The 60,948-nt window shown below is 48.2% G+C and overlaps 2 protein-coding genes and 2 long non-coding RNA genes across 7 annotated transcripts in view; 3 read left to right on the forward strand and 1 right to left on the reverse strand.

The window, feature by feature from the left end:
* The window catches only part of LOC132541235 (uncharacterized), a 13,642-nt gene extending 9,424 nt beyond the window's left edge, over positions 1-4,218 (forward strand). The window contains exons 2-3 of the long non-coding RNA XR_009552403.1: positions 1,237-1,427; positions 3,469-4,218. This is a non-coding gene — a long non-coding RNA (uncharacterized LOC132541235). The remainder of the gene's footprint in view (positions 1-1,236; positions 1,428-3,468) is intronic.
* A 31,110-nt stretch (positions 4,219-35,328) lies between these two features.
* Positions 35,329-46,540, reverse strand: LOC132541396 (uncharacterized). The gene is made up of 5 exons (XR_009552596.1): positions 46,406-46,540; positions 40,696-40,934; positions 37,956-37,997; positions 35,848-35,953; positions 35,329-35,578 (listed from the first exon to the last, which is right to left on the reverse strand). It is a non-coding gene; the product is annotated as an uncharacterized LOC132541396 (long non-coding RNA).
* Positions 42,326-53,607, forward strand: EPS8L3 (EPS8 like 3). Of its 4 annotated transcripts, none has more exons than XM_060201926.1 (19): positions 42,326-42,411; positions 44,321-44,391; positions 44,537-44,601; positions 46,403-46,561; positions 46,823-46,972; positions 47,084-47,139; positions 47,477-47,652; positions 47,747-47,862; positions 48,027-48,147; positions 48,232-48,293; positions 48,548-48,622; positions 48,921-49,069; positions 50,465-50,546; positions 50,777-50,811; positions 51,555-51,738; positions 51,944-52,072; positions 52,391-52,464; positions 53,066-53,198; positions 53,404-53,607. In XM_060201926.1, the coding sequence occupies exons 2-19, from the start codon at positions 44,361-44,363 to the stop codon at positions 53,413-53,415; spliced, it is 1,809 nt and encodes a 602-aa protein (XP_060057909.1). In that variant the 5' UTR covers positions 42,326-42,411; positions 44,321-44,360; the 3' UTR covers positions 53,416-53,607. The 4 variants fall into 4 exon arrangements, with proteins under 4 accessions (XP_060057909.1, XP_060057910.1, XP_060057911.1 ...); XM_060201927.1 differs by having other exon boundaries at positions 51,639-51,738; XM_060201928.1 differs by having other exon boundaries at positions 46,919-46,972.
* A 3,826-nt stretch (positions 53,608-57,433) lies between these two features.
* Positions 57,434-60,522, forward strand: GSTM3 (glutathione S-transferase mu 3). Its single transcript, XM_007529349.3, has 8 exons — positions 57,434-57,545; positions 57,923-57,998; positions 58,290-58,354; positions 58,994-59,075; positions 59,172-59,272; positions 59,567-59,662; positions 59,754-59,864; positions 60,333-60,522. Exons 1-8 carry the CDS (start codon positions 57,498-57,500, stop codon positions 60,429-60,431), a joined length of 678 nt encoding a protein of 225 aa, XP_007529411.1. The 5' UTR covers positions 57,434-57,497; the 3' UTR covers positions 60,432-60,522.
* The last annotated feature ends 426 nt before the right edge of the window (positions 60,523-60,948 follow it).

Below are 60,948 nucleotides of genomic sequence, written 5' to 3' on the forward strand. Positions count from 1 at the left end.
ACTGTTTTTATCCCTTAAGTCAAACAAACAGACAGACAAACAAACAAACAAACCAGAACTACAGTAGTGAGCAAGAAAGGCAAGATCCCTACCTCTGGGAATTGACATTTTTGAGGGGAAAGAGTGGAGGGAGGAGTTGCCATAATTGATAATATACCCTCAATTAAGTAATTGGTTAATTAAGTGCAGTTGTGATCAGCTCATAGGGAGATGCTACCCACATAGTCAACAACTGCCACCTCTCCAGATTCAAAGGAGGTCTCGAAACTTTACATCAGGCTCAACCTGACACTGTTGACTGGCAACGGAAGAAGCTGCAGAAACAACTGCCAGGGACTCTGACCTGGTGTGGTGGCCATGGGTCAGGCCTAGGGGGAGGGATGCTGGCTTCTAGAACAGAAGAACAGAAGTGGGGAGTAGAAGTTAAGTAGAATGGGGGCGGGGCTCAGGTGGTAGCACAGCGGGTTAAGTGCACATGGCGCAAAGAGCAAGGACCAGTATAAGGATCCCGGTTGGAGCCTCTGGCTCCCCACATGTGGGGGGGGGTCTCTTAACAAGTGGTGAAGCAAATCTACAGGTGTCTATCTTTCTCTACCCCTCTCTGTATTCCCCTCCACTCTCGATATCTCTTTGCCCTATCCAACAACAATGACATCATCAACAACAACAATAATAACCACAACAAGGATAAAACAACAAGGACAACAAAAGGGGAGAAAAAAGAAGTAGAATGGATGGGAGGTTGGGGGGGTGGGTAGGGCATTTTCAAAGGCTCTGAATCAGGAAGGGTGTGGTGAGCTTAAGAAACTGGAAGAAATGAAGCAGAGAAAGAGAAAGAGAGAGAGAGAGAGAAGTGTGCCTCATGGGTTGGCCTGGGGATTTCAAACATGATGTCTATCTAGGAAGTGAGAATCTGTGGGAGTAGTTCAGGAGAGACTCCAGAAGCTAAGATTCACCTCTGAAAGCTGAGTGTGAACACAGAGAGAAAAAGTCACAAATGAGAAATAATTGATGGTGGTTGACAGGATTTGGAGAATTTGTTGAGATTAGAGTCGAGGAGGAAATACAGGTGAGATGGATGATGTCTGCTCGGTGAATCAATGATGAGGTCGTGTTCAGAGGATACTCATACAGGGCCAAGTTCAAAGGCAGCTTAAGAGAAAGGGGCTTGGATGTGCAAGTGGTGACTTGGAACAAGTTGCCTTTCATGTCTTTATCTCTTCGTCTTTCACACAGAGACAATGGCATGGCTCCATTTGTTCCATGGTGCTCCTTTAAGCATAAGGACAACAGCTGTACTCGTGCACCCCGAGACATTCAGTGAGCAGTCTATGATGTGCAGTAAACAAGGCCTGACCCCAAAGTACATGGTGTACGAATGGAAGTACTAAGGAAGGCAAAGTAGGAAGAAGTAGTAGAGAGAAGAGGTAAGTGTTGAGGTAGAGCCTTTGGGGGTGGGTCCAGGTTCTGTGGTATCCAAAAGAGTCCTCCTCTAGAAAAAGCATATAAAAAATGTCTGATTGCTGCAATTGCCATGAAAATACATGGCCATGTGAATCATTTTCCGTGGCCTTGCACTTGTGAGTGAATGTCCAGATTTCAGGCATAACAGCTTCCCATTAATCCACCTCCACTTGTGAGTGAGCACTGTGGCAGGGAAGGAGTGTAACTGTGGGTGTCACAAACGGAGCCTGTTTTCTGTAATTTAGAGCAAACCATTCAACTCCCTCATCCGCAAAGTGAGAAAACAAGACCCCACCCTTGCATGCCGCTAAGGAGTCCAAAAGGGCATGGGAGTGAGTTATCTGGCTCATAGGAACACACGGTAGCTATTGTCTTAATTTCCACTGCTTCTCTATACAAATGGAGAGTTGGGGATCTCAGTCTTGGGGAGGGACCCGGAAAGTGCCAGAGTAGAAAAGGGATGGCAGGCAGCCTCACATTGCATGTGAGCCTGGTCTCTGACCTGGGGGACATTTCTGTGATGTGACCCTCATGTGCTACACCCCAGAGCACAAATGATGGAGCTCACATCGCTAGCAGAGACCCAGTTGCCCTGGCAGATGTGGGCATGTGAATGGGCTGATCAGAGCAAGTGGAGGCTGGGCACACAGCCAGCACTGTCCTTCCTCCCCACATGGCTAGACCAGCCATCCTGAGTACCTTCTCTCTCCATGTACAATGGCAGCTCTTAAGGAAAAACTGATGGCATAGCTATGGGAGAAGAGGCAGTGATCCCAGACAGAAGGCTGCTGTAGCAGGGAGACGACAAGCTGTTATGGCACATACCAGCAGCATTCTGGGGAAGTCTGTGCCTAATGAACCTGTCCTTGCAGTTGTTTTGGAAGACAAACTAAAAGGAGACATGGTGGATCTCAACACCAGAGCTTGTTTATTTAGATGCCTACTTAGCAGAGGTGAAAATTGATCTGTAAGTGCTGATTCTAAGATTTAGAGGTGCAGAGTCCACCGGCACCAGGGCACAAGGGAGAGGGGGTTTCCTTTCAGTCTGAAACAGAGGAAAGTTAGTGTCTTCAACTCATTATTCCCCAGATCACCGAGTTCAGTCCCAAGGGCAACATAATTGTGGTTTCCAAGCTAGCAGCTGGACCTCTATGTGTTACAGGGAAGCTAAGTGCACTGCCTACGCAGTATGTAATTAGATGTGGGTGTGAGCTAGATTCTGCTGAATTTTGCTGTCTTCTGACAGAAGACTTGGCATTCATTCTAGCAACTGCCAGGACTGGATCTGGAGGAGACATAGCCACCCAAGTATGGCCATATGGAGTGGACTGTATGTGGCAGGCATTTCTCCCTGGGAACTGAATCCAGAAATGGGAATAGAGACTGATAGTGGAAATTGGTCCTTGAAAGCACTAAGGAGGCCACCAAGCTCTAAGAATGTGCTGACTGGGCTCCAAGACTGAGTGGGGCTGGTCTTACTGAATCCATGTGGAAATATCTAACTCAGTTGCCCAGATGAAAGGCATGAATGGCACTGAGAAGGAATTCTTCCTGTGCCTGCAGTATATCCCAAGTACCAGAGATTTATTGGTGTTATCAACAACAAGCTGAGAGCTGATGAGCTTGCTCAACTCAAGGAAAGTACAAACACCCAACAGGACATCCATAAGGACCTGTGACTCCTGGCATCTAGGCTATAGACTTCTTTTTTTTTTTTTTCAAATGGACTTAATTTTTTCTTACTAGTAATTTAACAGTGTCTTACAATATTTTATGATTTCACAAATTGAATTTCAAACCCCACCCTTTGACAACCAACATAGTTATCACAGAATTGGGGTTGCCATGCTTTCATAGGTTCACTTGTTTTAGTTCTCTATATTCCACACATGAGCAAAACCATCTGACAGCTAGTCTTCACTTTCTTACCTGTTTCACTTAGCACAATCCAGTTCTACCCATTTTCCCCTCAAATGATACAATCTCATCTCTTTTTTTTTTCAGAGTATTATTCCATTGACTCTATATCCAATGGCTTCTATATCCAGTTATCTGTCCTTGGGTATTTGAGAGAGTGCTTAAAACATACAAAAATGGAAATGAATACCTTGTCACCTGGTAATACCACCCCCGGGCTTCTATGTAAAAGGAGCACTAATTAAAAAGGACATATGCACCCTTGTGTTCATAGCTGCATTATTTTCAATTGCCAGAACAGACTATAGAAATCATTAAACTGGGAGTCGGGCTGTAGTGCAGCGGGCTAAGCGCAGGTGGCGCAAAGCACAAGGACCGGCATAAGGATCCCGGTTCGAACCCCGGCTCCCCACCTGCAGGGGAGTCGCTTCACAGGCAGTGAAGCAGGTCTACAGGTGTCTATCTTTCTCTCCTCCTCTCTGTCTTCCCCTCCCTCTCTCCATTTCTCTCTGTCCTATCCAACAACAACAACAACAACAATAATAATAACTACAACAATAAAACAACAAGGGCAACAAAAGGGAATAAATAAATAAAATAAATATTAAAAAAAGATTAAAAAAAAAGAAATCATTAAACTGCTATGGGATTAAATGTAAGCTTTCAGCTAATCCAAGTACAGGTAGTACAATTTCCTTTTTCTCTTTCTAGCCTTGTGAAGTTGGGATCACAGAATAAAAACCCATGTTTAGACTTAATGTTTGCAATACAAGTCTTCTTGCCAAGGAGTAGCTCAGGCTGTGGTAGACAAGAGTAAAGGGTGACTGCAAGCCCACATCCCCACCCCCGCTCCAGGAGTGTAGCTGTCACAGCAAATGCTCAGGGGTGTACAGCACAACATGAATTTGGTCTGCAGTGGGTACTGGTGACGTCCAATGACCTCAAACAATTAAACCCATAATCAGAGGGCACTCTAGCTAGGCTGCTGTGGGTTCGTTTGCCCGCGAGTCGCGATCATCTTGCTGGCCTTGTGCGTTGGCCGTTAGCCCTCAGAGTTCTGTTGCTAAGAGATTAGGAACCAGTGAGGTTTCCAAAAAAATAACCACCATGGCAGGATGTTGTTCTAGGATAGAGCCATAATAACAGTCCAAACAGAATAGATATGCTGTTATTGATAAATCCCACCCAATAGAGAACTGAGGATGGGGTAGCTGGGAGGTGGCCCAGCCATACACATCCTATATAAATGACTGGTTTGCCAAGGTTGGAATATAGCAAAATAGACTCTGGTAAAATGAGAAGGCACATAATAGAAGTCTTCATGATTCTGAAAACTTTTCAATCAAGCAGGACATATTTTGGGGGAGCCTACACTGTGCCTCTTTTATGCATGTTTATACGCATCTCAACCACATTGAGCTGCAGGCAGTGACTAAGTCTAACATAAATGTAACCACTCCTGTTTGGCGTGGGACTTGCATGTGACAATTGATTAAGTGATTTAGCATTGCCCTTCACAGCCACCTCCGCTGTTTGCTCCTCCGTTGCTGGGGCAACAGGAAGCAGTTAACTAACAGAAGCCCAGGGGGAAAGCAGAGCAGAGGCTCCATCACAGAGAAGCTGGAAAATTGGCTCACTTGTGTTGTGAAGATGCAAACTTCTAACTGGCAGATGGATATTGCAAAGGAGCTGTTAGCTGGCAGGAAGGAAATCCAGATCTATAGGACCTCTCCCTGGATCGGGGCAGAGCGGCACAATTTCCACTTCCCAGCCAGTCCACCACCTCTCTCTGCTTTCTCTGCAGCCTCAGACTGCTGTGTTTTATGGCCTGTCTCTTATAACTTCAGAGGCAGATAGTGGGGGGCAAGTGGTGGTATTCTCTGTCATTTTATATGTCAAAGAGGCCAGATATGCAAAGAGAAATGCCAAAGTCACACAGCTAGAAAGTCAGGAGTTAGGAGTTAGACACATGTCTTCTTTCCCCAAATCCCAGGTTCCTCAAGGCTCACCAGACCCCAGTGCCTGAGGAAGCACTGAACAGGAAACCGCAGAGTGTTGTAATGGTTCCCGAAGGAGTCAGTATTTCCATGGCTTGACCCTGGTGACCCTTGGTCACTGTGTGGAACTCACAAGAGAGGGCAGAGCACAGGCACACCATTCCTCCTCCTTCAATGTAGCTGCAGCAGGGGACCAAAATGAAGCAAATAGTTAAGATTCCATGCTTGGAGAGGCAGGGTGGTGGTGCACCCCGTAGAGTGCCTACATGATCATGCAGCAGAGGACCCAGGCTCAAGCACCTGGACTCCACCTGCAGAGGATGCTTCATAAGTGGTGAATCAGTGCTAAAGGTCTCTCTCTCCCCCCCCCCACCTCTTTCAATTTCTCTTTGTCTCTATTAAAAAGAAAGAGAGAGAGAGAGAGAGCCAGTGAGAGTGGTGGATTAGTCATGTGAGGGCAACAAGGCCCAGTGATAACCCTGGTATCAATAAAAAGAAAGAAAAAAGACCCCAGGCTTAGAATCTCCAAGTATTCTCTATCACTACCAGGGTGGTCTGGGGCCATTTACTGAATCCTCTGCAATGCAGATTCCTGCAAATGAGGTCAACATTTGTTCCAGCCTACCTTACAGGGTTGCTGTGAGATTGTACAGGTAAGTGTGGTGGGTGGGTATGTAGGAATCACTTGATAAACACCACCAGCAGCTGCAGCTGTTCCAACAGCACTTCCTCCTCTACTGCCTGGAGAGCTAGTGAGAGGGAGTCTCACCAGGAGAGCCATTGGAAACCCCCAGTGGTGACTAGCCTGTGCCATGAAGACCCCTACTAACAAGGGGACAAATTTCCCAGGGATCCTGGTGATCTTTCATTTTTCAGAAGCTGGACTCAGAGGATAGAGAAGCAGCTTTTGGGTCTCCATGCCTGTTAAAACACATGTGATTCCAATTGGCTCTCCTGGGCTGGAATTTCCCATTGCCCAGCCAAGGCCAGTTCCCTCCACTGCCCAGTGATGGCCTCTTAGGCTCCTGCCCTTGGCCAGAACAGATTGGAGGGAGCACCATTTATCAGTCCCACTCCTTGGAACAGGACAGAGCTGGCCAGCCAGGGTCCCCTCTCAAATCTGTTGGAAAGATGAGCCCAGGACAGGGCATCCAAAGGAGGGTAGTGGGGGTGGGTGGGAGACAGGCTGGCACACAGGGGGTCATGGGGACCCCAGCCCTGCCACTTGGCACCCACCCCTCAAGCAGTGGTTTCAATTCTGCTGTGGGGTCAGAGGTAAGTTTATGCTGAGTCATCCTTTTTTGCCCAGAGGGAGCCTGGTCAGGAGCCACATTCCTGGTGGGGTCTGCATAGAGTATGGAAACTTCCTTTCTCACCAGCTTCCCCCATCACCAGCCCCACCCCACCACCCACCACCCCCTGGTGTCTCCACAGCCTCTGCTCCAAGTTCATGTGTGTCCCCCTCCAACCCTCTGGGGTCTACCTAAAGCCCCAGCTCCCAGATTGGGAGGGAGGGATGAGTCCGTGTGCCAGTGCCCCAGGGAAGTAGGAAGGGGGGCTGAGGGGGATTAAGGAACTATTTAAAATTCCTGTCTGCCCTGTTGGCTGGTGTTCTGCCAGTGGGGGTCCAGCAGTCCATTGAGGAGCCTACTGGCCCCACAAGCCTGGGCGGGGCAATCTCTAGCCTAGGAGCCAGCATTGTCTAGGAGCTTCAGCCCTGGCTCTATGCTGTCCCCCCAAACTCAGCAGATCCAGCACCCCCATATAACTACCGGCAGAGCTCCTGTCACAGGAACGCAGTTGGAGAACTTACTATGTGACCATGCACCATGCACTGTAGCAGATACTGAACCTGCAGAGTGTGTGTGTGTGTGTATGTTAGGTGGGAAGTGCAAGGCAGACATGAACCAGTTCTGATGACCTCTCCTACCCTCTCCAGCCCCATCATTCCTGCCTCCACTTGTGTTCTCATCTCAAACTGCTGGGGTTCAGATTTTGGTTCCCCACCTCTAGCTATATGATTTTAAGCATGTTGCTCTACCTCTCTGGGCCTCTGTGGTTTCACCTGAAAAGCAGGGATGAGCTGATCTCTGCTTCATAGGAATGATAGAGAAAGAACAATGAATACATGTGGGGTGTTCAGAGCAATTCCTGGTACAGAGAGTCCCATGTCCGTGCGTGTGTGTATTTATTTGTGTGTATGAGGGAGAGAGAGAGAGAGAGAGAGAGAGAGAGAGAGAGAGAAAGGGAGGGACTCTGCCTGTGGTCAGGCTCTCCTTTATTGGAATGTCTTTCTCCTTTCTGTGGCCACCTATAAATCCAGACTTGAAAGGTTCCAGAAAAGAGCATCAACTGGGGACAGGTGGCCTTTCGCCACCTATGCCTGCAGAGCTTTTTCCTGGGGCAACTGAGAGAAGGGGGTTCAGGGGAGGAAGCCCCAACCCAAGTGGCAGTCCAGACAGTGTAAAACTGGGCTCTGGCTCTCTGATGAAAATGAATGCAATCACTGGCCTTTTGGTGCTGGTCCCCCCAAGCCACTGCTTGGCCCTCTGGACACTCCCAGGACACAGCACCAGATAATGGAGCCTTCCTGGTCCTTGGGGAGCTTGTTTATCTTATGGAACCTTTCAGGTCTTGGGCTGGGGGCACTGGCCTGGTGATAGGGCTGCTGCCTGGCAGAGCACTCAGAAGGCCCTGCAGGAAGAGCTCAGCCCAGGAAATGCTAAGCAATGCTGGCAGACCACAGGGCCCCAGGCTTCCTGCCACTGCACACAGGCTGCCCTGTCAACATCAACGGGCTAGTGAAACACCAACAGGTGGGTAGAGAGGACCGGGCTCACTACATTTGGTCTCCCAGCTCTGCTGCAGCCCAGGAGAAGGTGGCTCTCCAAAGACTGCCTTCCACGCTGGGAGGGGACCCAGCTGCAGCAGGCACATGCACTTGATGGAGGCCCTGACCTCAGGATACTTCCCACAGGCCCCCTCACCCTGGCTCTGCAGCTGTAGGGTGGCACCTATGGTTCAAGGACTCTGGAGCAAGAGTTATGAGGGTTATAAGACCAGTGCATCACTCTGGAAGCTGTGTGACTTTGGGCAAGTTGGGTAACTACTCTGTGCCTCAGTTTCCTGATGTGTAAAGTAGTGATAAAATAAAAACAACAGGGCCAGGTGGTAGTGCACCTGACTGAGTGCACATGTTACAATGTGCAAGGACCTGGCTTCAAGCCCCTAGTCCCCACCTGCAGAGGAAAGCTTCCTGAGCAGTGAAGCAGGTCTGCAGGTCTCTCTCTCACTCTCTCTGTCTCACTTCCCCTCTCAATTTCTCCGTCTCTGTTCAATAATAAATAAATATTTAAAAAACAATAAAATTAAATTAAAACAACAGGGTGCTGGGAGATAGCTCACCCAGTAGAGTGCACACCTTACCATGTTCTCAGACCCAAGTCTGAGCCTCCATCTGAGTTCCTGCATGAAGGAAGCTTCACAAGCAGTAGAGTGATGCAGTAGTATCTCTCTTGCTCTCTCTCTCCTTGGCCCCTTGTCTCTGTTTCTCTATCTGAAAAAAAAAGTCTGCCTGCAACAGTGGAATCACCTCAATTATGGTGTAGTAGGGGGTGGAGGGGTTGAACTTGGGTCCCATACACATTGTGAGTACCTCCCATACCTAGTGTACAGGAACTTATCTCTTCCTCTTGAGGCCCCTTTTATTCTGAGAGACCCCAGAGCACAAGTCTCACATTCTCCAAAAGACAGAGCTGAAAAGCTCAGCTTCCCTGCCCCCTGGACCTGGGGAACCAGCAGTCCTCTGGCCAGTCCTCCTATGGGGGTGCCTGTCTATGACACCCATGTGCTCAGAAAGAGGAAGCTGGTCCAATAGCACCCAGAACCCTCAGTTCCTGTGCTTCTTTGGGGGTGATGGCTCTGAAAATATGCATGAGTACCCTGAGTCAGGGAGTGGCACCCTACTCTGTCCTGTCCCAGGGATGCCACCTCACAAATGATTCTCATCCCATCCTCTCCCTTCCCCACAACCCACTCTGACCTGGACTCCTCCTCTCTCCAGACCCCCAAACACAACTGGCCTTCTTATTCCTCTGTGTCTTCAAGTTCCCAGAAGATACCCCACTGGCCACCGCCAATCCCCACCCTCAGTCACCCAAGAACTTCCCAGATAGCTCCATACACAGAGGGAAAGAGAGGATCCTGCCCTGTGATTGACCTTCCCAGAAGTGACACAGTGGGAGAAGATGGCATGGGGCCAGGGCAGCCTGGAGCTCTGAGCCCTTTCTGCTCTAGGACCTCAACATTCTGATGGGGGTGGGGGAGGCAAAAGGGCAGCCCAGGCAGCTGCAGCCTGAGCTTACCACCATGGCTCCAGGAATGCCTGTGGATTGACTGACCAACTGACTGAGAGCAGAAACATCTATCTATAGGATGGAGACAAAGCAGAGGGAGGGACAGCAGACCATTGAGGGAAGGTGGGCAGCAAAGGGAAGAAGATGCATTTAAAGTGCATCCAAAAGCAAGGAAGAGCTGGTATCACTATCCAGGAGGTTCTTGCAGAGGACCCTGGAGGTAGTGGGCTCCTCCAGCATGAGGGGGACTAGGGAGCAGGATGGCGGACCTGGTGGAGGGCAGTCCTAAGACAGGAGAGGGTGTAGGCAGCTGGAGGTGCATGGTTCAGGAGTCTTCATCAAGACTGTCACTCCTCTCTGCAGTCACCATAGACGGACAGCAGGTGTACTGCCTTTGAGGGAGTCCAGCACTCAGGTTGCTCAGAAGGTTCCAGTCACCAGTGCTGTTCCAACTGTCCATTTGCCTAGCCCAGTGCCCTGGTGGGAACAAAGGCCTTCAGGAAGGAGCCTCTGGGGTCAAAGCACCATGAGCTGACCAAAGCTCCCTTGGGAACAAGAAAACAGGAGTATTCCAGGGGCAGGAAGAATAGCCAGGACCCTACAGAAATCAGCAGTTCTCATGACATTTGGAGCCACATAATCTGAGTGCACCCCAGTTCTGTCACCTCCCAGCTATGTGGCAAGACACCCTCTCTGAGCTTCAGTCATGTGCCTTGCCAAGAGTCTGTATGCCACAAAGCCTCCAGTAAACAGTGGTGGGAGTCTGGAGAACATGCAGCCAGTCCAGTAGATGACACCTGGTTTTGTGTGCCCTGTTGATGACACAGGTGTGACCACCAGGCCAGGGTTACAGAGGCCTCTCCAACGCTTAGGCCTTCCCCTGAACCTGCTTGGCATCTTTCCCTCCCTGGCTTCATCTCCAGCCCCATTGGAGGAGGTTGAGCCTCATTCTCTAGCGCAAGAGGTTTCTCACTGCCACAGCAGGGAAATTGCTGGCTTGGGGATGAGGGCAGCCACAGTGACCGTCCCTCTGCAGGACGGATGCGGCTTTGCTGACAGAGAGTCTGCGGCCTGGACACACCAGTGATGCCCGGCTGAGGTCAGCAGTGGGGAGTTGCTCCCAGCCAGGCCCCTCAGGCAGGGCATCTGCTTCCAATCAGCTGCCCCTTGGCCCATGGTGGAGGGGTGAGCCCTTTTCCTCTCTCACTCAACTCCTCCCCTTGAGGAATGCAGCTTAGGACAGAGAAGTAGGACACAGGGTAGTCTCCAGAGACAAAGGTCCAGGGGAGAAAAGCAGGAAACTGGGACCACTCAGAGGAGTGAGCTAACTTCCTCTTCCTCATGGAGGCTGAGCCCGGTCCAAACAAGCCTGGCCTCCCCATTCAGGGTGTCTGTTTCGAGCTTCTAGCTCACTCCCCATGCTGCACTATTTACCTGTGGCCTCTTGCCCTGCTCTGTACTAAACTGACCCTTCATCCTTCAGCTTAAATCCCTTTTCTTTGGGAAATATCCCCTACCCTGTGCTGGTCCCCACTAGGCAATCTGCTAGGGCATGAGTCTGTGCTCATTTCTCTGCTCTGCTCATTCACTTTTGCCTCTCAGTCTACACTGTAAGGTTCTTGCCAGCAGAAGCTGATCTTCCTTGGTCTCCATAAGACTATGCAGTGCATGGCACAGATTACCTGCTCAATAAATACTGTAGAATGAGTGAGTGAATGAATGAATGAATGTCTTCTCATTTCTTCTAATAGTTTCTTTCTAGAATCTTTAATAATAATAATAATAAATTCCACTCAATCCTTGCTGTATATAGTCAGCACTCATGACCATTTTATAGGCTTAGAGTCAAGATTCCAGGTGAGCATCTCATCTTTTGTCTAGGAGAACAGGTAAACTCTAGGAGAGGAGACCAGAGGGGCTGGGCCAGGGCCAGAAACAAGGCCCGCCCCTTTGGAAGTACTTCCAGTGCCAGAGAATGTCCTTGCAGATGCCCACTGGAAAGCCCCTCACCAGCTCCCACAGCCACCCCTGACATAGCCACACCTCATAAAAGAGGAAGAAGGGAGAGAGGAATGGCCACTTCTGCTACCTTCTCAGTCACACTCAAGCACAAAGGGGGCATCCATCTGCTCCATAAAGAAGTGAATTTTGCAGTTAGACACCCTGGAGCCAAAATGAAGTAGGGGTACAGGTAGATCTTCCAGTATGAAGTCCTGAATTCGGTTCCTGGAACTGCATATACCACAGTGCTGCTCTGCTTATCTCTCTCTCTCTCTCTCTCTCTCTCTCTCTGTCTCCCCTCCCTTTACCTTCATCTCACTTGTAAATAAAGAAATAAATATTTAAAAAAATTAAGTGAGGAAGGTGGCAGTAGCACAGAAAGTTAAGCATACATAGTACAAAGCACAAGAACCAATGTAAGGATCCTGGTTCAAGCCCCTGGCTCCCCACCTGCAGGGGAGTCACTTCATAAGCCGTGAAGCAGGTCTGCAGGTATCTATCTTTCTCTCCCCTTCTTTGTCTTCCCCTACTTTCTTAATTTCTCTCTGTCCTATCCAACAACAACAACAATATCAATAATAGTAACAACAATGATGAACAACCAGGGCAACAAAAAGCAAAAAAATAACCTCCAGGAGCAGTGGATTCATAGTGCAGGCACCAAGACCCAGCAATAACCCTGGAGGCACAAAAAAAGGGGTGGGTTGGGCAGTAGTGCAGCAGGTTAAGTGCACGTGGTGCAAAGCACAAAGACCAGAGTAAGGATCACGGTTCGAGCCCCTGGCTCCCCACCTGCAGGGGAGTCACTTCACAAGCGGTGAAGCAGGTCTGCAAGTGTCTTATCTTTCTCTCCATCTCTGTCTCTACTCCTCTCTCTATTTCTCTCTGTACTATCCAACAATGATGACATCAATACAATAATAATAATAACTACAACAATAAAACAACAAGGGCAGCAAAAGGGAAAATAAATAAATTTAAAAAGTTAAAAAAGATTTAAAAAGAAAGGAAGAAAGAAAGAAAGAAAGAAAATGACATAAAATTTTTTTAAAAAATTAAGTGATACTGCAGACAGACACACCACTCTGCTTAGGGTCTCAGATCTCTGAGACCAAGTAAAAGTGTTGGACTTGACAAAGTAGCAGCAGCTGCATTTCTCTCCACTCCTCTCCTCTCCCTGGTTAACTAGGAATATCAAAGGAGATCACCTGGGACTGCAGCAAGACAGGACTAGAACTACTTTGGGAACCCACAAAAACACTAGTGAGTGCAAACATGTGTGGCTTGTGGACAGAAAGGAGCCCCAAGGAGAGGTTCCTGGGGCTAAAGCCTGTATCTACTCCCAAGTGACTGGTAAGAGTCCAGCAGTTCACCAGTTGTGGCAACACCCCCCAGTCTGTTTCACTAACAAAAAGACTGCTGAGGGGAGGAGAGGACTCCCCTAAGGCTCACCAATATAACTGTGAGTCTTCATTGCTATTGACCCTTGGAGGCTGGAGCAGCATCCGGGAGGGCCTGTGTTGACATCAGGGGGCAGAGAATGGACCAGGAAATTCAGGAGAAGATCTAAACCCTGGTGAACTAGAGGTGGGGCTGTATAGTGGGAGCTTTTCCCCATTGTTCTGACGAATTGGGAGACATGGTGAATAACTGCCGAAAAATCCACAGAGTTTAAACAGGATTTGTTTGGAAACTCACAGGCCCCAATAGTGCTGCCAGCTTGACTCTGGCTGCTGGCAGAGAAGCTGAATTGAGACCAGAGCCTTTGGATCCTCAGGCCATGGGAGTGTCTTTGCATAACCACTGTGCTATCTCTCCCCCACCCTGATTTATCTCTTGGTCACAAGTGAGTGATTAAGCTAAAAAGCCTATTTATAGTTAAAAAATCCCTCAGGCTCCCATAGCCTACTGGAAAGATAAAGAACAAAACAGGCTTTAACAGCCACTGTGCTTCAACTAAAGGGTTGAGATAACATTGAAACAACTGTTAATTTCTGCAACTGTACCTTACTTAGACACAAGTCAGTCTAGGCAAGGGTGATCGGTAGATTGGAAAGTATTGAGAGCGGGACCTCATAACACACTATAATAATGGTTAAACCAATAAGAGACATTGGAGAAATTAATCAGGACAAAAGCTCAGGTAAAAGCCCCCCAAAGAAAGAAGCACAGAATAATGAGATCAACATCCAAAGGCTAGTTGAGGAATTAGTCACAGGAGTGAGGAAAGAGTTTGAAAGAATTGTCATCAGAAATGCAGAAAAAAAAATGAGACTCTGAAAGAAAGCACTGACTTTCTTGAGGTAATTAGAGAGCTGAAAGCTGAAATAGCTGAGCTAAAAGCACAACTAGCTAAACAAGCTAATACAGTATCAGAAGAGGGTAAAAAACAGCTGAGTTACAGAAAACAACAACAGAGGCAAGAGAGAATAGAATAAATGAGGTAGAAAATAGAATTAGCAAGATCAAGGATGAATTAGAGAAATCTAAGAAAGAAATAAGAGATCCCAACCACATTTTTAGGAGAATAAAACAAATGCTACAAATGTTTATCTGGAACCAGAAAAGAACTAGAATTGGAAAAAAAAATCTTGAGAAGAAAGAACAGAATTGGAGGCATCACATTCCCAGATCTCAAATTGTATTATAGTTTTGTAATCAAAACTTCTTGGTACTGGAACATGAATAGATACATTGGCCAGTGGAATAGATTTAAGAGCCCAGAATTAAGTCCTCACACCTATGGACGTCTAATCTTTGACAAAGGTGCCCAGACTACTAAATGGGGAAAGCAGAGTGTCTTCAACAAATGGTGTTGGAAAAAATGAGTTGAAACATGAAGAAGAATGAAACTGAACCACTATATTTCACCAAACACAAAAGTAAATTCCAAATGGAGTAAGGACTTGGTTGTTAGACCAGAAACTATCAGATACTTAGAGGAAAATATTGGCAGAACTCTTTTCTGTCCACATTTTAAAGACATCTTCAATGAAGTGAATCTAATTACAAAGAAGACTAAGGCAAGCATAAACCAATGGAACTACATCAAATTAAAAAGCTTCTGCACAGCAAAGGAAACGACTACCCAAACGAAGAGACCCCCTCACAGAATGGGAGAAGATCTTTACATGCCATACACCAGACAAGAGACTAATAACCAAAATATATAAAGAGCTTGACAAACTCAACAACAAGAAAACAAATGACCCCATCCAAAAATGGGGAGAGGAGATGGACAGAATATTCACCATAGAAAATATCCAAAAGGCAGAGAAACATATAAAAAAATGCTTCAAATCATTGATTGTCAGAGAAATGCAAATAAAGACAACAATGAGATACCACTTCATTCCTGTGAGATTGTCATACATCATAAAAGATAACAGCAACAAATACTGGAGAGGGTGTGAGGACACAGGAACCCTCCTGCACTATGGGAGTGTAAATTAGTCCAACCCCTGTGGAGAGCAATCTGGAGAACTCTCCGAAGGCTAGAAATGGACCTACCCTATGACCCTGCAGTTCCATTCTTGGGTATATATCCTAAGGAAACCAACACAACCATCCAAAAAGATTTATGTATACCTATGTTCATAGCAGCACAACTAGTAATAGCCAAAACCTGGAAGCAACCCAGGTGTCCAACAACAGATGAGTGGCTGAGCAAGTTGTGGTATATATACACAATGAAATACTACTCAGCTATTAAAAATTGGTGATTTCAGGAGTTGGGCAGTAGCACTGTGGGTTAAGCACAGGTGGCACAAAGTACAAGGACTGGCTTAAGGATCCCAGTTCGAGCCCCGGGCCCTCACCTGAAGAGAGGGTCGCTTTACAAGCCGTGAAGCAGGTCTGCAGGTGTCTTTCTCTCCCCCTCTCTGTCTTCCCCTCCTCTCTCCATTTCTCTTTGTCCTATCCAACAACAACGACATCAATAACGACAACAATAAAACAACAAGGGCAACAAAAGGGAGTAAATAAATAAATATTTTAAAGAAATGGTGATTTCACCGTTTTCAGTCTATCTTGCATGAAGTTTGAAGAAATCATGTTAAGTGAAACGCCAGAAACAGAAGGATGAATATGGGATGATCTCACTCACAGGCAGAAGTTGAAAAGATCAGAAGAGAAAACACTAAGCAAAACTTGGAATGGAGTTGGTATATAGCACTAAAGTAAAATGACTCTGGGGTGTGTGCGGGGGGGTAGGGTCCAGGTCCTGGAACAGGATGGCAAAGGACACAGTGGGGGTCGTTTTGTTATGTGGAAAACTGGAAGATGTTATGCATGTACAAACTATTGTATTTGCTGTTGACTGTAAAACATTAATCCCCCAATAAAAAAAGAAAGAATTATATATATTTAAAAAGTGCTGGGCTTGATAGGCTGTCTTTGAGAGGCCAAGAATACAAGAACATCTTGAACATTGTGCTCTGGGAGCAGGGGAGTCTCCTCATGGAATGGACCTTCAGCTCTTGGCATCCCTATACAGCATCATTATAAAAGTGACTGGCATGAAGCCCACGCTCAATGCACACTGGTCAGAGTAGTGAATAAAGAAGAGCAGAATGTTACTATTGGCTTCTTCTCCTTCTCCTCCTCTTCCTCCTCCTTCTTCTTCTCCCTTTTCTCCTCCTTCTTCTTCCTCTTCTTCTTTTCTTTTTTGCTACTCTTTTTCAGATAGAAGTAAGAAGGGGAAAAAACACACCACAGCACTGAAGCTTCCTCCACTGCAGTGAGGGCATGGCTAAAACCTGCCTTACAAGCATGGCAAAACAGGTGCACTATCCAGGTGAGCTGTTTTGCTATTTTTCTGCCTCACTAGCACTCTACTAGCTTCTTTTTCTATATATTTTTTTAAATTTATTTTTAAAGTTTGGATAGAACCCTAAAATCCTTATTCCTATCTTCTCTATTCCTACTTTATGGTTCCTGTTCATCAGTTTGCCCTGCTTTATACCTTACTGCATTTCAGTCACTAAGTTGCAGATGCTACTATGATTCCCTCCTGACTTCCCTGGGCAGGTGACTTCACCAATGTGTCCTGCATCCCTCCCTCTCCAGAATCCTACTCCACTAGGGAAAGATAGAAACAGGTTGAGGATATGAATCAACCTGTCAACACCCATGTCCAACAGAGAAGCAATTACTGAAGCCAGACATTCCACCTTCTGCACATCATAAAGAATTTTGGTCCATAATCCCAGCAGGGGAGAAATGCTAGGGGAAGTTTACCAGAAGGCTCTGAACTCCAATTCCTTCAGCACTAAAAGAAAGAAGAAGGAGAAGGAGCGAGGAGGAGAAGAAGGAGGAGGAGGAGAAGGAGAAGAGGGGGAAGAAGAGGAAGGACAAGAAAGAAAGTAGTAGGTATGACTTAGAAAGGAAGAGAAGTCAGAATCATAGAAAAAATGGGGAAATAGATAGATAGATAGATAGATAGATAGATAGATAGATAGATAGATATAGAAATAATAGTCAACCCATATCTGTGAGGGATAACTACCACAATTTCCAATGGAGAGAATGGGGACACAGAACTCTAGTGGTGGGAAGAGTATGGAATTATATATCCCTGACACCTTATAATTTTATAAATCAATATTGACTTAATAATAAAAGAATAAAAAGGGAACAGTAAAAAATTAATTTAAAATGTTTGGGTAGAGACAGAGAAATTGAGAAGCAAGGGAAAGGTAAAGAGGGAAGGAGACAGAGAGACACTAGCAGTCTTGCTTCACCACTCATAAAGATTCTCCCCCCCTACAGATTGGGACTATGGGCTTGAACCCTGGTCCTTGCACACTTTGATGTGTGTGCTCAGCCAGGTATACCACACAACCTGGTCTCCCTCCTCACATTTTTTTTCCTCACCAGAGTTATCAATGGGACTTGGTGCTCCCGGTGACCACTTGTTAATTTTTCCCTTCTTTTTACTATTATGCTAGAGACAGAGAGAAACAGGGCATGGGGCAAGAGAGTGGGTGAGAGGGAGAGAGACACCTGTAGCATGCTCCACCATCCATGAAGCTTCTCCCTTGCAGGTGGGGACAAGGAACTCAAATCCTGGTCCTCACATATTGTCACTTATAGGCTTTACTGGTTACACCACAGCCTACCCCTCTCTATCAGCTTCTAAGTGGTCTCTCTGCCTCTGAATTCTGCCCCCCTTACAATTGTTTTCCATAGGCCACCACAGTCAGTTCTGACACCAGCTCTCCCACTTGGAGCCTGTGGACACTGCCCCAGCCTCCCATCCCCCGCCAAGCCCCCGCTGCTGGCAGGGGTCTCACACTAGCAGTCTGTGAGCCAAACCTGGATCCAGATTTCTCCTGTTTGGCCTGTGCCCTGTGGTTTTGTTTAGGTATGTGTTCAATTTGCATGAACCACTAACATCTAAAAATAAGTGCTCCCACACAAATCCAGCTTTCCAGCTTCTCTGCAGAGGGAGCAAGCTGGGTGGTGCCCTGCCTGTTCACTGGTGGCTAGAACTGTAGGGAGAATGATTGCTTCCTTCCGCATCCTCCTCCCACTCCATCTATGTGCCTTCCCTTCCCACCAGGCCCTGCAGACATGAGTGCAGGACCCTGTCCATACGTGAAGGGTCTCTTCCACCCAGGACCTCTGACATGCTCCTGGGGATGAGTCTGTCTGTTTACCTATCCACTCTCCTTATCCCCAGACTTCAGGTCACACCCAACTGCTTCCAGTCCTCTGCCTGTGCTCTCACACAGCTTCCCCAAGTACGGCCTCAGTACTTGCTACCTTTCACTACTGTGGAAGCCTCACTGACACCCATCTGGGTTACTGTGCAGGATCAAAGCCACCTTGGCAATGGTGCCTGCTGCCTCCCCACCCTCTGCCATGGATAGTCAAGTCCTCATTTCTACCCAATTTTGCCTGGTGCTCTCTGCTCCACCCTGCTAAAGGATGCTACAGGCTCAGAGGCCATTTGAATGACATCTCGTTCTCCCTTTTCACTGGTGCTCACAGGCCAGTCTCTACCCTAGAGTCCAGGCTCCAGGGGCTAATGCTATATGGTTCTTGAAAGAGTGAATGAAATAGAAGCCCTAGACTCCATGAGTGGCAGGGCCATAAAAAATTCCCAGTGACTACATGGTGGCTGACTTATTTGAACACATAAGTTATTTAGGCATAAGCCTAAAAAATTGAGTTCAAACTCTTGCAGGAATAAAGCTTCACAAGTAGTGGAGCAGTGTTACTGGTGTCTTTTTCTTTTGATCTCTATCCCCCCATCTCTATCTGTTTCTCAATCTCTATCAAAAAGAAAGAAAAGAAACTGACAATGAGAACAGTGGAGCCATGCCAGGAAAAAAGCCCCAGCAATAACCCTGGTGGCAAAATAAAATAGAAATTTAAAAGTAATAAATAAATTCCCAAACAATGCCAAGGGAACTGAGGAATCTTCCTTCTGAGGGTCCCGTTCTGTAGCATGTGCCTATAGCACACACATACACTAACTGGCCTGACAGTTCCAGGTAAGACCCTGCTTCAACTTAGATAAGTTCTAGAAGATTTTAAAAACGGGGGGGAAATGCTATTTGGGGAGGCTCTCTTTCTCCTCTACCTCCCACTTCTCTTCCTCTCCCTACTCCTCCTCCACACATCATTGCTACCAGCCTTGGGACATACTTGTTTGAGCAACCATTATGTACTTCCTTCTCCTCCACCTGGAAGCTTACACCTCCTTCAGGTTCCAGAGATCTTCTGCTCCACCTCCCACCAAGATAGCTGGGACCTGAGTTCCCGGCCTAGGCTGACTCCTTGACCCAAGACAAAGGCAGACAGCCCAAGCTGGAGCTCTTGGTAGAAACTGGTCATCAAGCTTGGGAGGTGCAGAGACCTCAACATCTGCCCAGTGTACAGAGGAGGGAACTCAGTCAATATCAGTCACATAGTGGCCTGGTAAGTAGGGCCTGGACGGGACAGGGCACACCGCCCTAAGCACTGCATGTAGAGGGCCTGTCTGGTTCTGCGGTTGAAGCCAACAAATCCCAAGGGTCGTCATAGGGCCACTACCATAAGGCCAGAATACAGAAGCTAATATACCCATGGAGTTGCACCATTCACATGTTAGTTTTTACAGAAGATTAGCAGACTTAATAAGACAAGCTTCTGCAGACCAAAGTATCATGCATGCTCCCTGTTTTATTTATATTTATTTAAGTACTTATTTAGAGACAGAGAAGCAGAAAGAGAGAGGGGGAGAGAGAGGAAGAGACCACAGTTACCACAGTAATTTCCTTCAGTGTGGTGGGGGCTGGGCTTGAACCTGGGTAGCACATATGGCAAAGTACCACACTATCCAAGTGAGCTACTTTGCCAACCTCCAAGTAACAGGCTTGAAAGGAGGGGTGGTGGTTCTTACTGCTGTCCAGGTACTCCCTGTGGACCTAGGATGGCTCAGGTTAACAGTCAGGAGAATGGAGCCAGCACTGTTCCGTCACCCTCCCCTGCCCACCCTCCCTCTGAAAGGGGAAGCTCAGGTTCCACACCCTGAGTCACTTGCTCCAAGACATGTCTGCAGGGCTAGAACCCAGAAGGCCCTGCCTCTGTACCCACTCTCAGCATGGGTTCCCTTACCAGGAAGCCCAAGGGGTCCAGCCCTGCATTCACCAAATGAGGCATGAAAGACTTGGGGCAGGGAAGTATCTGTCCCCCTCCTCCTAAACCCTCAGTCTCCTCCTCAGGCCCTGAGGTTGGGGTCCTCCAGGGGCACCTTAGTTCCACAGCAGTGCCAGTTTGCCCTGGCACTGCCACAGCACTGGGAGTGGGGCCTCCAGGGGGTCATCCCAGGGTTCTCATTGGCTTCCTCCAACTGGCTTCCTGCTGCTCCAGCTCTTTAACCAACACCATTAATCACCTCCACTGCTGTCCCCCAGGAATGCAGCGATCTCATAAAAGTCAGACATAGGTTAAGCAAATAAACCAACCTGGCAGCATCCAGTGCAGGGCTTAGCCTGGTTTCCAACCTCACTTTGTCTGCCATTCTTCCCAAGTCTAAGCCTCACCTCCCATACACACCCCTATAGATAAGACCCTGAGCACCCAGAAACCTGCACTCTCCCCACTGAGGGGCTGAGCCCCTCCCTCCTAGACACCATATTTGGTGTCTAGCCGCCACCACCCATCCTCCAAGTTGAGGCTTTCCAAATCACCTTTCCCTCTTTTGGGGGATACGTGTGGGCTATACATGCCCACAAATGAAAAGGGAAGCCAGAAGGGTTGGGGGCAGCTGAGAAATTCTGGGGAGAGCCTCCCCCTCCCCATAACCCCATCTGCCTTCTCCACCCCCCAAACTCTTTCTCAACACCCCCACCCCCACCCAGCTACCCCTTGAACATGGCCTGCTGACAGGTTTTGTCCTGCCACAAAGACTTCTGCCACAGGGAAGACACTCCCCCCACTACCACCACCCTCTACCATGTGCCTCTAAACAGAGCAGAAAGTATGTAAACACCAACTCACAACTGGACAGGCTGCACACAGGTACACACCTCACTTCAACAGCCAGATGTGGAGTGCAGAGGCCCAGCCCACTAAGGCTCCTCAAAACACTCAAATATTTCAGAGAACCCGCCAATATCCCAGACATAGTCAGGGGCTAGGATTAAGAAAAATCCTAAAGATTTGCTTTTGACTAGAATTACATCAACCCATCTATCTTGTGCAGATAAACATTCTGAGGATGTGTGTAAATAACCAGGCTGAGAAGGGGACAGAAGTAATCACAGAGCACTTCATGTCAGTGCTGCTAACAGGCTTTCCTAACATGGGGCATGTATATAGAAGAAACATGGGGCATGTATATAGAAGAAACATGGGGCATGTATATATATGAGAGAAGAAAATGCATCTTTTAATTATTTATTTTCCCTTTTATTGTCCTTGCTGTTTTTCATTGTTGTTGTAGTTATTATTGTGGATGTTGTAGTTGTTATATGGGACAGAGAGAAATGGAAAGAGGAGGGGAAGACAGGGGGAGAGGAAGATAGACACCTGCAGACCTGTGAAGTGACTCCCCTGCAGGTGGGGAGCCGGGGGCTCAAACCGGGATCCTTACGCCAGTCCTCGCACTTTGCACCATGTGCACTTAACACAGAAAATGCATCTTAAATGTGTATTTCTTTGATGTTCAGAGTTCCTACAAATCAATGAGAAAAATATGAGTAGTCCTACCTTCTCCACCAAATGGTCAATGGCCAATATAATGGCATAAGAAAGGGGAGATAACATAATGGTTAGCCAAAAGACTTTCATGCCTGAGCCATCAGAAGTCCCAGGTTCAATTCTCAGCACCACCAAAGCCAGAGCTGAACAGAGTTCTGGTGAAAAATTAAAAAAAAAAAAAAAAAGGAGGAAAAGGGGGAAGAGAGGGAGAAGGAGGGGGAGGCAGAAGAGGAGGATGGGAAGAAGAAGAGAAAAAGGAATGGGGAGAGAGAAAGAGGGAATGAGAGAAAGAGAAGAAAGAAAAGGGGGAAAGGACAAAATAGCTTACTTGGACTGTGCACCTGCTTTGCCACATGCGTGATCCAGATTCAAGCTCAGTTCCCGTGGTACTGGGGGAAACTTTGGTGCTTTGGTGTCTCCCCCTCCCATCTTTCTGTCTCTGTCTCTTTTTATTTGAATAAAATCACTCCAGAACAGTGGAAGCCTGGTGATGACAAGAAAGAGAAAGAGATGAGAAGATATTCAGATAGCCATAAGAAACACAGGAAGATACCCACAGATTTACTCCTAAAGGCATTAATGAAAATTCATCTTTCCTCATCACATAAGCAAAAATCTAAACATTTGATAATGGCAGAGTAGCTGCAGACTCAAGGGGCATTCTCACATACAACTAATCAAGCTAAAACTTGGTACAGTGTTTCCAGAGGGCAGCAGCCAAGGAACTCAAGAAAGGAATGGGTTCTGCCTGCTGGGAACAGCCCACTCTTCTCTCTGATTCTTCCCCTGCTCTTGTCCACAGGACCCTCAGCCGGTGAACTTGTTGAGGGATGGGGAAGTGCTTGCCCTGTGCATCAGGGGTCTTGGGCTGGGACGCTGCCTTGGCAAGACACTGCCCTTCCATCTTTGTGCTCCTATAGCTACACCGAGGCCACTGGATCCATGTTTGCCAAATGCCCACATGGATCACTCCCTCCATGGGGACACTTCATGATGCAGGGACTCCCTCCCCTGAGAGGAGGGCAGGGGTCCCAAAGGCTGGAGAGTTGGGCAGGTGTGGGAGCAGCTGTGCCTACCCCAGGGTAGGCCCAACAGGGCCCCAAACCCCACATCTCCAGTGGCCTTTTGAGAACAAGACTTGGCCAGGCCTCCCATTCCCTACTGTGCACAGCTGTCCCGCTTCCTCCCTGCCCTACTCTCCTCCCCCGCTCGAGTGCTGCCTCCTTCTGGCCACTGCAGGCATAGCCTTCAAACTAGCCAGATGGTAAGGAAGCACCCAGGGACCTTTCCGCAGCAGCAAATCGTTCTCTTTGTCCCGTGGGTCTCATGGTTTGACCTGACTGGCTCAAGTCCAGCTTCAATAGCCTAAAAGAATCCTCTAGAATGAGGCAGTGATGTCTCTTTCCAAACTGGCTACCCAGCATGCCTTTCCCCAACCTGGTGCCCAGGTAAAACACTGGGTTTTGCCCCAGAAAGAACACACTTGTGTATCCTATAGGATCATCCTCCTTCCCTCTCTTTCTCTCTTCCTCCAACAACACCCTGGCTTTTTTTCTCTCTCAGTCAAGACTTGGTTTATTCTCCCCTCCCAGCTGAGTCCAGCTGGTTGGTCCTCAACTGTAAACAATTTAGTGACCAGCTTGCTTATCCACTGCTCTGAATTCAAGAACTGTGTCCATGGAGAATGGCAGCACAGTAGCTCAGCTTTAGCACTTCATCTCTCATCACCTTTCAGCCTCAGTCTCATTTCCCCAGATGGCAGACAAACCCCAGAGCAGTTTATTTCTTTTAATTTTTATTTATAAAAAGGAAATATTAACAAGACCATAGGATAAGAGGGATACAACTCCACACAATTCCCACTACCAGAACTTCATATCCCATCCCCTCCCCTGATACCTTTCCTATTCTTTTTTTTAATTTTTTATTTAAGAAACGATTAATGAACAAAAACATAAGGTAGGAGGGGTACAACCCACACAATTCCTACCACCCAATCTCCATAACCCACCCCCTCCCATGATAGCTTTCCCATTCTCTAGCCCTCTGGGAGCAGAAGGTAGAAGGTCTGGCTTCTGTAATTGCTTCCCTGCTGAACATGGGCGTTGACTGGTCGGTCCATACTCCCAGTCTGCCTCTCTCTTTCCCTAGTAGGGTGTGTCTCTGGGGAAGCTGAGCTCCAGGACACATTGGTGGGGTCTTCAATCCAGGGAAGCCTGGCCAGCATCCTGGTGGCATCTGGAACCTGGTGATTGAAAAGAGAGTTAACATACGAAGCCAAACAATTTGTTGAGCAATCATGGATCCCAAGCTTGGAATAGTGGAGAGGAAGTGTTAGGGAGGTACTCACTGCAAACTCTAGTATACTTCTGCTTTCAGGTATATATTTTGCAGTAGTTTATGGATACGTGTGTACATAAGCTCTCTCTCACAGAAACTGGTGTATATCTAGGTTATGGGACTTTGTTAGAAAGTGAACTACCTGAGATGAAATTAGAGTGTACTATAAAAGGAAAGGTCTCACCCGAGTAATGAAGCTGAAGGGTTGTCATTCCACACCTGAAGTCTCTGGACACAGTCTGAGGTGAAGCATGTTGAGGTGGCAATTGTTGCGTTGGTTAGGTTGTGATCGGCGGATGCAATATTATTTGGTTTGGATTGGGAGATGCATACGGGAAAGTGGGCCCTATCCAAGGGTTCCAGGACTGGGGGAAGTAGGGGCTCTATAGTGGAGATGTGAGGTTCCTGCTGTCTTAGGGTTCAAAAAGACAATGGATAGTTAATGTTATCATCACATTATTTGTTAATTGGGTTAACTTTGAAAAGTCCTTTCCTATTCCCTCTGGGAGTATGGACTCAGGATAATTGTGGGGTGCAGAAGGTGGAAGGTCTGGCTTCTATAATTGCTTCCCCAATGAACATGGGCATTGGCAGGTCAATCCACACTCCCAGCCTCTCTCTTTCCCTAGTGGGGCAGGGCTCTGGGGGGGGGGTGGGCCTCCAGGACATATTGGTGGGTTTGTCTGCCCAGGGAAGTCAAGCTGGCATCATGGAACCTGGTAGCTAAAAAAGAGTTAAGATACAAAGCAAAACAAATTGTTGACTACTCATGAACCTAAAGGTTCATATTTCAGATAAAGATTTGGAGTTTCTGTTATGGAAAAAGCTCTTAGGTCTATTTTAGGTATATTCCAAGGGGCCCATGATTTTACTAGTTTTTGCTTGAGCCTGATAGCTGCTATGCAGGTGGACCCAAGGTATAGTCTGGGGAGATGGTATCACAGTTGGAAAAGGACTAAAAATCTGGATCAGGGAAAAGAGTAGCACCTAAATATGGGAAAAGTATATAAATATTGTTAACTATAAAACCCATTGATTTGATCTGGTCAGCACAGGAGCTGTATATAAAAAATATATAGCTGTATATATAAAAAGTATATAAATATTGTTAACTGTAATACACATTGATTTGATCATAGTCAGCACAGGAGCCTATGTAACCTCTGCATCCCTGTAGGTCTGAGCTCACATTCTGTGGTCACAGCTAGGAACATTCCAGGCTGCAATAATTTCAGGACCCATCTTCCTCAGTTGGTAGGTAGAGTAAATTGCCCAACTGCCCTTCGAAGAATGGACCATTCCCTACCATTGTTGATCCACATTGAAGGCAAGGTCCTATAGGGGCCCACAAATGAGTCCATTATGATATTCCTGATGGAGATGACCAGTGACAGTGAAGTTAGAGGTCTAGGTCCATCATGTCTGTGTGGAAATCCCAGGATTCCCTGACTAGGGCCCCAGGTGATAGGGTGGCCTGGTAGTGACTAAAGAGTCACCATTAAGTATTCCAGTCTCCTGGGAGTATGGATCTATCTTCCAATGCCCATGTTCAGCAGGAAGCAATTACAGAAGCCAGACCTTCTGCACCCCGTAATGACCTTGGGTCCATACTCCCAGAGCGATAAAGAATAGGAAAGCTATCAGGGGAGGGGATGTAATACAGAGTTCTAGTGGTGGGAATTGTGTGGAGTTGTATTCCTCTTATCCTATGGTTTTTGTCAGTGTTTATTTTTATAAATAAAAATTTAAAAAATAAAGTATGCCAGTCTCTTGCCCTTATCCATCTTTTGTAGTCCTTACTTTGCCCAGACTAGTTTCTTATCTCTATGTCTGTGCTCTATGGTGCACTCCATGATACAATTGATTTCCTCTGTTCTTGTTTCAGAGGAAAATTGAGCATTTAAAACCATATTTAAAATGTTATAAATGGTGCAAAGGTAGCATTAAACTATCTGAAGATGGTTGGCAAGCCCACTCCCAGGATAGCAGATTGTGCCTGAAATGCTGCAAAGGGGCAGCTTCTTGGCTCTTGACCAGGTTTCATGGGATTGGACAGGTGACTGATGAGGACCACCTGTACCTGGGCTCTAGGCCTTCTCACCGGTCCATGAGCAGCACCTGTCTGAAGTACTCCCCCCAGGAGCCCCTTGCACCTTGTGCCTGCTGTGACCTCATCAACCACCAGATCAAAGAGTGACACTTTGCACTGAGCACAAGAGCAGGGGCTCAGCATGGGACTCTCAGCACAGCATCAGTACTGGGGGGCAGCTACCAAGTCTAGTAACTTGGGTTTCTACTTCTCCCAGAACAGAGAGGCTGAGAGGGAGAATGGTGCTCCTAGTCACCTCCCAGAACTAGTGTCCCAGGGTCACCCACCTGCCAGAGAGAGAGAGCCTCTGATATATCACCCAGACTGATGGTGGGGGGAGATTAGTGTTTCAGGGACACTAAGCCCCTTCTCAGAGCAGGCTCTGAGCTAGCGCCTCCTCCCACACATCTGCTCACCTAGCTTCTGCCTTCTTTCTACAACCTTCATCCATCCATTCACTCACTCCATGATCACCTGACAGGTGCCAGGCACAGGCGTGGAAAGGAACATTACATGGAAAAGACCCAAACCCTCTTCTTCAGCATCTTATCACCAGGTAGAAGAGGAGTCAAGATTGCTTAAGATCCTAAGAAGAGGCTGCTATTTGGGCTACAACACTGAAGTCAGCTGGGGGTCATGAGGAGCAGGTGGGCCCAGGGACCCTTCCCTGGGGGAAGCATATTTGAGGTGAGCTGGGAAGGATGAGAAGGTGTTATTCAGGCAAGAAAGGCTGAATAGGGTTGTCGAAATAGCTCACTTGGATAGTGTGGTGATTTATCATTTGCATAACCCAGGTTCCAGCCCAGCTCCTATTGCACTACTGTGGTCTCTTTCACTCTCTCAGCCTCTTTATCTAAATTTAAAAGAAGGAATGGGGGAGCAGGGGTCTGGTGGTGGCACACCACCAGTTAAGTACACATAGAACTATGCAGAAGGACTCTTACAAGGACTGGTGTTTGAGCCCCCAGCTGCCCACCCATAGTAAGGATACTTCACAAGCAGTGAAGCAGTTTTGCAGGTGTCTATTTCTCTCTCTCCACCCCCTTCCATCTCCCCTTCTCCTCTCAATTTCTCTCTGTCCTACTAAATTAAAAAAAAAAAAAAAAGACCTCTTGGAGTAGTGGATTCATGGTGCCAGCACTGAATCCCAGCAATAATCCTGGTGGAAAATAAATAAATAAATAAATAAATAAATAGGAGGAGGAGGAGGAGGAGAAAGGCAGGCTGGGTGACAGGAGGTGCAGTGTAGCTTGGAAGCATCTTGCCTGAAGAGCTTCCTAGGTCTTTTTTTTTTTTTAGGTTGTGTTCAGAAACAAAAAAAAGGTTGGCAGACTAAAGAGCCTTAGCTGGGTCGCAAGAGTTATGGACAAAGTTGAAGAGTTTGATTCTGTTTATTTATTTGTTTTGTCTTTTGAAAAGTTGAGGCCTTTTAGGTCATTTTTTCTTTTCATTTTCACTTACTTTTCTATCATTTCTATTTTACTTGATTGGACAAAGAGAAATTGAGAGGGGGGAGAGAGAGAAGGAGACAGACACCTGCACACCAGCTTCTCTGCTTGTGAAGCATCCTCCCTGCAAGTAGGGCACGGGTGGGGGGGCTTGAATTCAGGCTCTTGCGCATGGTAATGTGTGCACTCAACTTGGGTGTACCACAGCTAGGGCCCAGGTTACTTTTTCATTCAGATAGAATGACAGAGAAGAAACATCACAGTACCAGAGCTCCCCCTGGTGTCTCAACACTGCACTGGAGTTGCACTGGAGTTGTACACATAGCAAGGCAGGTGCCCTATCTAGTGAGATATCTCTCTTGTTTGTTTTTTAAAGATTTTTTAAAATATTTATTTCCTTGTTGTTGTCCTTGTTGTTTTTATTGCCGTTGTTATTGGTGTTGTTGTTGTTGGATAGGAGAGAAATAGAGAGAGGAAAGGAAGACAGAGAGGGGAAGAGAAAGACAGACACCTATAGACCTGCTTCACTGCCTTTGAAGCGACCCCCCCTGAGGTGGGGAGCCGGCGGCTCGAAACGGGATCCTCAGGCCGGTCCTTGCGCTTTGTGCCACGTGCGCTTAACCTGCTGCACTACTGCCGGACTCCTGTGAGATATCTCTCTTACCCTTGTTTTTTTCTTACATCAAGGGGGAGCCACTAAAGGGTGTGTGGACAGGGAAGGGAAGTGTGCAGATCTGAAACTTAGATGAATTTATTGGAAGGAGGTGGTAAAGGATAAAAGAAAGAAAGAATAAAAAAAGAAGAGAAAAGAAGAAAAGAAAAGAAAATCCCCGGGAAAGAAAAATCCCATGATTTTAGGAAGCAGCAGCAGAACTAGGGTCAAAAGCTGGAAGAGGTATTTAAATTAATGAGGGGAAAAACCTCAAGAGAACATAGGTAAATGCAGGACTCAGTGACTGGATGTGGAGAGAGAGTGGGAGGGGCGGCCACAGAGGCAATTGTGGACAGAGGAGGGGCAGCCAGCAGAGACTAAGGAGACTGCTGGATCCATGTGGATCATGGTGATCTTGAAATGTTTGAAGGGCATTGGCCAGAGTTCACCGAGAGGGGAACATGTAGTGGAATCAAAAGGTGCAGAGAGAGCAGGCCTGAGCCATCATCAGAGGCATCTGCTCCCTGGTGTGGCTGAAGCCTCAGGGATGGGTATTTGTTCAGGACAAGCTGATGACGGGGAGGAGGGGGCCAAGATGAGAAATGTCCTGTATATCTCTGAGCATCTGTAGCTAATCACAGAGGGGACAGGAAGACACAAACAACCTGGATTCAGAATGGTTAGTGGAGAACTGTGCATCTCAGAGAATGGGCTGTATCTTTGCTCTTCTAAATATGTGACCACTTCTTTCTTCTTTTCCAGAAATGTAGTACAAGAGAATGAACGTGGGGCTCTGTGCATGTGTGAAGCTACCAAGTACACTCCTGGGCCCAACTTTTTCAGTTTTCAAAAAAAAGTTGCTCTTACATTTTTAAAAACAATTTATTTTTATTTTATTAGAGACAATGACAAATCAAGGAATAAAAGGAGAAAGAGACACCTGGAGTACTGCTTCATCACTTTTGACGTTTCCCACTGCAGGTGGGATGGGGGGTTGAGCAGGACCCAGTAGGCTCTGAAGCTCCTGCCTCTGGGTGAACAGGATGGCAGGCTCAGCTCTCCTGGCCTCCATTGTTCTTAGGAATGGTATTCTTGGGAAGAACACTGAGTCTATCCATACTGACTCTCCAACCCCCTTAGGCTCAACTGTTGCTTATTGGTGGAGAAGTACAGTAAGGGCCTCAGCCTGTGCCCTTAATGAGCCCTCTCCACCACACTAGTTTTAACCCAAGGGGCATCCCCAGAGCAATAAGGTTGGGTAAAAAATAGGGTTGCACTATACAGCTATCAAGAACAATGAACCCCCTAGGGGGTCGGGCGGTGGCGCAGTGGGTTAAGTGCATGTGGCGCAAAGCGCAGGGACCGGCGTAAGGATCCCGGTTCGAGCCCCCGGCTCCCCACCTGCAGGGGAGTCGCTTCACAGGCGGTGAAGCAGGTCTGCAGGTGTCTATCTTTCTCTCCCCTTCTCTGTCTTCCCCTCCTCTCTCCATTTCTCTCTGTCCTATCCAACAACGAATTGCGTCAACAAGGGCAATAATAGCCACAACGAAGCTACAACAAGGGCAACAAAAGGGGGAAAAAAATGGCCTCCAGGAGCGGTGGATTCCTGGTGCAGGCACCGAGCCCAGCAATAACCCTGGAGGAGGAAAAAAAAAAAAGAACAATGAACCCACCTTCTCTGACCCATCTTGGACAGAGCTAGAAGGAATTATGTTAAGTGAGCTAAGTCAGAAAGATAAAAATTAGTATGGAATGATCCCACTCATCAACAGAAGTTGAGAAAGAAGATCTGAAAGGGAAACTAAAAGCAGGATCTGACTAAATTGAAAATAGGGCACCAAAGTAAAAACCCTGTGGTTAGGAGTAGACATGTGGCTTCCTGGGCCGGTGGGGATGGGGGAGAGTGGGACGGGACACAGTCTTTTGGTGGTGGGAATGGTGTTTATGTACACTCCTAGTAAAGTGTAGTCATATAAATCACTAGTTAATTAATATGAAAGGGGAAAATTAATCTTATGTCTCGAAGTTTTTAAAACACAGACTGAGTCTTCTTAATATATAGGCTGTGTATTTGATATGCAGACTCTCTCAAAAGCCCAGACCAAGTATATCAGAGGCAACCGGTGGCACAGCTATATACAAGATACTGGGTACTATACAGCAAACCCTAACAAAAGGACTTTTCAAAGTTAACCCAATTACCAAATAATGTAATGATAACATTAACTATCCATTGTCTTTTTGAACCCTGAGACAGCAAGAACCTCACATCTCCACTATAGAGCCTATATTTCTCCCAGTCCTGGAACCTTAGGATAAGGCCCACTTTCCAGCATGCCTCTCCCAATCCATATCAAATAATATTGCATCTGCCGATCGCAACCTAATCAACACAACGATTGCCACCTCAACATACTTCAGCTCAGACTGTCCAGAGACTTCAGGTGTGGAATGACAACCGTTCAGCTTCATTACTCGGGTGAGACCTTTCATTTCATAGCATTCTTTAATTCCATCCCAGGTGGATCACTTCCTAACAAAGTCCCAAAACCTAGATATACACCAGGTTCTGTGAGAGAGAGCATATGTTCACACGTATACATAAACAAGTGCAAAATATATACCTGAAAGCAGAAGTACACTAGAGTTTGCAGTGAGTACCCTCCCAACACTTCCTCTCCACTATTCCAACCTTTGGGTCCATGATTGCTCAACAATTTGTTTGACTTTGTATGTTAACTCTCTTTTCAGCCCCCAGGTTCCAGATGCCATCAGGATGCCAGCCAGGCTTCCCTGGACTGAAGACCCCACCAATGTGTCCTGGAGCTCTGCTTCCCCAGAGACCCACCCTACTAGGGAAAGAGAGAGGCAGACTGGGAGTATGGACCGACCAGTCAACGTCCATGTTCAGCAGGGAAGCAGTTACAGAAGCCAGACCTTCCACCTTCTGCAACCCACAATGACCCTGGGTCCATGCTCCCAGAGGGATAGAGAATGGGAAAACTATCAGGGGAGGGGATGGGATATGGAGATTGGGTGGTGGGAATTGTGTGGAGTTGTACCCCTTCTACCCTATGGTTTTGTTAATTTATCCTTTATTTTAAAAAATAAATTTAAAAAATAGGGTTGCAGAGGCTGGGCAGTGTTGCATCCAGTTGAGTGCACATATTACCACTGTCAAGGACCCAGATTAAAACCCCCAGTCCTCACCTGCAGGGGAGAAGTTTCTCAAGTGGTGAAAGAGTGCTACAGAAGGATCTCTCTCTCCCCCCTCTACACCCCTCAATTCCTCTCTGTCCTATCAAGTAAAAAGAAAGAGGGGTTGGCTGATATGAATGGTGAATTCATGGTGCAGGCACCAAGCTCCAGTAATAACCTTGCTGATAGTTGAAAAAAAAATGAGAGAGAGAGAGAGAGAGAGAGAGAGGGAGGAGATGGTTAAAAAAGGATGTTCATTAGAATTGAACTGCTCAGCTCCCCACTGTGAGTGAAATACCCCAATCTGGAGGGGGGCTACATGGGTAAGCTCCATTCTCTGTAATGAGGTGGCCACCCTGGCCTCAGTTTTCTCATCTATAGAGAGCATTTGGGACCAGGCCACTTCTGAGTCCCTCCCGCCAGAAGCCACTATGATTCCATCTTGTCTAGTCCTCTTCTGTCAGTGCATCCCTAGATATCCAGCAGAGGGAGCCCACACCTCTTCCTAGAAAGCCAAGGAGACTGTCCAAGGGCGGAGAGCGCTTAAAAAAATCACTGCTGAGCTGGGCATGTGACAAGCTAGTCAAGTGTCTGGCTAGCCAGTGTAAACCTCCCATAAGAAATATGCAAAGTTGTCTCCATTTCACAGATGAGGAAACTGAGGTTCCCGAATTTAATATGAAGACAGGAGATCAGAAATAGCTGATACTTTTAAGCAGTTCCAGGGAAGTGAGACTGCCTCTAAATAGCTGAGAGCTTGCCTTTTAGAAGAACTGGGTGAATGTTTTCACAGATGCAGGCCTCAGGAAGAATGTTCTGAGAGTCTGAGCTGATCAGCTGAGATAGGAATGGCCCAGGCTGACCATGAACTGGCTGTCCCGGGGAATGGTTCAGGGATCAAGGAACAGCAGACATGTCTGGGATGCCCTGAGGCCCAGGGGGCACATGCTGAAAGGATGTAAGGACAAGGCACAGTAGGTACCTCCCTGAGTCACAGAGGCCTGGTGTCTCTGTTTTCACAGGAACAACCTAGGTGTCCACCTACAGCCTGACCAGCCTCAGGGCTGCAGCAACCTAGCTCTTTCTCTGCACAGCAGTCACAGCCTGAGGGGCAGCCCACCACTGGCTGTTCCACAGCTGGGTCTCATGCTGACGGCTTGCACTGGCCTCCAGACTCCTCTAGGGACTCAGGCACTGACCTCTGCTTGTGATGCAATGACCCTGGCAGCCCACTGGGGCAGGATAGCAGAACACAGGTTGAGTTGGTCCAACCCATTGTGGGAATTGTGAACGTTGTCCTGTTACCACATTCTCAGGCAAAGAAAAGGGACACACCAAGGCAATTGGGCAAAAAGCAGTGTTTATTTAACTCTGTCAAAAAAACCAAACCAAACAAAAAAAACCTTGAGCCCCAAGTGCAGGGTGACTTGTTCTCTCATACAGTTACCAACTTTCCCATAGTAACACATAGCAATGACCCTAATCGTTTATTTTTCTTTTCTAAATAAAGAGAGTACAATTTGTTATCAGCAGACTCTTGGGTGAAAGTAGCAGATTCTAAGGTCACTGACCAAGGCCATTTTGATTACAGCAGTAGAAAGCCCCATTTATGCCGGGGGTGGGGATTATTGCCAGCTCCATTTTTCTTCAACTAAAAAGTTAGCTTTGCTTCTCTATTGAGAAGTTAACCCTTAGCTTCTCTACCCCTTGGAGTTCCAGTGGCTCAATCAGTTAGCACATGGTACTTATATAGCTTCTCTGCCCTAGTCCATCCAAGCCTCTCTCTACAAGAATGTTCTGGGTCTGAGTCAGGGATGAGGTATAGTCTCATGGCAGAGTAAAACTGGACCAGCTTCTCTGAGGTGCACACACCTGGTGAACATACCTGGGCACTGCATGAGGAGGATGGAGGCAGCCATACCCAGTTGGCCAGGCAGCACCTAGCTCTGGTCACTTCTGGGTGACGTTTATAGCAGGGCACTGCCAGCTGGACTGTAGTGGAGCACTGGCCTGCAGCAGAACCACTTGGAGGGAGTGGGCAGTAACTCACTAGGTAGAACACACATGTTACCATGCTGAAGGACTCAAGGGCCCAAGCCCCTAGTTCCTACCTGCAGTGGGGGGAAGCTTCAGGAGTAGTGAAGCAGGTCTGCAGGCATCTATCTTTCTGACCCCCTTCCTTTCTCAATTTCTTTCTATTAGAGAAGGGAGAGAGAGAGAAAACCACCGAGGAGATGAGAACACTGGAGATTCTCGTACTACTTCCTGGCCTCTCCCTGGGTGGAGCCTACAACTTTGCATTTTCAACTGAGCTTCCCAGAGACATTTATAGAGCCTGCATTTGAGAAACTGCTCCAAAGAAACCAAGATGACAGCATACCAAGATACTAGGTTACTCCAGAGTGGCCAGGGAGCAAGGGGGAGTCTTCTGTAAGAGATACCTCAGAGAGGTAGTATTTATTCTAAGTGGTTCTGTATGGAAAGCTGGGGCAACAAGAAGGACTTACCAGGGGGATACCTTCAGGAAGCAGTTTTATGGGGCTTTTCCCCTGCTCTGGACTGGTGGTCCATATTGGGTAACCCTCACAGCTCTTTAGACCAGCAATGCACCTGAAGCTCAGAAGACTCAGGTTCCAAGACCACACTGCTAAGAGCCAGTGCCAGGACTCAGATCAGGGTTTTTGCACTGAGGCCCTTGCTCTGCCCCACACTCCTACGTTGTCTATGCACTAAAATGCTCTCAGCCCCTGAGAGGGTCTCAGTAGCATCTGGATCTGGATGGAAGAGGGAAGTTCACTTTGCATGGGAGCTAAACAACCGGGATTAAGGGGTAAGGACCATGAAACTAAAGAGAAACTCTTAGACAATGCCTTAGCTGGCTGTATGCTCCCTTCTGCACGCGCGCGCGCACACACACACACACACACACACACACACACACATACACACACATGGAAAGAGGGAGAGTGTGTGTGTCAGTCACACACTCAAAGCTCAGGATGGGCCAGCACCTTTCAAAGCCAACTAGGATGAAGCCTGGCCATAGCCCTTGAGCCCTAGTGGCCTCATTGGAGAGACTAGACTCCTCAGGAGCACAGGCATGGCACAGTGAGCAGAACTGACCTCACCCCCTCCTCTCCCAGGCCCAGGTCACTGATCTCCCCCTCTAGCAACCCCCTTTAACAGGAAAGATGCCAAGGCAGCAAGGGTAGTAATTTCCTAAGACACTCTTGTATTTTACTACTTTAAAAATTCCCATTTACTATATGCAGGTAGAAGTGAAGAGACATTGATTACTAAAGCAACATGCATTTGGGGAGGGGGCAAGTTGGGAAATACAGAAAAGCACAAAGAAAGCAAAGCCACAGAGTAGCTCTCCTACACCTCCTAGAGATGATCAATCTGGTTTCTCCATCTTTTGTTCAAGCCTGGATGTTTAGGATCCAATGGCATTCCAACTCCAGCTCCTTCTCCTCAAAACATAGAAACTCTCAGACTCTTTGCTCCTTGGCTTTTTCACACAGCAGTTGGAGAGGAGAACAGAAACTACTTCTTTTTTTATTTATTTATTTATTTAAGAAAGGAGACATTAACAAAGCCATAGGATAAGAGGGGTACAGTTCCACATAATTCCCACTACCCGATCTCCATATCCCATTCCCTCCCCCTGATAGCTTTCCCATTCTCTATCCCTCTGGGAGTATGGACCCAAGGTCATTGTGGGATGCAGAAGGTGGAAGGTCTGGCTTCTGTAATTGCTTCCCTGATGAACATGGGCATTGACTGGTCGGTCCATACTCCCAGTCTGCCTCTCTCTTTCCCTAGTATGGTGGGTCTCTGGGGAAGTGGAGTTCCAGTACACATTGGTGGGGTCGTCTGTCCAGGGAAGTCTGGTAGACATCATGCTGGCATCCAGAACCTGGTGGCTGAAAAGAGAATTAACATACAAAGCAAAACAAATTGTTGAACAATCATGGGCCTAAAGGCTGGAATAGTGCAGATGAAGTGTTGGGGGGTATTCCCTGCAGGCTCTTGTGTACTTCAGCTTTCAGGTATATATTTTTCCCTGGTTTATGTGGACATATGCTCTATCTCAGGGGACCTGGATATATATATATATAATGTTTGGGGACTTTATTGGGGAGTGGAACACCTGGAATGGAATTAGAGAATACTATGAAAGGAAAGGTCTCACCCGAGTGATGAAGCTGAAGGGTTGTCATTCCACACCTGAAGTCTCTGGACACAGTCTGAAGTGAAGCATGCTGGGGTGGCACTCGTTGCGTTGATTGAGTTGTGATCTGCAGATGCAATATTATTTGATTTGGATTGAGAGGAGCATGCAGGAAAGTGGGCCCCACCCTAAGGTTCCAGGACTGAGGGAAATATAGACTCTATAGTGGAAATGTGAGGTTCCTGCTGTCTTAGGGTTCAAGAAGACAGAGGATAGTTATTGTTATCATCACATTATTTGGTGATTGGGTTAACTTTGAAAAGTCCCTTTGTTAGGGTTTGGTGTATAATACCCAGCATCTTGTATATAGCTGTGCTACCAGTTGCTTCTGTTCTCCCTGGTCTAGGCTTTTGAGAGGGTCAACATATCAAAGACAGCCTATGTATTAAAAAGACTCAGTCTGTGTTTTTTTTTAAATTTTTTATTTAAGAAAGGATTAACGAACAAAACCATAAGGTAGGAGGGGTACAACTCCACACAATTCCTACCACCCAATCTCCATATCCCACCCCCTCCCATGATAGCTTTCCCATTCTCTAGCCCTCTGGGAGCATGGACCCAGGGTCATTGAGGGTTGCAGAAGGTAGAAGGTCTGGCTTCTGTAATTGCTTCCCCGCTGAACATGGGCATTGACTAGTCGGTCCATACTCTCAGTCTGCCTCTCTCTTTCCCTAGTAGGGTGTGTCTCTGGGGAAGCTGAGCTCCAGGACACATTGGTGGGGTCTTCAATCCAGGGAAGCCTGGCCAGCATCCTGGTGGCATCTGGAACCTGGTGATTGAAAAGAGAGTTAACATACAAAGCCAAACAAATTGTTGAGCAATCATGGATCCCAAGCTTGGAATAGTGGAGAGGAAGTGTTAGGGAGGTACTCACTGCAAACTCTAGTGTACTTCTGCTTTCAGGTATATATTTTGCAGTAGTTTATGGATACGTGTGAACATAAGCTCTCTCTCACAGAAACTGGTGTATATCTAGGTTATGGGACTTATATAGGCTGTGTATTTGATATGCGGACTCTCTCAAAAGCCTAGATCAAGTAGATTAGAAGCATCCAATAGCACAGCTATATACAAGATACTGGATACTGTACAGCAAACCATAACAAAAGGACTTTTCAAAGTTAACTCAATTACCAAATAATGTGATGATAACATTAACTATCGATTGTCTTTTTGAACCCTAAGACAGCAGAAACCTCACATCTCCACTATAGAGCCCCTACTTCCCCCAGTCCTGGAACCCTTGGATAGGGCCCACTTTCCCGTATGCATCTCCCAATCCATACCAAATAATATTGCATCCACCGATCACAACCTAACCAATGCAATGATTGCCACCTCAACATGCTTCACCTCAGACTGTGTCCAGAGACTTCACGTGTGGAATGACAACCCTTCAGCTTCATTACTCAGGTGAGACCTTTCCTTTTTTTTACACTCTAATTTCATCTCAGTCTGTGTTTTAAGAAGTTCTAGATATATGATCAATTTTTCCCCTCTCATATTAATTAGTGATTTATATGTCTATACTTTAATAAGAGTGTACATAAACACTGTTGCCACCACCAAAAGACTGTCCCATCCCAACCACCCACCCTCACCCCCCCACCCCCACCCCACCCTCCCGCCACGCCGGGAAGCCCAATGGCCACGCTCCCCTTCACCACAGGGTTTTTACTTTGGTGCCCTGCTCTCAATTTAATCAGATCCTGCTTTTAGTTTCCCTTTCTGTTCTTCTTTCTCAACTTGAACAGAAGCTACTTCTAAGGCCTTAGTGAGCCTAAGTAGGCCTTTGGTACTCAGTCAATGTCTCCTGTTTAAAATTTTCACGATTGTACACATACATACTTTTTCCTCAAAAACTGAATACTACTATGTGGTAACAAATCCTTTGACCCCAAACTACACCGTGAACATTTTCCACATTAAGATGGACATGATGGCAGTGTTCAAAAAAAAGACTCTCCTGCCTGAGGCTCCAGGGTTCCAGGTTCAACCCCCAGCACCACTATAAGTTATAGCTAAGCTCTAGTAAAGGGGAAAAGGGCATGGGTTGGGAAGAAACTTACCATAAAGTTCAGGTGATTTCATCTTCTTTGCTGTGTATTTGTCTGTCTTACAACACATGAGTCTTTTAAAAATATTTTTATTTTATTTTACTTTGTTTTGTATAGACTGTGAAAAATTAAGAAGGGAGTGAGGAGAGAGAGAGAGAGAGAGAGAGAGAGAGAGGGAGACCAGCAGCACTGTTTCATCACACATGAAGCTTCCCCTCTGCAGGTGGAGACAGAAGACTTGAACCTGGGTCCCTGCACATAGTAACATGTGCATTCAACTGGGTGCAGCACCATCCAGTCCTCAGAACCTGGATTTTTTTTCATGGCTGTCATTTTGTAGCCTGCTTCCTCACTCCTCCCATACAATAACCTTTCACCCAAGTCCATGAATAGTTGGCCACAAGGTTTTGAATGGCTGATCTGTGGTCTGTAGCCCTGGGCAACCCAGAGTCTGCAGGCAGGGACATAAGTGTAGGACAGAAAGGCAGCCCTGGAGAGCCCCTCTCCATATGGCCTAGGTCCATGGCAGATGTCCAAGACCAACCATCCCTGGTCTACCAGCTTCTGGCGGAGAGGCCCAGGCCACCATGCCCCCTAGTCAAGAGACCTCTGTGGCTACCCTGCCATAACCCTCCCTTGAGACTAAGATATTTCCACTGCTGCCTGTTTCTACAAGAATCCCCCTAATTCTCTATGGGCCCTCTGATCTTCCCAGGAAACTCTGCTTCCTGAGAAGCCACACCTGAATCACAAACCAAGGTCCAGGCTTCGAGGGAAGGACTTCCCAGATGTACCCCATAGATGTTTCTCATGAGCTGTCTGGGTAAGGGCTAGGGGTGTCAAGGAGCCAGCCCAGGACCCTGGGATCACCTCCTCCCTGGGTGAAGGGCAGGATGCCAGGAAGAAGTCACCTAGTGTTCCCAGGGAAGAAGCATATGTGCACAGGTGGGCTCTAGGAGACATCTAGACAGGCTCAATTTGAAAAAGGACAAAGAACTCTGAACTCTGAAGGTTGGGATAGATAGTATAATGGTTACGCAAAGAAACTCTCATGCCTGAGGTCCCAGCATCCCAGGTTTAATCCCCCTCACCACCATAAGCCAAAACTGACCTGTACTCTGGAGAAAGAAAAAAGAAAGAAAAAGTCTGAGTACTAGATTTGGGTTTGGGATTTCAGAGGATGAGGGACAACAGGCCCAATAATGGATGCTTGAGTCCCTTCTAGATCCTGTATCCATGGCTTCAACCAGCTGGCATCTGGACAGGGTGAGTCTGTGAATATGGACCCACACACAAAACAGCCAGGTATATAGGACCCACACAGCTCATGCTGTGCTGTCCAAGTGTCCTCTCTCTTGACCTCCTCACCTCCTCACAGCACTGGACCAGTGTCCACTCTACTGGCTCTCATTAGAGTTCACAGGATGTTTCTCAATCTCCTCAGCTACTTCCTTTCCACCTTCCCAAATCTCTTAATACAGAGGCACCCGGCTTGGGTCCTCATGTTTCTCACTTACACACACACATACCCCAGGGAGGTTTCATCTGAGGCCTCTGGCCGTGTGCTCACAAATGGCTACCATTTTGCAGTCCACCCTTGCATCTCTCCTGTGTTACATGGTGCATGTGCCTTCAGTATTGAATAGTCCTTAGTCTCAGGGCTTTGAAGGGCCACTGTGGTCACCCCACTCCACCAAGCACCCAATTCAGAGTCCTTCCTACCCTCTTTCCACTTCTACTCAGAGGCCACAAGAAGAACAGGAAGCCATCCAGAATGGAAAAAAACTTTCTCTTCACCTGAACCTTCTATGGATGGCAACAGCGCCATCTTGACATGTCCCCTCACCCTGAGGTTCCTGGCCAAAGTCTGCAGAGTCCTGTGTGATGACCACCACCCATCCCTGCCCACCCCATCTCAGACACACACCCCATTATACCTGTCCCCAGGTTTCCTTCCCCACTGCATGACTTTTGTTTTGTTGCCTGTGGGTACTCCTTCCCAGCCTCCAAGCTCCCCTTCTCCTTGTGAGTGCTGGTATCTATGGTGCCCTCCCAGCCCAAGCCCTCATGTCCATTTCCTTCCTGTAATTTATCAGGGTGATATTTCTATTTATTTCCTCTGCTTCTGGAATACAGGTTCCAAGCAGGCAGGGAAGTCTCCTGGGCCACCCCCACCCTGACTCATAGAATCCACTTGTTTCTAAGTACCAGGTCAGAGCTGAGCTCAGTAAGTGACTCACAGGCAGCCCTGGGGACAAACATTATCCCTGGCCATGGCCACTGAGGCCCAGCCCCTCGTCTCACCTCTGAACAATGCTCTGGTAGGATTTTGTTCCACTCTCTGAAAATTTGAGGTGCTCCTACCTGGTACCCCTTCCTTGTAGCTTTTTAAATTTTCTTTCTTTCTCTTTTATCTCACTTGATAAGAGAGAGAAATTAGGAGGGGAGGAGTAGATAGAGAGGGAGAGAAAGACATCTGCAGCAGTTTCACCACTCATGAAGCTTCCCCCACAGGTGAGATCCAGAGTTTTGAACCTGGGTCCTTGTGTGTGGTAACATGTGTGCTCTACCAAGTGCATCACCACCTGGCCACCCCTGGAGATTTTTAATCACAGACTGGTCTCACTCCCTGAACACCAAGGGAGGCTGGCAGGTGATAGACACCAAGGCATGACTGGTCTAGGGATCACAATTGTTCTGGCAGATAAGTACAAAGTATAGGGGAAGGGAATTGGGGGAGATAAGGCCAGACCTGGGGATGGGAGCTCCAAACACTAAGTAGGAAAGATGGCCCTCAGGAATCCTTTTGGATGGGGGTGAATCCCAGCCTCTCATCTGGCCACATGTGCTACTGCTGAGTTCTTAGAGTTCAAAACCAGAGGCAGAATGATGCCCAGCATGGTCCAAGGTTTCAGGGTAGTGAAGAACGTGACAGGAAAAGCTTTCCTAAGGAAGCCTTTTCAAAGGTCACTTCTGGAACCTCGGGGTTCCCTAGGGAGAAAAAAAAAGTTGACTCATTCCCCTGACTTCAGCAAGTTGGTAGAGTTCTTCTTTCAGCAAATATATGCATTTTTAGTATGCACATTTTTAAAGTGCCTGACTTTCATTCCAAGAGCAGCAGAGGGAGTCAGGGGAGGGTCTAGAGAGAAGAATAAATGATCAGGCTCCAGTGAGGAAAGATGGCTTGTTCCCAGGGGACCAGGAAGCAAGAAGATTGGAAGATACCTCAGATCACAGGCAAAATTGGATGAGAGGCTGAGCTGAGGCTGTTGGAGGGGGTGCATATGCAGGAAGATGCTTAGGAGCAGGGATGGGAAACAGAGTGGTGAGGGCTGAGGAGGGACTTAGGGGTGACCTGGCTTTGGGTACTGGTGGCTCTGCTAAGCTGGGGTCAAAGTTTCTCCACTCAAGCAGAGCCACAATACCTGGCACTGGAGCAGCAAAGAGCTCCTCTCTGAGAAGTTGCCCGGCAAACAGGCTTCCCTACAGGGCCCTCAGGGAGCAAGGCAGTGGGCTCTGTCCCAAGGGTTTCCGGTAGAGCTGGACCTCTTCCTTAGGTCCTGCCCCCAGGCCTCTCAAGGGCCATGTTTGCAGACTTGGGGAGAGGCCTGTGAGAAAAAAACAGACTTGGCTGAAGCTGGGAGGAAAGCAGCTATGGACAGTGCCTGGGCCAGGGTTGCAGATGGAACACTGCTACGGCCTTGGTGGGACTGGGGCTGGCCTGGTAAGGCATAGACATACAGGCCACCCTGTCCTGGAAGAGACAGAGGGATCAGGGAGGGTAGGAGGGCAATTCCCATGAGATCAAGACTGGGGGGCTACTGCTGGATGGGAGGGAACAACCAGATTGAGGGGTGCTCAGTGCCATGTAGTATTCATGGCAGCCCCTGTCCCTGTCCACTCTTGCACAAGCCATGTCCTGGGTACACTCACAGACATGCCATCGTCATTATCATCACTGTGTCATTGTCATCACACACATGCCAGCATACTGCTTCCCCTCAAAAGGGCTCTCCCTCCAATTACCCCTCTACTGACCAGAGCCAGACTCCCCAAGCCAGTGGGCCCCCTCTCCTTCTACTCTCAGCCCTATTGAATGATGCTGACCTGGAACTCCAGGTAGGAGGAACCAAGAGGCAGAATGAAAAGAGGGCAGTGCCTTGGGGCGAGCAGTGAGGGAGTGGACAGTGGGTCTCTGGCAAAGCTTGTGGCTCCTGCTAGCACAGGGGCCAGGCCAGGGGCTGGGTAGGTGGTGGCTAGGAGACACCTCCACCCACCTGCCAGAGTCCAAAGAGCACAGGTGTGGCTCCCTCACGGCCTCATGATCATAAGGCCTGCCTGCTCACCTGGGCCCGCCTGATCACGGGGCCCTGCCTCTGGCAGCTAGCAGAGAGACCACTGTCGTCACTCTGCCAGCAGCACTGGGCCACCCTCAGGGGACCAGCCTCCAGGCCTCCCTACCACCCAGGTAAGGCTCTGGCTCCCAGGAAAATCAGTGCAGCTCAACTGCAGGGTCCCCAGGGTGGCAGGGGCTATTTAGTGGCTCCCCAGTCAGTGTCTCCAGCCCACTCCCAGGGAGGGGAGCGTGGGGGGGGAGGCAAGGAGGATTTGGGGAACAGCAGCTCTGATAGGGGCTTAGGTGCTGCTCAGTTGGCTGAGAGACAGGGCAGAGGCATCCAAGTCTGCTTCTCTCAGTGTCCACAATCCAGATATCCCTTCTCCATTCCAAGCTACTAAACTTAACAGGAATATGAAGGATACTGGCCCCCAACACACACACCCTCAGGACAAGGCAGCCCAAAGTCAGCCCCCCACACCCCTTCCTGTTGTGGGTATCTGGGGCAACAGTTTCAACATCTTGACCTGCCACTAAGAGCACACAGGTCCCCCTCCCTGTGGGATGCCCAATGAGGGTGCAATAGGGAGCCGTGGGGGGAGGGGAGGGCAGTAGAGTAGTGGGTTAAGTGCACATGGTGCAAAGCACAAGGACCTGCATAAGGATCCTGGTTTGAGCCCCCCCCCCCACTTCCCACCTGCGGGGGGTGGGGGGGGGAGTTGCTTCACAAGCAGTGAAGCAGGTCTGTAGGTGCCTATCTTTCTCTCCCCCTCTGTGTCTTCCCCCTCCTCTCTCCATTTCTCTCTGTCCTATCCAACAACAATGGCAGCAACAACAACAATAACAACAACAACAACGATAAACAACAAGGGCAACAGAGGGGGAAAAATAGCCTCCAGGAGCAGTGGAATCGTAGTGCAGGCATCAAGCCCAGTGATAACCCTGGAGGCAAAAAAAAAAAAATTGGGAGCCAGGTTGAGAGCAGCTCAGGCAGAGCTGGGTCTCTTCTTTGCCTTCCCAAGAGAGAAGCAGGAAGTGTAGGTCCCTGGGAAAAAGCTGGGACTAGGGAAGGGGTGGAAGCTTCTAGCACCCTTTAACTTTGGAGAGGAAAGTAGTTCTCCCCAGCAAGGAAGGCAGAGACTTAGCACACCCTCCACAACCCCTTATGTTTTCTAGGAACTCACTTCCTCACCACTGTGTCACATTATCTGGTGCCATAGTTTCCATGCCAATCCTAATAAAAAGGGTGGGGTTGTCACTCTCCTTGAACCTCAGTGCCCCCAACTGGTAAATGGAAGTGTAACAGCAGTTCCCAGTGAGATTGTCTCCAGAACTAAAGGAGTTGGTGAAGATAAAGACATAGCACCAAGGACAACAAGCAGGTGGTACTGGAGATGACATGAGAGAATGTTCCCAAGGGACCTAGCACCAGGCCCGCAGCACTGCCGGGAGGTAGTGCTGGAGAGGAACACATGGGCTCTGTATGGCATAAGAAGAGCTCACTGGGCAGGGAGGAGGGGAGGGTTGCCTAAGGAGGTGCCCCTGCAGGTTGGGCAGGGAGGACTCTGGGCAGCAGGATCAGAGTCTGGAAGGGCTGAGCAACAAAAGGCTTGATGAGACTTGGGAAATGCAGTTTTGGGATCAAACCACACAGACAGGTATGTGGTCTCCTCCTGAGCGGGTGCCAGCTTAAGAGCCAACATCACCCTGAGCTGGCCTGCTAAGACAGGCACCTAAAGAACTCTGAGCCATCCTTAAAGAATCAGGGAACAGCCCACAGAGACAGCTCTCATACTCTGTTCTGGGACACCATCTGGTCTGTGCTTGTTCACTCAGCCTCCCTGAGCCCAGGTGCTGAGTTTAAGGAGGGGCAAGGAGTCTGCCTTGGGCCCAGCTGCCCAATGCAGATGGAAGGTCTTCGGGTGGAGGCCATGGCAAGAGGTAACTGAGAAGCCCTGGTCAGGGACAGGTCACAGCCACACTCTCCAGCTCCACCAAACCTCCTTCTTTCCCACCCTAATGGCTGTCTCTGTTGGTTCAGTTTGGGCTTTAGGGGCACATCTGTCCTCAGAAGCAGCGCCATGTCGAGGCCCAGCAGCAGAGCCATTTACTGTAAGTTCCCCCTGTCCCTGCACCCCCTCCCCAGGAGTTTGCCAACCACTCATCTCTCCCTCCCCCAAACCCCTAACTACCCCTGAAGCTATGTGTTTCCTCTTTCTTCTGTCCTTGCCCCTTGCTTCTTATGCCACCTCCACAGTGAACAGGAAAGAGTACTCGCAGAGCCTGGCCACAGAGCCCACCTTCCTGCAGCACAGGGTGGAGGTGAGTAACCCTGGAGCCCCAAGCAATCTCTTGATCCCACCCAAGGGTACTGCGAGCACTCTGCCCCAAACCAGACATCATAGGTGAGCCAGCTGCCGCTGCCAGCTGGCTGGGCACAGGGCTAGAGGGTCAGCCTCTCACAGCAGAGGCCAGGATGGAACTTGAGCAGGTGAATTCTGCAAGAAGACTGAGCAAACAGTGGTCAGGGGTGCCTGTAACTACCTGGCCCCACCTGCTGCCACAGGGGCAAGGAACTGCCCTTTGCCCAGGTTCTGCCTGGACTGGAATGTATAAGGTCAGCAGTTTCTGTCAGGGATGAAAGGACAATGGCAGAGAGGGCAGGTGTCTGGACTTGAGCTCCTCAGGGGACGATCTCTGGCCCTGCCTGAGTAGAGGACAGGTTCTGCTGGATCCAGCAAAAGCTGACTGGATGGGCAGGCAGATGGAGCAGAAACAGGGAAGGCAGCAGGGCCAAGTGGAAGCCACCTCCTGAGGCTACAAGCTGAGGGAGAAGCAGCAGGGGCTGGGAGTGAAGAGCTGGAGGTCCTACCAAGCAGCAGAGACATGGACTCTTCAGCTCTCTGAGCTGGGCCCAAGGGAGCTGGGCTTCAAGTTGGTGTGGGAGGTTGGGCATTGGCTCTCTACAGGCCCAGCAGATGAGAGCAAGAGCAGGAACAACCAAGATAACAGGGCATTTGCTCAAGATAAATGCCCTGCACCACCCTTAGACAGTGCTGAGCACTGTGTGGAAAGCACAGTGGAGGGGTAAAGCAACAGGAGGCATAGCAAAGCTCCCCCTACACACACAAACACACACTCACACAAACACATACTCACAGGCCTTGAGGAAGTGGGGCAGGACTGTAACTATAAAAGCAGCATTTGGTTGGTTGAAGGGGGCTCTTCTCAAAGAGAGAGAATCCCAGTAGCATCAACAGTGGGTGAGATTCTGGGAAGAAGCTGAGATCTCTGTTGTCCTTGGGGGATAAGAACCAGGGAAGGGCTAGCAAAATAGCTCACTTGGGTAGTGTGTTGCTTTGCCATGTGCATGACCCAGATTTTACCTCAGGCCTCAAAGTATAAATGGAAGCTTCGATGCTATGGTTTCTCTCTCTCTCTCTCTCTCTCTCTCTCTCTCTCTCTCTCTCTCTTTCTCTGTCTCTCTGAAAAAAATCAACCCAGAGAAGGAAGGAAGGAAAGAAGAAAGGAAGAAAGGAAGGAGGAAGGAAGGAAGGAAGGAAGGAAGGAAGGAAGGAAGGAAGGAAGAAAGGAAAGAAAACACAGAGAAGAGGTGTAGTTTGGTTTTCCCATGAGACCAGGAGTTGAGGGAAAAGCATTCTGCATTCTGGGTAGAGGGAACAGTGTGAGCAAAGTCCTGAAGATAGGATCAGGCTAGTGAGGAAAAGGCTGAGATGGTGGGCTCCCAAAGGGCACAGAGAAATCTGGGGGTAGAATCTGAGGGTCCCTCTCCTGCCCAGAGTGCAGACTGGCTGGGGTCTACATCTACCAGCCAGCCCCTCCCATGACCTAGACAGCCAAAGGCTGAGACAGTCCTTCCCATATCCCCAACCCCATTCCCCCTGTGCAACCACCAGATCCTGACCTAGAGGTCCTCTTGGTCTTCTCTTCGAGCCTTCACTTTGAGTCTGCCTCTGTCACACTTGTCCAGGACCCCACACATGCCAAAAGTCCAGGAACATGCATGCATTTCCACTCTACTGCCTTTTCCCGCACGCAGCCCACAAACACCACCTGTGACTCCCAGATATGAGCCCTTCCTCCCCTCCAACCACCCCCACAGCACCTGATGACATGTAAGCTGGGGACACAGAGAGTCCGGGAGCCCAAGGATGCGCTGCAGAAGCTGCAAGAGATGGATGCCCAGGGCCGAGTGTGGAGCCAGGACTTGTTCCTGCAGGTCAAAGATGGCTGGTTCCAGCTCTTGGACATTGAGACCAAGGTCAGCACTCCACTCCTTCCCCCTACCAAAGGGGCCAGGGCTAACCCAGGTGTGCACTCAGAGGCCCCACTCTTCCTGGTCTCAAACTGTAGTCATTCCTGCTCCTTGAGGAGGCTGCACCCAGGCCTGGGAAGAGAATCAGGGGAAGTGACACCAGCCACTGGGAAGCATAGAGGGTCCCAGCTCCCACTGAGTGCCACATCCTCCCACCCCACTCCCAGGAGGTCATGCCCTCACCGCCAGCCCTTCCCCTTGGCTCAGGTGGAGCTGGACTCTTACCGCCTAGATGGCATTCAGGCCATAGACGTGGCTCTCAACACCTGCTCCTACAATTCCATCCTTTCTGTCACCGTGCAGGAGTCAGGCCTGCCCAGCACCAGCACCTTGCTCTTCCAGTGCCAGGAAGTGGGGGTGAGTGGTCAGAGGTGGGGCTGGGGAGAGAGAGTATGTGGAGCCTGATTGCCACCACATACACACACTAGCACATGCACATGCACAGAGCCTGACTGTTACTTCCTCCAGGCAGAGCAGCTGAAGAATAGCCTGCAGAAGGTCCTGGAGGAAGAGCTAGAGCAAAGGTAGGCAGCCTGGGTCCCAGTCCAACTGTAGTTTTAGGTGAGTTGATCCCACACCTTGGGGATCCCAGGAGACTTTAGCCCAACCAGCCTTGACCTGGAGCCAGGAGGGGCTGAGCTGAATTCAGAGAACACTAGAGATTGTCCCTTGGGATTTGTATGGGACTCAAGAAGGCCCAGAACTAAGCAGATGAGGCAGATGAGGGCAGAGAAAGGTTCAAATGTGTGTGGGGGGGATGGTTTACAGGGGGGTGGAGGATGACAGCTGAGGCAGAAGTGTAGGCAGAGTCACTGTGCCCAGAAAGTGTCCAAGCTGTGTTCCTGGCATGTGTCCTACCAGGCCCCGATTTGGAGTCCCTCACCCAGGCCAGGATAGGTGGCGAGGGCCTCCTCTGGAAAGGCCAATCCCTGTGGAACAGAAATTCACTCTGGATCGGGGACTTACCCCAGAGCGGGCCTTCCCCCCAGAGGGGGGTTCTCTCCCAGAACAGCCCTACAGGATGACCCCGGAGCACAGTAAGTGTGGGGATGGGGTTGGGGAGGGAATGGGAGGGAAAGGCTTAGAGCAAAGATCAAACTGGCTCAGGGCCACATCACCCTTATATTACAGACACCACGCCATCCCCAAGACAACTGTCACGCCATTCCAGCTCTCGAGAATTGAGTGCCTTCCCTCTGCCTCCTCCGAATCGGCCCCCATCCCCTGAAGACCCAGAGGGGGATGAGGTAACTAAAGCTTGCTTCGGCTTGCTGGCCTTTCTGGGCAACCGCGGGTTCCTGGATATTCACAGCAGACCTTAAGGGAAGAAGATGAGTCAGTCCAGGCTGACCCTGAGGTTCAAGGCTCACGGTGGGAGTTCAGTTAAAACCATGGGTTTTTTGGGATACAGGAGGTGCTGAACCATATCCTAGAAGATATCGAGCTGTTGGTGAAAAAGATGAAGGAGGTCGAGGCAAAGACCACCCAAAAGAAGAAGAAGAAACTAGGGAAGAAGAAAAAACATCAGGAGGGTGAATGCTGAGGGTCAAGGGAGAGAAGTAGGGAGGTGGGGATGGGTCTTGGGGTGACCTATGACCTGATGTCTTCTCCCCTAGGGTTGACACAGGCACAATTCATTGACTGCTTCCAGAAGATCAAGTACAGCTTCAACCTCCTGGTAGGTAGCTCCCCACAAGTTCTCCCAGCTCTCCCGAACACCAGCACCCCCTCCTCTCTGGCCTTACAGATATTCTAAGCCTTGCCCTTTTCCAGGTTCTCCCCCGAGGCTTCCCATTCTTGGGACTTCTGGAGAGCATCCAAACCAAAATTAGCCTGGGCTCCCAATCAAAGCCCAGGCTAATTGTGGTGCCAGGAGGCATGGGACTGGTGGGCTAAGTGAAGGATGGTGATGGCATCTTTCTGTGTCCCCAGGGGAAGCTGGCCAGCAGGATGCAGGAACCAAGTGCCCCCCAATTGGTACACATACTCTTCCCAACTCTGTCTGAGGTGAGTTGGGGTCACAGGGTAGTGAAGAGGAAACAGGCCAAAGTGGAATGCAGGGGGTGCCCTCTGCTCACTTTTGCATACCCCCTTCTTAACCCCAAGACACTAGTCTTACTGTATTCAACAACCTGTAGTAGCGTGGATGGGCAGAGAGCAGAGCTAAGGACACAGGGGCTCCAACAGAGACAGGAAGCAGCAGTGAGTCACAGGTACTTGCAACATGGCGTTGCAACATGACACTGCTCTAAGCCCATTGCCAGTGGGAGCCTGAGCATCCTGACACATTCCTTCCCTCACCCAGGTCCTAAAAGCCTGCCCTGAGCCCAACTTAGCTGCCCAAGTGATCTCACCCCTCCTCACCTCCAAAGCCATTGACCTGCTGCAATCCTGCCTAAATCCCGCTGAGAGTCAATTCTGGACAGGATTGGGTGTGGCCTGGACTACCAGCCGGTAAGTGGAGACAAGTCCTAGGCTGAATCACAGATAAAGGGAGCACAGGGATACAAGGCAGGGCATCAGGACATTGAAGTTGGCCAAGGTTTACCTTGTCACCAACCAGAACTAGACCAGACTAATGGAAGGATTCTACTTGTAGTTCCCCCAACTTTTTACTTGACAAAGTACAAACAATATTTCTTTTTTTTTTTTTTTTTTTCTGGCTTATGGTAGTACTGAGACTTGAACCTGAGACCTTGGATCCTCAGGCATGAAAGTCATTTGCATAATCATTATACTATCTCCTCAGCTCACAAATGAATATTTTATCACCATTTACTCTCAGCCATCAGTAAAGTAAAGGCATTGTCTCAGGAAAAAAAGAAAGATTATTTCCAAGAAGAGAGTTGACAAGTATTTTCTCATCTTTTGTGAAGGATACAGTGAAAACTTTGTCTCAGTCCATCACAGACTCTAAGGGTTGCTGGTGTAAAGAGATGCAGTTAATGTCACCTTAGTGACATGTGGCAACTAAGCTGACCAAGAAATTAAGGCATATATTAGGGTGGTTGGATGAGTAGGTAAATAGGTATATGAGTGGCTGGGCAGATAAATTGGTGGATGGGTAGATACATGGGTGGATGGATGGGGTATATGGGTGTAGATGGATGGATGGACAGACAGACATAAATGGATAAATGGGTGTACAGGTTGGTGGACTAGTAGAATGGTGTATAGATGAATGGGTATGGATGGATGGATAATAGATGATGGGTAGATTGGGTTGGATAGATGGGTAGGTATATGTGTGACCAGTCCCATGTTGAGAGGCATTACCACCCCACATGGGCAGCCAAAGGCCTCTCTGTTCCAATCAAACAGTGGAGTTTCACGTATATTAAGTAGGCTAGAAAGGCAGGCATCTGCTGCTGGGAGACTAAAAGCAGCCTGGAAAATTACTACCAGAGGCACAGAGACAGCACAGTGGTTATGCAAAAGACTTTCATGCCTGAGGCTCCAAGGTTCCAAGTTCAATCCCTCGAAGCACCATAAGCCAGAAGTGAGCAGTGTTCTGGAAACCAAAATAAAAATTACAGCCAGAGGCAGGCAGATCTTCCAAGCACTCTGTGGATCCAGCACTTTCACTGAAGCCCAAGAGCAGCATGACTGAAGTGCCTGGTGCTCTCAAGGACAAATTTATCTGCATTTTGTGGGCAGAGGTGAGGCTGATCCACAGATCCCTACACCATGGGAATATTCTTGCTAGACAGTTCACTTTTCTGTGTGTGTCTTGGCCTTTCATCTGTACCAGTGACTCGAGTCTTCAGTCATCAGGAAGACTCCCAAAGCTAGGCTCTCTTCTTTCTCACAGCTTGGCACAGGGAGCACTCAGCTTTATCTTCTCCTCAGGGCCAACTGGACAGGCAGTGAGCCTCAGCCTTACCGACCCACTTTCTTGGATGGTTGGCAGCCACCAGAATCCTTCAACCAGGTAAGGGACCTAGTCGAATCTGGGCCACTGGCAAGTGTCTGACCTCTCTATCCAATCCAAGTTCTGTGACCACTAAGTGGCACTTGAGTTCATGTGGGCAGCCATGTCTGTACAGTGGGCAGAAGGGAAGGGGCTACCAACTGGCTGTGTGTTTTTGAGTCTGGGGTCTGCTAGCCCAGCTCACCCACCTGGTCCTTTGCATTTGCTCAGTGTATCTTCTGTTCCTACAGGCACCCTTGGGCTACCAGGGCTCCAGTTCCCTCAGGTATGCCCTGGGTTTGGGACAGAATGGTCCTGGGGAGGGAGGGCCAGGCATCCTGTGGGTCTGTGGATTCCACACTTGAGAGACCACCTCTACCCCTGTGGGCTCTCATGAAGCCAGACATACACATGTTCAAGCACATTCCTCCCCACCACAGGTGAGAAAGCAGACTTTCCTCTCCCAGACTATAATACCTCCTGACATTCCCCACACATGCCTCTCGCTTTCCAGAGTTCAGAGGAGAGCTTGAACAAGGAAAAGTCTACTGCTGGGGTGAGGGATGGTAGTGCACCTGGTTGAGTGCACACACATTACCATGTACAAGAACCCAGGTCCAAGTCCCTAGTCCCCTGCAGGGGGAGGTTTCATGAGTGATGAAGAAGAAAGAAAGAGAAACAATGTCTACATGTGTCTCTCTCTTTCTCTTTCCATCTTTATCTCTCCTTCCCTCTCAATTTCTCTCCATCCTGTCAATAAAAATAATAAAATATAAATAAATTTTTTTTAAATTAAAACAAGGTAAGTCCACTGCTAGAAAGGGCTTGGAAATCAGGGCCATTCCCAACTCCTCCTGCCTGCATAAGCTCCCATCCCAAGCCTTACTCAACACCAAACTATCCTTAAAATGGGTGAAACCCCAGGAGTCAGCACCAGGCACCAGACAGGAACCCCATGGGGCTCTGAGACAGAAATAAGTGCTTGACCTCTGAGACCCCAGCTAACTTGACTTATCTCTGGTGGGGAAGCCCCCAGTTAGGGGGTGCCTCACATTTTGCTCAAGAGGAGACCCACAGTCATGGCCCCGAGGACCCCAACATCATGCCCTCCAGCTCTAGACCTGTCAAGTCAGCCCTGAAAATGCAAGTCTTGTATGAGTTTGAAGCAAGAAATCCGCAAGAGTTGACCGTGGTACAAGGAGAGGTGCTGGAGGTGAGGCTGGTGTCTGGTGAAAGGGCTGAAGGGGAAGACTGGAGGATGATGCAGGCAGTCCAATACCTGGTCTGAGTGTGGGGCTGCAGGGGTGGGTGGCCTAGAGTGGAAAGGAAAATGGGAAAGGGAGGGAGAAACCTGGAAAGGGGTGGGGGCAGAAGCAGGGGCAGAGGCTGGAGGTGACTGAGGCAGTGACTCTTGGCAGGTCCTGGACCAGAGCAAACGGTGGTGGCTGGTGAAGAATGAGGTGGGGCAGAGTGGCTACATTCCTAGCAACATTCTGGAACCGCTACATCCTAGGGACCCTGGAAGGCAAAGCCAGACACCACCTAGGGTAATGCCCAACCTAGACTATCTGGAAGTCTAAAGCCTGAGTTGGAGTTGGGGGGGGGGGAGAGGCATATTCAATAGCAATTAGAGGCAAGAGTCCTGCTTCCAAGTAAAGTGGTGCTCAAGCATACCTGTGCAGTGTCAAGTGCATTGTGGTGTCAGGCCGGAGTACAAGTATGGTCTCTGGAAGACAAATAAACCTTGGCATGAAATGAGTGACTTGATGAAAGCCTAGATAAGGGAACCACATGATGAAGAGCCACAGGGTGGTTCTGAGATGAAATGTCCAGGCCACTGAACCCCAGCTCCCTTTGATTTCTAGGCTCCAATGCTACGACTTAGCTCAAAGCCTGCAGAAGTCACAGCCTGGCTGCAGGCAGAGAACTTCTCTGCTGAGTAAGTACCCTGCCCTGAGTTGGTAGAAGGGGTGTGGGGTGTGTGTGTGTGTGTGTGCGTGTGTGTGTGTGTGTGTGTGTGTGTGTGTGTGTGTGTGTGTGTGTGTGTGTGTGTGTATAAAAGGTCCAAGGAGATCTGGAGCCCCAGAATATGCCACCTGAGTACATGACATATAACAGCCAAAGGTTTTGCCCCCTTTTTGCTGAATTGGAGCAGACTATGGAGAGCACCTCAGAGCATTGAGTACAGAGTCCCTGCTACAGGGAGCCCAGGAAGACCCTTTACTACCAGCCACCAGTCTCCAACACACAAGTCTCTCACAGGACACTCCTCTGTAAAAAAAAAAAAGCCAGGAGTTAAGAAGTTAGCTTCAGCTAAAAATGCTTATTTCACTCTTTGACTTTCTGATATCCTTATCCTGAATTCTCCTGGAACTCCTGAAGAATTTTATAGTATTACTACTATTAGTAATCTATTTACCTGGGTACTGTCCCTCTGATTGATGGTGGTGTAGGGACATTGGGGCCTCAGGCATGAAAGTCTTTTGCATAATTTCCCTTTGTTTATGCTACCACTATCAGACTCCTGTATTTGTTCCTAGCACAGTGAAGACCCTTGGGTCCCTGATGGGGAACCAGCTACTTCACATGAGGTCTGGGGAGCTGCAGATGTTGTGTCCCCAGGAGGCTCCACGGATCCAGGCACGACTAGAAGCCGTCAGAAGGATGCTGGGGGTAAGGAGGCCCTTGGCCCCCACTGTGAATGTGGAGTGTCCCCTGAGTAAAAGTAAAAGTGCCAGATGAAGGAGTTAGCAGGCCTGTAACTGAGCACAGGGAGTTGTGGGGGATACTCAGGGGAATTTGGTGACTCCAAGCTGGCTATTGGCCTGAATTCTGGGAGTCCCTCACCAATTATGTCTGTATTCTTTTCTTTCCTCAGATGACCCATTAATCACTCACCCAGACAACCTCCAAGACCGCAGTGTTTTCACGAGTAAGACAACAGGTTCAATACCTTTTAAAGTTAGAGAATTCCTCTTTCAGGTTTCCAACATGCAGTGAACCCCACACCCACTCACATAACAAAGAAGATGAACAAGCCAACAAGTGGAGAAAAACAGTGTCATTCCTTGCTATGTGGAATCCCCCCTCCCAGGCATAACCCCCGTCTTTCTACCTATTTATTGTTATCTCTTTCCTAGAATTGGAGTGTTTCTGCCAAGGCTTATCAGGACAGTTTAGTTTCTATCTTCCTGAATAAAAGCACTGAGTGTGTCTAATGTGTTCATTCTTTCTTCTGGGCTTGATGACACTCAAAGACAGGGTGGCCAGAGGGGCTGGGACACTGGACAGAAACACATATCACAGGTCAGATTGTTTGAATTAGAGAGAGAGCTCCCACTGCAGCTTGGAGACTCAAAGTTTGAGAATAATGTTCCAAGCTTTCTACACAAATTCCAAAATCATGTCACACTCATCATTTTTACCCACCACTGTAACTGTACACTTCTCCACATAGATTCCAATCCCCCTCAGCATAGATAAGGGTGGGAATGTCATAGAAGCATAGTGTGCTAGAGTGGTGGCAGTGGTGGACTTTGATCAGTCGCTGGTGATTGGAAAAATTAGCAAGCCTATAAATGCTCCTGGCTTTACTTGACAACTTCCTCTTCTTTTTTAGATTTTTAAATATTTATTTCCTTTTTGTTGACCTTGTTTTTTATTGTTGTTGCAGTTATTATTGTTGTTATTGATGTTGTCATTGTTGGATAGGACAGAGAGAAATCAAGAGAGGAGGGGAAGACAGAGAGGGGGAGAGAAAGACAGACACCTGCAGACCTACTTCACCGCCTGTGAAACGAGTCCCCTGCAGGTGGGGAGCTGGGGGCTCAAACCAGGATCCTCAGGCCAGTCCTTGCACTTTGTGCCACATGCATTTAACCCACTAGACAACTTCCTCTTCTAATGAAACTTTTGTCTTCTACTATTACGTGAGCTGATCTCAAACTCCCTCCCCAGTTTGTCTCAAAAGGTAGAATATAGGGAACATGTGAACAGAAGTCAAAAGTCCATCAGCTGGCTCTGGCAAGTCATTTCACTCTCAGGGCTCCTGTTTTCCAAGTACCAACCAGGGCCAATTCTGGCTTCAGAGAGGCCAGACAAGACTGGGTAGGTGCAGAGAGCAACACTGGTTCCTCAAAAGTGAAGGGTCTGGACTATCTTTGACTTCTAGTATTGTTTCCTATACATAGCCATTAACATTAACTGCCCCCCCCCATATGATAGTGATTGTAGTTTTATTGATTTAGTTCAACAGGGATGGTCCATTGTATTATGACTCAGGGGCATTTCAAGGGTTCTTAAGATCTTCTTGCTTAGCTGGATTTGTCCATGAGCCTAACTTGATCTGGGCCCCAGATAACAGTATGTTTTTAGGGTACCTGTGTCATTCCTTCAAATTCCTGTCCTCACAGAAAATTCTCTGACAGCTGGGGACATGACTCAGCAGGTAAAATGCATATATGCCTGAGAGCCTGGATTTGTTTCTGGAAACCATGTTAGATAGAGTAGTGCTCTGGCTCTCTCATACATAAAACATTTTTTTAAAGTGTTACATGTTTTAATTCTTTTTATATTTATTTTCCCTTTTGTTGCCCTTGTTTTTTTATTGTTGTTGTAGTTATTGTTGTTGGATAGAACAGAGAGAACTGGAGAGAGGAGGGGAAGACAGAGAATGGGAGAGAAAGACACCTGCAGACCTGCTTAACCACTTGTGAAGCGACTCCCCTGCAGGTGGGGAACTGGGGGCTCAAACCAGGATCCTTATGCCAGTCCTTGCACTTGCGCCACATGTGCTTAACCCACTGTGCTACCACGAGACTCCCATAAAACATTTTTTATTAAAGAAAAGAATAACCTCTCTCCCAGTTGGTAATACAGAATAGGAAAGAAGAAAAAAAAAGGGGGGGAAGCCTTAGGGTTCAGCAAGGGAAAAAATTAACCAGAAAATTTAATTTCTCAAGATGGGAAGGGAAGATATAAGATATGTTTTTAAGATTTATTTTAGAAGTTTTTCTATTTTTTGATTACTGATTTAACAATAGTTTACAAGATTATAAGATTACAGGGGTATATGCCCATCAAAACAGTTCATTTGGATGGTTGCTGTGTTGCCATATATGACCCAGGTTCAAACTTCATCGCCACTGCACTGAAGGAACTTTCCATACTCCAGTCAGGGTCTCTCTCTCTCTCCCTATCTGCCTCTATCTAAGAAAAAAAAAAAGATTACAGGCTTATAGTTCCATATTGCCCCATCACCAAGGTTCTGTGACATCCTCCCCATCTTCCTTCCCCAACCCATTCCTTCTAGGGCTTCAGGGAGCTGAAGGAGTACTAGAAAAAGGGAAATCATCATGGACTAGAGAAAAATTGACTTAGTCCAGAATGCTCATTTTCCCAGCAAAGACTGAGATAAAGTGAAAAATCCATCTGAATACCCAAGTTCAGTGGTATTACAGACCTGAATTTGAAGCCCAGACTACCCACTGGAACTTTAATTTAAGAAATACAACTTGGATTACTTCTCCAGATCTGGGCTACTTCCTTTTTACATAAACTATCCATAAACTTATTTCACACAGTTATTGTAAAGCTTGAATTGGAAAAGACCGGCTCACATATATGAAACACCTGGACTGTTGCCTGGCATATCATAGGTGCTCGATATAAGTTAACTTTATACTTGAAGCTAATCTGTGATAAAGGTTTTGTTTTAGTTTTGGTTTTTTTGGATACAGACAGAAATTGAGAGGGAAAGGGGAAATAAAGGTGGAGACATCTGCAGCACTGCTTCACCGCTCAAGAAGCTCCCTCCCTGCATGTGGGGACTGGGGACTTGAACTGGGGTCCTTCTGCACTGTAATGTTTGTGCCATTGCCTAGCCCCTGTGTGGTTGAATTTTTGCTGTCTTGGTGTTTGCAACTTTTTACTTTTTTCCTTTTAGCATGATGCCTTTTCAAAAGTACCAACCTTGCCATCAACTGAACTAGAAAAGAAATTTAACATCCTACATACTACAGAAGGAAATGTAGGAACCCAGTGTTTGAAGCTGGCATGCTGTGAAGGCTGCAACCTTCAGAGGAGTTCCTGATTCCTCCCCACTGCCCTGAGAGCATGACACCACAGACATTATTCCTGACTGGTGCCCAGTCTAAGAAGCTGCCCACCACCCCCTAGTCCCCACTCTGCTTGATCTATATTTGCGAACAGAATCTCATTCTTAGTCAAGTGGTGATGTGCCTGGTAGAGAACATATTATCATGCTCTCCCAGGTTCATGTTCCTCTTCCCCACTTGCAGGAAGAAGATGGAAAAGCGGTGGAGCAGTGCTGCATGTGTCTCTCTCATTCTCTCTCACCCTCAAATAAAAAGAAAACAAGGTCACCAGAAGTAATAGTCCTGGTGGCAAAATTTTTAAAAATAAAGAAAACTAAAACCAAAATAACATTTTATTCTGCCAGCCTGGGAGACAGCTTAGCCTGCCCAATTTGCATGCTGGAGGCCTCAGAGATAACAAGTTCAAACCCTGGCTCCACCTTATACCAGAGCTGAGCAGTACTCTGGTTGTATCTCCCTCTTGCAGTCTCATAAGAAGAAAATACATAAATCTTAAAAGAGAAAGTGTCTCACTTTCTCTAGAGTAACCAGGAACCTAACTGCCAGCTGTCAATACTCTTCCCGGCCTGGATGCTCCTCTGGGAGTCTCACCAGCAAAGAGGCCAGGCCCCCATCTTTTGGCTGCCCAATGGGGGCGCAGCACTTCTTTCAGGTCTAGCCTGGGGTCGCCCAGCAAGGAACCCCAGGGACTCTGGAAGCAACGCGGGAGCCCAAGCCCCCACCAAGTCACGTGCGGGAGGGAGCGTGGACGGGGGTGGGGCCAGGACCCCTCGTTGGCCCCGCCCACCGGCGTCCGGTATAAAGCTCAGCTCGCGTGGCCCTGGGCCAGTCCTCCAGACGCTGGACCAGTGTCACCATGTCGTCCAAGTCGGCTATGGTTCTGGGCTACTGGGATATTCGCGGGGTGAGTGCCGCCTCCGCGGCCGGGCCGCTCCTCCTGGGAGCCAGCTGCCGAGGCGGCCGCAGGGCTCAGGGCCAGCGGTCCCCGAGAGCCGGACTCTCCTCCCGAGCCGACCCTCCTTCCCCACGGCGCCGCCCGCTCCGGCCGCGCCCCCTGGGCTCGGAGGCCGCCCCGCCCCGCTCTCCTGATCTTTGGGGTCCCCGGGCCCCGCGAAAGGGAATGAGGACTGTAAGCCACGCCGGCGGCCTCTGGGCCGCTTAACGACCGCGGCGGCCGGCGGGAGGGAAGGTTGAGGTCCCGGCCGCGGGGCCCGTTGGCGGGCGGGCGGGGGCGGGGGCGGGGCGCGCAGGCGCTGAACCGGCCGCCCCCCCTCCCCGCAGCTGGCGCACGCCATCCGCATGCTGCTGGAGTTCACCGACTCGAGCTACGAGGAGAAGCACTACACGTGCGGGGAAGGTAACGCGCGGGGCGCGGGGCGCGGGGCGCGGGGCGCGGGGCGCGGGGCGCGGGGCGCGGGGCGCGGGGCGCGGGGCGCGGGGCGCGGGGCGCGGGGCGCGGGAGCAGCGGCCCTTCAGCTGGGAGCTCGCCGCTGAGCGCCGTGCTGAGCATCCTTCGTGCGAACTGGCTGAACTTAGGGGGCGATGTGGGGCCCTGGGGCGCTGGGGTATTTCTTCAGCTCTCCCAGTTCTCCTCCTGTGGGCTCTCAATTGAGGCCACTAGGTCGCACTCCGTTTCTGTCTCTTGCAGCTCCTGACTATGATAGAAGCCAATGGCTGGACGTGAAATTCAAGCTAGACCTGGACTTTCCGAACGTATGTGGCTCTGGGGCAAGGGGGAGCACATCTAGTATATCTGTGCCCCTGCCCTCTTCAGTCTGGGGGCATCCAGAATAGGCCCTCTGAGCTTGAATCAAATGGTAGAATTCAAGGTCTTTTGAGCTGAAGTGGAATGCCTTCATTTCTATTAAGTATGAGTTAAAAGTTAATTTATTTTATTGTGAGTGTTGGTAGTAAGGGACATTAGTTATTAGGGACACTAAGGGACATTAGACATTAGTTACTCACGTCTGTGTCTTTGTCATTGTCAGAAAGAAGTCAGGTATTTTCAATTACATGTCTTAGTTGTTGGACATGGCTATTTACAGTCATCAGTGCTTTGAAATTATTAATTATTGCACCTTGTTATTTTATGCATTAGTAGATACATTTCACTCTATTAGGGTTTTATAAATTTTGTAAATACGATTTGCCTTGGGCACTGAAATATTTTTCTAAGTCCATGGCACACACAGAGTAAAAGCCTCTGTCTAGAATAATTTCTACTTATTTCCTCTTTACCCCTAACACAGCATCCCCTCTCTACTGTTCACTTCCCTGTAAGAGTCATTTTCCCCAGGAGAGATGGGGAGCTGAGAGAGAATCAGATTGTTTGACCTATGCTTTTCCTTCCAGCTTCCCTATCTCATGGATGGTAAGAACAAGATCACCCAGAGTAATGCTATCATGCGCTACATCGCTCGCAAGCACAATCTCTGTGAGTGGGTTGGGGTTGATGTAGAAGACCAGACTCTTGCTCACCTGCGACCATATGATCCCAAGGGTGATTTTTCATCATTTGACCTACATACAGGTGGCGAGACTGAAGAAGAAAAGATTCGAGTGGACATCATGGAAAACCAAATAATGGATTTCCGCATGCAGCTAGTCAAGCTCTGCTATAACCCTGACCATGTGAGTTTCCATAACAGGCAGGCATCAGGAAAAAGGAGGATTTAGGAACCCAGGGGTTAATTTTGCTCCACTTTTTACTTCCATTACCATAGCACCAACTCAATCTGTCAGAATAAGAAGCAGAGCTCTTAATTTGCGTGGTAGTATGTCATATAACTTGTGTTGACATCTCCATTTCTAACCCCTTTCCATCCTGAAGAAGACATCTGAAGATGGGCCACTAAGTGTCTATCACTGGTGTCACTCTAATTAACCTTGAGGATGATGACAGTTATTCTTTCTTTTTCTTCTCAGGAAAAACTGAAGCCTCAGTACCTGGAACAGCTCCCAGGACAACTGAAACTATTTTCCTTGTTCTTGGGGAAATTCTCCTGGTTTGCAGGGGAAAAGGTGAGAAGAAAGGCGAGGGGAAGGGAGTGCCTTCCTATCACTGCATGTGCTGATGAATTCTCCAGACTTGACATCCTTATAATTCCTCTAGATTACCTTTGTGGATTTCCTTACCTATGATGTCTTGGATCAGAACCGTATGTTTGAGCCCAAGTGTCTGGATGAATTTCCAAATCTGAAGGATTTCATGTGCCGTTTTGAGGTGATGTTCCCTATACTTTCCTCTTAAACATTCACAGGCCTCTCCTAAGCCCCAAAGAATCCCCATAGAAGTAGATTCTTGCTCCACGCCAATTTTTGCCTAAAGCAGTGTTGGAGAACATTTTATTTTAAGGACCATTTGGATATTTATATAACATCATTTGTGGAATACATAAAACTATCATCTTAAAAGATAACGCTTAATATTGCTGTGGAGAAGCTCTGGTTGCCTTGACAGGGTCAGACCAAATGATGATGTTTGTGGGCCTCTCAGACCAGAAATTCTCCCCACCCCAGCCTAAAGGGATCAGTGGTTTCTGAAACTTTTTAAGGACCTCTTACCCTGAAGGCACTGTATGCAAGTAGTGGCCAGGCAAAGGGGCAGGTGGCACATGACTCACTTATTTTGGTTTGAGTCTGCTGGACTGGGTGAGAGTCTTTATAAAGTGTGGTGTGTTTTCTCTTCCAGGCTTTGGAGAAAATAGCCTCCTACATGCAATCTGATCGCTTCTTCAAGTTGCCCATCAACAACAAGATGGCCCAGTGGGGCAACAAGAGATTATGCTGAGCAGGAAGCAGATTTGTACTGCTTCTTCCATCCAGTGTCTAAGGGACTCGACTCTCTTCTCTGCTCTTTTCAATAAATGGCACTTAAGCTACTGGTGTCTGACTGTAATTCTCTTAGGAGTAAAGGCAAAAGGATAGTAAGGCTATGTGTATCTGTGTCAGAATGTGAATTTAATCACTGAAACACTAATATTCTCCTAACACTCCCCCTTCAACTACATTCAAGGACTAGAATTTCATGCCTTTCGATTTTGAATGAATACTAGATATGAATATGAAATTGAAGTTGTAGAAAATAGGTGAGTTAAATTGGACTGGCACCAGTGAAGACCTGATAAATACATCAAAACTGTGTGATAATCTGGTTTTAACAGAACTGGAGCTCAAAAACAGACCCATATTTATATGGGAATGTACTGTGACAAAGATGGTATTTTTTTAAATTTTTTATTATTGGGGATTTTTTTATAGTCAACCGTAAAATACAGTAGTTTGTACATGTGTAACATTTCTCAGTT

The sequence above is a fragment of the Erinaceus europaeus genome, chromosome 11 (genome assembly GCF_950295315.1).
Source record: "Erinaceus europaeus chromosome 11, mEriEur2.1, whole genome shotgun sequence".
NCBI classification, from domain to species: domain Eukaryota; kingdom Metazoa; phylum Chordata; class Mammalia; order Eulipotyphla; family Erinaceidae; genus Erinaceus; species Erinaceus europaeus.

Coding starts and splice junctions, on each gene's coding strand:
- EPS8L3 (XM_060201926.1), top strand. CDS start 44,361: ATGTCGAGGCCCAGCAGCAGAGCCATTTACT. Junction 44,392..44,536: donor CAGCAGCAGAGCCATTTACT/GTAAGTTCCCCC, acceptor CCACCTCCACAG/TGAACAGGAAAGAGTACTCG. Junction 47,653..47,746: donor CAGGATGACCCCGGAGCACA/GTAAGTGTGGGG, acceptor CTTATATTACAG/ACACCACGCCATCCCCAAGA.
- GSTM3 (XM_007529349.3), top strand. CDS start 57,498: ATGTCGTCCAAGTCGGCTATGGTTCTGGGCTACTGGGATATTCGCGGG. Junction 58,355..58,993: donor TAGACCTGGACTTTCCGAAC/GTATGTGGCTCT, acceptor TTTTCCTTCCAG/CTTCCCTATCTCATGGATGG. Junction 59,076..59,171: donor CGCTCGCAAGCACAATCTCT/GTGAGTGGGTTG, acceptor ACCTACATACAG/GTGGCGAGACTGAAGAAGAA.